This window comes from Capra hircus, chromosome 1 (genome assembly GCF_001704415.2).
Source record: "Capra hircus breed San Clemente chromosome 1, ASM170441v1, whole genome shotgun sequence".
Classification (NCBI taxonomy): Eukaryota; Metazoa; Chordata; class Mammalia; order Artiodactyla; family Bovidae; genus Capra; species Capra hircus.
Window position 1 is genome coordinate 5,358,064 of NC_030808.1, and position 60,948 is coordinate 5,419,011.

At 41.4% G+C, this 60,948-nt stretch overlaps 1 protein-coding gene across 3 annotated transcripts; it reads right to left on the bottom strand.

Annotated features, from left to right (window-relative positions):
* Window positions 13,210–59,811, bottom strand: MAP3K7CL (MAP3K7 C-terminal like). 3 transcript variants are annotated; one of them, XM_005674712.3, is made up of 6 exons: window positions 59,454–59,742; window positions 58,867–58,920; window positions 57,282–57,390; window positions 42,540–42,601; window positions 30,642–30,757; window positions 13,210–14,342 (listed from the first exon to the last, which is right to left on the bottom strand). In XM_005674712.3, exons 2-6 carry the CDS (start codon window positions 58,900–58,902, stop codon window positions 14,162–14,164), a joined length of 504 nt encoding a protein of 167 aa, XP_005674769.1. In that variant the 5' UTR covers window positions 58,903–58,920; window positions 59,454–59,742; the 3' UTR covers window positions 13,210–14,161. The 3 variants fall into 3 exon arrangements, with proteins under 3 accessions (XP_005674769.1, XP_013820101.1, XP_013820072.1); XM_013964647.2 differs by lacking the exon at window positions 58,867–58,920 and having other exon boundaries at window positions 59,336–59,811; XM_013964618.2 differs by lacking the exon at window positions 58,867–58,920 and having other exon boundaries at window positions 59,454–59,740.

Below are 60,948 nucleotides of genomic sequence, written 5' to 3' on the forward strand. Positions count from 1 at the left end.
ATTTTTCCATATTAAATGTCAAGGGCCTTTGAAGAATATTCTTAGTTTCTTTGGTAGGATTCAATTCCCTACAAACAGCACCACGTATGTTCACTACTTGTGTATCCATGACGATGAAGCTACCTAAGGTACCGCATCATGTTAAGATCAGAAGATAGGGAAGTGTCTGTGAGCTCTGATATTCAGGAATAAAAGAGGGAAAAAAGCTAGGTTAAATCCAATTAATGCTTTCTTATCAGGTAGGTCCCATAATATTATACAAAAGTAAAGATTTCAGAAGTAAGAGAAGAAGCAAGGACATGGGATGAGGGTATGAAGTGAGAGTTTGGTGGGGACTTCAAGGACTAAAGGACACTAACGTGCTGAACATACAATGCTAATCAGGGCCAGCATCATAGACGTGCCACCTGTTCAGATGCTCAGAAGGCCCCTACACGTTGGTGCTCCACCATCACCATCTTGAGACTCTTAATAATTTTTGAAACAAGGGCCCCCAAATTTTCATTTCGCACTTGGTCCTGCAAATTATACAACTGGTCCTGATGCTAAACAAATTTTTCTTTCAGTTTGGTAACCAGTTAATTAAAACTACTTTCCACTTACTGATTGTTCTGATGGTCTTATGATAGGATCCAAAAATAACAGCAAACCAAACTGAGATCCCATCATCCCATATTCTTCCCACAGATGGAAAGAACCAGAGGGAAGAGGTGACCTTGAGCAACAACCATCAGGAACTATATGCAACTGGTCCTTGTGCAGAGCTTGAGAAGAGTTGCAAGCTAATTCACAGTGTTCCTAAGAACTTGAATAACCACTTCTAAAATCAAGGACTAGACCTCTAATAATTGGATGACACTATGGTGTAATGGTGGTCCCTCACCAATGAAATGGCTTGAAAATCCCCAATCTAGGAACTGAGTAAAATAATTTGGCACCATTGTCAAAACCTTCCTTTGACATCCTTCACTCTTAAAAAACTTTACTTGGTGTAAGGAAGAAAAAACCTGCCTACAATCTGTGAGTGTATTACTTGCTGTAACTAACACTGATTTTCATTTCAAGCATTAAGACAGACAAATAACCTATAAATATTTCCAGGTTTTATAAACACACACATTCATATAAACACAAATGTGCATCAGACTTTTCCATCTGTAGAAGTATTTGTATCTAACATATTCTGGATAGACATTAAAAGTAAAGGAATCTGTGGAGAAGGAAATGGCAACCCACTCCAGTATTCTTGCCTGGAAAAGTTCATGGACAGAGGAGCCTGGCAGGCTGCGGTCCATGGGGTTACAAGACTGAGCCTGCATGTATGAGGGTGGAGGGAGGTGGGTTGGTAGCAATAAACTGGTAGAACTTAAAAAAAAAAAAAAAAGCAAAGGCATCTGGATATGATTAATATCTTCCTAAAATTCCCATCTGGTGGGACAGAGGAAGACACTGCCTTCCAATCTGATAAATGGAGAACTTGACTTGCTGATTTGGCAACACTCTTGATCATTTCCCCAAATACAAAAGACCGGGCCAACATCACTGCTTACTCACAATTGCCCTGAACAGTCTGAGTTTCCCTCCTATAGCAGAGTATCCTACTTTTACCCCACGTGTTTCATCCCGTATACTTCTCTCCTTTGGTCCTAAGTTCCAGGAAATAGCATTGTATTAGTCAGTTTTCAGAAAACAGAGCAATAGAGGCAGATAGAGAGATAGCTTTATTATAATAAAAAATTGCCTCATGTGATTATGGAGGCTGATAAGTCCCAAGATCTGTCATGTGCAGGCTGAAGACTCAGGAAAGCTAGGGGTGTAGTTCCTATCTGAAAGTCAGCAGGCTTGACACTCAGAAAGAGCCAACATTTCTCTTCTACTCTAAAAGCAGGAAAAACTAATGTCCCAGCTCAGTGCAGCCAGGCAGGAGGAGTTTTCATAGAAAAGTCAGACTTTTTGCTCCATTCAGGCCTTCAACTGATTGAGAGGGGCCCACTCACATCAGGGAGGGCAATCTGCTTTATTCAGTCTTCCTATTTAAATGCAAATCTCATAAAAAAGCACTCTCACAGACTTGTCCAAATAAGGTTTGACAAAATATTTGGGCACTCGGTGGCCCAGTCAAGTTGACACATAAAATTAACCATCTCAGGTATGTCACTGGAAGCATCTTGTGTCAGCTCCCAGGATAATCGGCTCTCTCCTAGACTGCACCCCTTCTTGTCCCTTCCTCCTCTAGTGGCCACTATCTTAGACTGTGAAAACAAGGGACATCCCTAAACAATGGCAGAAAAACTTGAGGCCCTAAAGATTTTATTGGGCTTCCCCGATGGCTCAGTAGGTAAACAATCTATCTGCAATGCAGCAGACACAGAAGACCCGGGTTTATCCCTGTTTCAGGAAGATCCTCTGGAGGAGGAAATGGCAACCCAGTCCAGCATTCTTGCCTGGAAAATCTCATGGACAGAGGAGCCTGGCAGGCTATAGTCCATGGGACCACAAAGAGTCAGACACAACTTAAAGACTCACCTACAACAACCAAATCTAAACTGCATTTCAATGGAAACTCATGGTCACTGTGGAACCAAAGGATATTGAGCTGTTATCTGTTCACTGTGATTTCTTATAAATATTTATTTATTAGATTGCACCACGTTAGCTGGGGCATGCACACTCTTATCTGTAGCATGTGGGATCTACTTCCTTGACCAAGGATTGAACCCAGGCCCTCTGCATTGGGAGTGCAGAGTCTTAGCCACTGGGCCAACAGGGAAGTCCCTGCTGTGATGCTTTTAAATAAAGTGAGAAAATACTATTATTGGTGCCACAATATATGTTAGTATTAAATGCTAGGAGAAATCCTAGAGCTGCAAAATCTCTTTAATTTAGCCCAGTGTTTCTCAAAGTTGTATGTCTATGAATCAATGCTTTGTTGTTGTTTTTTTCTGGTTCTGTTTTTTATAAATACTTTACATTTCAAACACTGGTGTTGCAAGAGCATGTTTTCAGAGGTTCTATACCACTTTCTACTTAGAGGGTGCTTTCTTTGCACTAAACACGATTCAGTGAAGGCCAAAGTTGGGGGCGAGGGGCAGGGGACAGCAGATTACATGGCTGCATTTGCAGGATCTTCACCACCTTACCCCCTGCTGCTGCTGCTGCTGCTGCTGCTGCTGCTGCTGCTAAGTCGCTTCAGTCGTGTCTGACTCTGTGCGACCCCATAGATAGCAGCCCACCAGGCTCCCCCGTCCCTGGGATTCTCCAGGCAAGAACACTGGAGTGGGTTGCCATTTCCTTCTTCAATGCATGAAAGTGAAAAGTGAAAGTGAAGTCGCTCAGTCGTGTTCAACTCTTCACGACCCCATGGACTGCAGCCCACCAGGCTCCTCCGTCCATGAGATTTTCCAGGCAAGAGTACTAGTATTATCCAATAAAAATACAAGATTCCCAATTAAAAATTGAGCTTCAGATGAACTGCAAAAAAGAATTTTCTGTGTAAGTATGTCCCAGGTAATGCTTCCCTGGAGAAGGGAATAGTTAACCACTCTAGTATTCTTGCCTGGAGAATTCCATTCCATGGACTTAGGAGACTGGTGGGCTCAGTGATGCGTGGGACCTACTTATACTAAAAATCTATTTACTGTTTATCTGATTTCTGAAATCCAGCCTACCTGGACATCCTGTGTTTTGTCTGGCGACCCTACTCCTCCTCCATCTCTAGGGAGGAGGAGCTTCTGGTCCTCCTGGTTCGTATTTGTAGACATTTAATGGGGCTTTCAGAGAAGGCGATGGCACCCCACTCCAGTACTCTTGCCTGGCAAATCCCATGGACAGAGGAGCCTGGTAGGCTGCAGTCCATGGGGTCGCTAGAGTCGGACATGACTGAGTGACTTCACTTTCACTTTTCACTTTCATGCATTGGAGAAGGAAGTGGCAACCCACTCCAGTGTTCTTGCCTGGAGAATCCCAGGGACAGGGGACCTGGTGGGCTGCCATCTATGGTGTCACACAGAGTCAGACATGACTGCAGTGACTTAGCAGCAGCAGCAGCAGCAATGGGGCTTTATGATATGGGTTTCCCTGGTGGCTCAGACAGTAAAGAATCTGCCTACCACGGGGAGACCTGGGGTCAGTCCCTGGGTCAGGAAGATCCCCTGGAGAAGGGAATGGCAACCCACTCCAGTATGCTTGCCTGGAGAATCTAGTAGGCTCCCCATGGAATTGTAGCCCACCTGGACAGAGGAGACTGGAGGGCTACAGTCCATGGGGTCACAGAGTCAAACACGACTGAGCAACTAACAATTTCACTTTCATGATATGACAAAGAGAGAACACAGGAGTCAAATCAGAAACCTCTGCCCCCAAGATTGCAAATAGTCCACCCCTGAAATTCTCTTCTAGCCGCCTCTTTTGTGTGTTCCTTACAAAACTCAGGGAGACTGAGATTTAAGGCAGATGGAGATGGCCTGCCTGAATTTCAATCTCAAACTCAAACCTAGATTTTCAGATAGTCTTGTTTTGGGGGGTTTTGCACCAACAATAAAGAGATTCCTTTTTAATTTCTGGGCCAGCAAGCTACACATCAATGAATGCTACTCAGTAGGCTTAATATAAGCTATTGCTAGCCCTACCACTATTACTCTTTTAGCACCTTACATATCTGTATTGATAATATTGCAATGGTTGTATAACAGTTTGGGGGTTGGGGGCTGTGTATATCAACACTCATCTCTACTTTAGAGAAAAGGAGAATTTGCACACAGACTACAATGGCCCTGTGGTAAGTATTAGGGTTTTGTTTTGTTTTGTTTTTTTCCTGCCTGGGGTCTGAGATCTGCTCACTGTGTTCACTGCATTCATTTCCAGAAATCATAAAACCCCTAAATTTGGCTGACAGGCCAGATGTTCGAGAATACTTAGTGCTGGGCACAATAACAAGTTCAACTTTCAAATTTTTTAAATTAAAAAAAAAAAAAATGAAAACACCCTAGCTTACCCATGGTCAATTTCTTGCTCTTTTTCTCAGCTATTTTTAAATAACCAAATCACCATAGTCTCTATGGCACTCTGGAGATTGCAGGGTTTGTGAGTCATATCCTTATTTACAGGAATGATGGGGAAAGTCAGCCACTTCAGCATTTACTCCATTTTTGAGAAGTGAGCAGGCAATTAAGAAGCTGGGGGTGGCGGGGCGGGGAGCTGTTTTCATACATAATTTTACCTCTTCCAACTATTTCTCGATCTTTTGCTTTTCAAGGTTCAAACCTTGAGAGAACAGCCACTGCCCAGACATGTCCAGAGACAAATAAAATAGATCAGTGTAGCAGATGGCAGACGCAAATTCTTCCTCATTTGGCTGTTGAAAATTTTGATTCGTTCTAGAAAAATGAACCTATTTGCAGGGCGGGGGTAGAGACAGAGACATAGAAGATGGACTTATAGAAACAGCAGGGGATGGAGAAAATGAACAAATTGGGAGATGGGGATTGACATGCATACACAACCTTATGTAAAATAGCTAGCTAGTGGGAAGCTGCTGCTCAGCACTGGGAGCTCAGCTCCGTGCTCTGTGATGACCTAGAGGGGTGGGATGTGAAGGGGGGGGGCAGGGGGAGGAGGAGGAAATATATGTATACACATAGTTTGACAGATATACCTCTGTATGTATAGCTATATGTTTATATATGTATAGCTAGACATATATTCCTCTCAAGGAGGAGGAAATATATGTATACATGTAACTGATTCACGTTGTACAGCAGAAACCAACACAACATTGTGGACCAATTGTTCTCCGATTAAAAAACCAATTTTAAACAATTAACAAAACGAAACATGATTCCTCCTTTGTTCACACTGGCTCAGTTCTTCTGCTCAGAATTTCTTGTCTTAAACTTCAGAGTCCAAAAGAATGAGAAGGTTTTAAAAGACAAACTCCTTGGGGAAAACGTTGTTTTCCAGCTTGTGTGACTCAGGCCATCACCTCAAGGGCATTGTCTACGCTTGTAAAAGCTGCTGCTTTTATCAACCTGCCCCAGAGCACTTTGAGAAACATGCAAATATGAGGACTCATCAGGAACATGCTCAAAGTTGCAGGGAGCAAATGGAAGTGGATATGGTTTTGACACTAGAACTTCAAAACTCTCTTGAATATAAGACACTTTTCTTTCAAGGAGTATTTGCTTCTAACCATCGGAAATAATTGGAGAAGGAAATGGCAACCCAGTCCAGTATTCTTGCCTGGAGAATACCATGGACAGAGGAGCCTGGTGGGGGCGCTACAGTCCATGGGATCACAAGAGTCGAACACGACTTAGCGACTAAACCACCACCCTAGGAAATAATAGATTCCCGGTAAATTGAAACATGGAATGTAAGAACTGGAAGGGTGTTCAAAGAAGCTGAAGGTTAAGGCTGTCAGCTTTGTGGGTGATTTCATCTCTGCCCTGTGGACATTTCACACATGTGTGACTCGATCTAAACATCCACTTTTTATCATTATCATCCTTTAAAAATAACATGGCGGGAGGGCGGGATAAACTGGGAGGGTAGCGTTGACGTGTATACACTGCCATGTGTAAAACACATAGCTAGTGGGAAACTGCTATATAGCACAGAGAGCTCAGCCCATTGCTCTGTGATGACCTAGAGGGGTGGGATTAGGGGAAAGAGGTGGGAAACACAAGAGGGAGGGGATATCTGTGTATATATGGCTGATTCATTTTGCTGTACAGCAGAAACTAACATAATATCATAAAGCAATTATACTTCAGTTAAAAAAATAATAAGTAAAAATAACACAGACAGGTGAAAAAAGATTGTCTCTAAAGTTGTTATTGCTTAAGATTTCCTGGTGGCTAAGACAGTGAAGAATCTGCTTGTAATGTGGGAGACCCATGTTTGATCCCTGGGACGGAAGATTCCCTGGAGAAGGAAATGGCAACTCACTCTAGTATTCTTGCCTGGAGAATTCCATGGACAGAGGAGCCTGGTGGGCTATAGTCCATGGGATCACAAAGAGTCGGACATGACTGAGCAACTAACATACTCCCAACTTATATTTGTTTATCAGCTCTGAGTTTGGCAAATGTGAAATATGAGTGAAAGTGTTGAAATATGAAGTAAGCGCCACCTCCCCCCCCAGAAAAAAACAGGGAGATCACAGAAATCTTCGTGAAAAGCAGGATTTTGAGTGTCATTCAATTACATTCACTAATGATGACGGTGGAGGTAGACTGTCTCCTGCTCTAAGCCAGGCCACGTGACACCATTAAGGGTCAACTTACTCAAGCAGGAGAAAAATGTTCTCCGAAATGACTTCTCAAGTTAAAGGTAACCCTATACGAATAATCCCATCATCTGTTTAGCAAGCTAAATCTGTACAGCATAAATGACTCTTTAAAGTATAGCACTCTAAGCAACTTAAAATGAAGTAACTTCACAAAGAAAACTCGTAAAACATGTTTCCCTAGAAGATAATATGTTAACATGTTACCCCTGTGCTTTAAAGTCTTCATTGTTTCCTACTGTTTTTAGGATTTCCGCCAAAATTCTTAAGGTGAACATCAAGGTCCTGCCTTATTCTGCAACATCATCTCACCCCAGACTCTGTATACTTCCCCATGTTCAGCTACACGGGCCTCCATGCAAGTCTTTGAACATGCCAGAGGGCCTTTGCACGTGTTTCACTCCGTTTAGACTCCCTCCCCCTCCTGCTTTCTTTGCCTCTCCAGCTCTTACTCATCCACCAGATCTTAGCTCAGTAGTCACCACCTTAAGGAAAGCATCCCAGACTCCTATCTCGATTAGATTCTTTTTCTTACATGAACTCATGTGTATGTGCCTTCTAAGTTGCTTCAGTCATGGCCAACTCTTCTGTGACCCCATGGACCATAGGCTACCAATCTCCTCTGTCCATAGGATTCTCCAGGCAAGAATACTGGAGTGGGTTGCCATGTCTTCCTCTAGGGGACCTTCCCAACCCTGGGATCGAATCCACGTCTCATGTCTCCTGCTTTGGCAGGCAGGTTCTTTACCACTAGCTGTGAAGCCCATATGAACTCATAGACTATATATATATTTTTCTGGTTGGCACTTACCTCATTTATTTGCTGTACTTTTTATCCATTGCTGCATAACATATCACCCTAAGACCCCATGGCTTAAATCAACATTATCATCTCCAAGATCCTGAGATTCAAGAAACAGGAGCAGCTTGACAGCTGATTCTGGCTCAGAGGCTCTCATGAGGCTGCAGGCAAGAGGTCAGCCAGCCTGCTGCCATTTGCAGTCTCGCCGGGAACTGGAGGACCTGCTTCCATGTGGGCTGCTTCTTATCACGTGTGCCTCGACACGAGCTTCCCAAGTCTCTTCAGAACCGGGCAGCCGGCTTGCCTAGAGCCCCCGATTAATACAGAGCAGATGAGAAGGAAGCCGTGTGTCTTCATGACCTCGGCGTAGAAGACACATACTGCCACTTCTGCTTTATTCTCTTTGTTAGAAATAAATCGTTAAGTCCATCCCACACTCAGTTCAGTTGCTCAGTCGTGTCCGACTCTTTGTGACCCCATGGACTGCAGCATGCCAGGCTCCCCTGTCCATCACCAACTCCCGGGGCTTACTCAAACTCTTGTTCATTGAGTCGGTGATGCCATCCAACTATCTCATTCTCTGTAATCCCCTTCTCCTCTTGCCTTCAATCTTCCCCAGCATCAGGGTCTTTTCAAATGAGTCAGTTCTTTGCATGAGGTAGCCGAAGTACTGGAGTTTCAGCTTCAGCATCAGTCTTTCCAATGAACACCCAGGACTGATATCCTTTGGGATGGACTGATTGGATCTCCTTGCTGTCCACATTCAAGAGGAGGACAATTAGGTTCTACCTAGTGAGGGAATTTTGGGATAGATTTAAGACCACCCAGGGTAAGTATTTTGGGGGCTTCCTAGGCGGCAGTAGCAGAGAAGACGATGGCACCCCACTCCAGTACTCTTGCCTGGAAAATCCCATGGACAGAGCAGCCTGGTAGGCTGCAGTCCATGGGGTCACGAAGAGTTGGACACGCCTGAGCAACTTCACTTTCACTTTTCACTTTCATGCATTGGAGAAGGAAATGGCACCCCACTCCAGTGTTCTTGCCTGGAGAATCCCAGGGACAGGGGAGCCTGGTGGGCTGCCGTCTATGGGGTCTCACAGAGTCGGACACGACTGAAGCAACTTAGCAGTAAGTGGCAGTAGAGGTAAAGATCCCACCTGCCAATGCAGGAGACGCAGATTCAATCCCTGGGTTGGCAGGCAGCCTGCTCCAGCATTCTTTCCTGGAGAATCCAGTGGAATGGATAGAGGAGCCTCGTGGGTGCTACAGTCCATGGGGTCACAAAGAGTCGGACGCAACAGAAGCGACTTAGGGCACACACATGCATGAGTAGGTATTTAAGTAAATGGTTACTTCTCTTACTAGACTAAGGGATCCTTGAGTACTGGACCCACATTTCTGTAGTTCACTGTGTATCTCAGGCACTTTCCAGAATGCCTGGCAAAGTACAAGGATTCAGTGAAAGAGAGAAGGAAAGGAGGAAAGAAAGGGAGAGAAAAAGAAACAAAGAAGGAAGGAAAAGGGAAGGGAAGCAGTGAAGGAAGGAATGGAGAGAGGGAGGGAAGAAGTCAGTTTTCATTTGAATTCCAGCCCTGGTGAACACTGATCACTGTACAAATTCTGGGTCCTTATTGCTGGCTTTGGAGAATGGGGATATTTACAGCTACCTCTCAGGCTGTTCTGAGAAATAATACAGCCAATGTGATGAACCTGGATTGTCTGGCATGGAAGGGGCTCATCAAATGTCACTTCTCTTCACCTTCACCGACACACGCCATCCATCCCAAGGCACCTGGATTCTCCTTCTCACTATGTCTGTCCCAACGCTCCTAGTCTGTGCTTCATCCCTGCTGTTGCCTCCACACACCCCTTCCTACTGACCTCCTAACAATTCCTTGTGTCTCTAGTTCCACGCAGTCTGTGCCCCACAACTCTATTCACTATCTTGAAGTCCAGGAAAGTGTTTGTTTTGTCCAAACCCTCCCACAAACAGGGCCCAGTGGAACTTCCCAACTTCATTTCTCACTAACACCCTAGACATACCCTCTGGGAAGACTGCCACTCCTCAAAGGGTAGAAGGCTGGTATTGAATCATTCACTTTTGGGTTCCTATTGTGGCTACTCTGCCTTGCACTTGGTAAATAAATAGTAAACTTCTGTGGAACTGAATTCCAGATCCCTCTTAGTTCCTTGTTTGTACCAAGTTAATAATACATCCCAGCTCAGGCACCAGAGTGACAGACACCGACACCAATGACTAGGGGTTGGACTTTCGGTCCCCTGTGACCACACTCTTCCCATGTCTACACAAACTGAACTGCTCACAAACAGCAGATTCTTTAGCAGAGCAATTGCAGAGTATAATGTGGATTACATTTTTCTTGCATTCAAGTACCTTCATTTTAATACTAACTGAACCTCTGTGCTCATTTTTAATACTCTATAAACTTTTTGTTACTGCTAATCACAAGAACATTGCAAATATATTTGAAGAGAGAAAATTCTTAAATGATTCTGTGTTATATAGATGATAAGCAGTGTAAATAAGATGGGGGGGGATTGTCAAATGAATGAAAAGATGAAAATGACAATGAGAAATTTTGCCTTTAGATTTCCCTGGCAATGCCACAGAAGTAGATGATGCTTGCACATTTTTTTCCTTAATTTTATCTATTTATGGTTGTGCTGGGTCTTCGTTGCTGCATGTGGGCTTTCTCTAGTTGTGGTGAGCAGAGGTATGGGCTTCTCTTGAGGTGGCTTCTCTTATTGCGGAGCACAGGGCCCAGAGTATGTGGGCTCCGTAGTGGTGGCTCACAGGCTGTAGGACTCACGCAGGCTCAGTAGTTACGACGCACTGGCCTTGTTGCCCTGTGGCATGTGCTATCTTTCCGGACCAGGAATCAGACCTGTGTCCCCTGCACTGGCCAGCAGATTCTTAACCACTGGATCACCAGAGAAATCTTGTTTCCACATTTTTAAATAATAAAATCTGCTTAAAACTCACACTCCTATAATGAATCACTGTGTTGTATACCTGAAACTAATATCACACTGTTAAAAATCAACTATACTTCAATTTAAAAAATATTAAACACATACACACAAACCTAGAGTGATGCTGGCTTTTGAGTCATGAATAGATATCTTTTGGGAATATAATAAAATTTCAGGCTGAGACTGATATGAAAACTATTTACTTAGTGTCTCCTTAACATAATAACAAGCGTGTTCAAGTATTTTGACCTTGTAAGATTATTTTCATTCTAGTAGAGTGGAGAGATTTTGGAACTTTATTTCCCTGCACCCCCGGGGCCATTTTCTATAAGGTGCCATGACTGCTTGAATTCTGTAAATATGTGTAACCTTCTTCAGGTGGGCAGTGAACAAAAACTAATCCTTGTATATAAAGATCAGTAACTTACCATTGATCCATTCATTAACCTTACAAACATATAAATTTAGTGAACCAATCCTCCTCTATATTAGTATTTATGTCTTGAGGTTACTGAAAAAAGAAGATTCTAACAGGATAATAATGTCCGTCTAGTCAAGGCTATGGTGTTTCCAGTAGTCATGTATGGATGTGAGAGTTGGACTGTGAAGAAGGCTGAGTGCTGAAGAATTGATGCTTTTGAACTGTGGAGTTGGAGAAGACTCTTGAGAGTCCTTTGGACTGCAAGGAGATCCAACCAGTCCATTCTGAAGGAGATCAGCCCTGGGATTTCTTTGGAAGGAATGATGCTAAAGCTGAAACTCCAGTACTTTGGCCACCTCATGCGGAGTTGACTCATTGGAAAAGACTCTGATGCTGGGAGAGATTGGGGGCAGGAGGAGAAGGGGACGACAGAGGATGAGATGGCTGGATAGCATCACTGACTCGATGGACATGAATCTGAGTGAACTCCAGGAGTTGGTGATGGACAGGGAGGCCTGGCGTGCTACAATTCATGGGGTCGCAAAGAGTCAGACACGACTGAGCAACTGAACTGAACTGACCTGAACAGGATAATAGGGACTTTCACCTTTGGTTAAATGTTTGTTGTGTTGCTATTGTTTTGTTTTGCTTTTGCTATCTTTGGCGTTTTATTTTTGCTGTTGTTTTAATTGGGGTATAGCTCCCTTACAATGTGGGTTTCTGCTGTACAATGAAGCAGATCAGCCATATGTATACATACATCCTCTCCTTCTTGGACCTCCCTCCCACCCTCCCCTCATCCCGCCCACCTAGGTCATCACAGAGCCCCAAGCTGAGCACTCTGCCCTCTACAAAGCAGCCTAAGGGTGAATAGGCTTGCATAACATTTCAAATTTGAGATCCGTCAAAAATCTTCATCTTACAAATGAGAAGGCTGAGGGTGAGGATGCTAAGGACCTTATGAAAACGCAGCACAGGACAAGAAACCCATGGCCCTGCATCATGTTTCCCCTTGGCCTTTGCCCGACTGTCCAGTGATTAGTCCAAGGTACACCGACCTCACCGCCATTGGCACATTGAAAGTGAAAGTAGCTCAGTCGTGTCTGACTCTTTGCAACCACATGGACTATACAGTCCATGGAATTCTCCAGGCCAGAATACTGGCGTGGGTAGCCTTTCCCTTCTCCAGGGGATCTTCCCAACCCAGGGATCGAACCCAGGTCTCCCACATTGCAGGCAGATTCTTTACCACTTAAGCCATAAAGGAAGCCTGGGCTAAACAAATCTTCATTGTTGTGATATCCTGTGCATGGCGGGACGTCCAGCAGCATCCCTGGCTTCTCCTCTCTAAATGCAAGTAGCACTCCGCATTCTAGTCATGACAACAACCAGAATTTGCCAAATGTCCCTTGAGGGCATCAACCCCAGTTAATAACAACCGGTCTACCCCAGGCCATCTTAGTGCTTTAATCAGCTATTCTGTTTTATGTTTTCTGGGCAAATACTTTAAGACATTAATGCATCATTGCAGGATAGAGGTCTAAATTATTTATATGAGAAACCGCAATCTTACCAAGAAAAGAGACTTCACTGCTTTTTTGGCACTTGCAAATACAACTAAGAGCAAATTCTGACTAGGGTTAGCTTATGCCAACTTTTAGCATAAATTAAGGTTAAAAAAGGAACAAAATACAGACTGGAGAATTTTGATCCATGTTTAATGAAAAAGAAGTTACAAGAATAGAAATGGACATAAACGAAAGAGATCAGTTTGGGGAAATATTGTGATAGATAGAACAGGGGACGATCATATTAATCCTGAATTTACTCATGTATTCTTATTAGTCACCATTGACCCAAAACATCTCCTTAAACAAAACAGAGGGGTAGTTAGAATTTTACTGATGTTTACATGGGAACTCACCAAAGTAATGCCCAAACAATACCTTTCCGTTTCCCCCAGAACACACACAAGCAAAGGCAGAAATGTTTACCAAGAGGTAACATGGCATGAAGAAAATACACCTTTATCGGTTTTTTATTACAACAGCAAGTTGGCACTGCAAATGTGTACCGATATAAACATGCTTGCTGCTCATATTTTCATGAGAAAGCTTTTAGGATATGCAACCATGTATTCTTAGGGCAATCAATCACTGAGCGATTAAACCTAACTGGTGAACATAAATATACGCAGTGAAGTTTCTGACAGTTCACATTGGAGCACAGTTGAAATATTAAAGACATTAAATTTAAAAATACACCGATGTGAAACTGCAGTGAGCATCTTACTAGTCTGTTTCATGGCTGAATTCTGCTTCTGATTCTTAGTAGAAACAGTCAATGTTCTCTATCATTTTCTACCCAGATATATACAGTATGATCATACCTTGCTAAATAAGGGGAAAATAATGTTTTGAAACGAATTATGATCTCTAAAAACATCTGGTAAAGGTTTGCTTGCATTATCTTATTTAAAAGAAAATAGCCCTTCTGTCCAGCTAGACTGACAAGCATGCAATTCATTAGTGTAGACTTTGGCCGTGTGTGTAATAAGGAGAAGCAACAGATTTTACTCGCTACCCCTTTAAAATAAAAAATCTTTTGGCCAGCGCACAGCAGTCACCAGCCTCTTACGCTCACATTGAATCATGTCAAGTTAGGACGAGCCCTGTCTCTTCTGATACTGGATTCTCAGTTTCTCCAGTTGTTCTACGCACTGGGACTGGGCCAGCTTCAGTGTCCGATTCTCCTCCGTCAGTGCCTCGAATTCCCGGGCCAGCTGAGCGGCATCCAGCTTCTCCTTTTCTGCCTGATCCAGCTTCGCAATGAGCTCCTTTCTGAAGATGCATGGGGCAGGTGAGGCAGAAGCACAAACCGTAATGAAAGAAATTAAATTACACAGCAACAGCATACTGGAAGCCGAATCTGTCATTCCGCTCTGCTAAATCGGACCCATCTCTGCTTCTCCAGTGACTTACTGTCATTTTTCCAGCTTCACAAATGTTAGCTCCCTTTATTTTATCCCAGCACCTCTATTAGGTATATTCAAAATACTTAAAATACACTTTCAAATAGCTCAATAAGTCCATCGACAGTCAGAAAAGTAATCCTTTAAAGAGATCAACTAACTGTAAATGTTACCACTATTTTGGAGAAAAAAGCAGAAAAATTTGTTTACAACTCAAGATGCTACTGTCTTAAGGATAGGGGGACTATAGTTTGTCCCTCATCTATTAATAAGTTTTGTCTTCCAAGTTCAGATATTACTTCTTTTGTTTTCTGAGTTTAACAAACCTTGACTAAGTTTCTTCGAACTAAGAAATTCCAGCTGCTTTCTGCAGGTTTTATTTTCCATGTCTTTCTCTAGTCCTTATGTATATCTTGTCACTTTAACTACAAAATGATGTATCTACATTTGGTAGGAGTCTGACTCAAGAATTCAGGAAGCAGGCTAAGGTTATTGGAGGGAGCCTGTAGTGATAACGTCTTAAACAAAATCAGTTTTCAATAAATATTTGTAAGTAATTCATTGATGTAAATACACATAGTAAGGAGTTAAAGATGTGTAGTCCATGTTTAGATTTAATAAATTGGGGGTGCGGGGTACATGATCCCATGGACTGTAGCCTGCCAGGCTCCTCCCTCCATGGGATTTCCTAGGTAAGAATCCTGGAGTGGGTTGCCATTTCCTACTGCAGGGGATCTTCCCAATCCAGAGACTGAGCCCGAATATCTTTATCTCCAGCATTGGCAGGCGGATTCTTTACCACTAGCGCCACCTAGGAAACCATTAATAAACATGACAACCCCAAACAGGTCCACTCCCCTTATATGTGTCAGTTAATCCTAAACTGGGGAGAAGGCAATGGCACCCCACTCTAGTACTCTTGCCTGGAAAATCCCATGGATGGAGGAGCCTGGTGGGCTGCAGTCCATGGGGTTGCTAAGTCGGACATGACTGAGCGACTTCGCTTTCACCTTTCACTTTCATGCACTGGAGAAGGAAATGGCAACCCCCTCCGGTGTTCTTGCCTGAAGAATCCCAGGGACAGGGGAGCCTGGTGGGCTGCCATCTATGGGGTTGAACAGAGTCGGACACAACTGAAGTGACTTAGCAATCCTAAGCTAGATTTAACTGAATTCTCCTTTACCTCCATATAAGGGTAGGTCATATTTCTTCCTCCTCTGTAGGAAAAAGTGCAGAGACCTGTTAGATGACTTGAACCAAGTGATCAAACTTGACATTTCTAGTAACGAGATCAGTAGACCTTGCATGCACCACAAAAGACCCTACATCTTTTCTGTGGTATGTGCATGCTCTGCTAAGTCACTTCAGTCGTGGCTGACTCTTTGTGACTCTATGGACTGCAGCTGTGCAGGCTCCTCTGTCCATGGGCTTCTCCAAGCAAGAATACTGGAGTGGGTTATCATGCTCCTCCAGGGGATCTTCCCCACCCAGGGACTGAACCCACGTCTCATGTCTCCTGCATTAGCAAGCAGATTCTTTACCACCAGCGCCACCTGGGTATTCCTTCCAAAAAACGCAAATACCAAACAACCTCAAATTGAGGGAAATGCTAAAAAAAAAAAAAGCTAGCCCATGTTAAAAAACTAAAGAGAAATGACAACAAAATCAATATGCAATTCTGGACTGGGAAAAAAAAAAGCTGTGAAGACCTTATAGGGAAAGGGATGCAATTTGTTCTTGCTGTTGTTTAGTCGCTAAGTCATGTCCAACTTTCTGTGACCCAAGGACTGTAGCCTGCCAGTCGTCTCTGTCCATGGGATTTCCCAGGCGAAAATACCAGAATGGGTAGCCATTTCCTTCTCCAGGGGATCTCCCAGACTCAAGAATCAAACCCGTGTCTCCTGCATTTGCAAATAGGTTCTTTACAGCTGAGCCACTAGGGGATGCAGTTTAAATACAGGCTATGAATTAGATAACAGTACTGTGTCAATGCTAAATTTCTTAATTTTAATTATTGTACTGAGGTCAAGTGACAGAATGCCCTTGTCCTTAGAAAACATCACTGAAGTATTTAGGACAATGGAGCATGACAGAGATATTGATATTGACATACACATATATATCTATATATATATATGGGATTCCTTGGTGGCTCAGACGGTAAAGCGTCTGCCCGCAATGTGGGAGGCCCAGGTTCGATCCCCAGGTCGGGAAGATCCCCGGGAGAAGGAAACAGCAACCCACTCAGTACTCTTGCCTAGAAAATCCCATGGATGGAGGAGCCTGGTGGGCTACAGTCCATGGGGTCGCAAAGAGTCGGACACAACTGAGCGACTTCACTTTCACTTTTCACTATTTATCTGTATATATACATGTGATATAGATAGATACATATCCTACCTCTCTAAGAGAGAAAGAACCCCAGTGCTGTGCAGCTTTGGGAAGAGGGAGGATAAAGCACAGCTGGGGGAATTTTTAATAACTAGTGAATGCAATAAGGAAATATGGAGGTTCTTATATCATTTTTGCAACTTTTCTATAAATTTGAAACTGTCAGAATAAAGTTGCCTAAGAAAAAGGGCAAAAAAACAAATAAGAATAGAAGTTCTAGTATTTTCTTCCAGCATTCAGTGGACTGCCTTGTGTACCCAATTTGGTGACCACTGAGCAAGCCCAACAGGGACAAAGGGAAGATAACCTGGAACACTGATATGCATACACACAAAGTTCCTTTGGGCTCTAATTGATCTTTGAATCTTCCATGGTGTTTAGAACACAAAGGCTCCCAAAGACAAATTAGAAGTTTGGGATTAACATATACACACTACCATATATAAAACAATAAATAACAAGGACCTACAGCACAGGGCACCTTACTCAAATCTTATAATAACCTATAAAGGAAAAGAACTTGAAAAAGAATTTATATGTGTATATATACATAACTTGGAGAAGGCAATGGCACCCCACTCCAGTACTCTTGCCTGGAAAATCCCATGGATGGAGGAGCCTGGTAGGCTGCAGTCCATGGGGTCGCTAAGAGTCGGACACGAATGAGCAACTTCACTTTCACTTTTCACTTTCATGCATTGGAGAAGGAAATGGCACCCCACTCCAGTGTTCTTGCCTAGAGAATCCCAGGGATGGGGGAGCCTGGTGGGCTGCCATCTATGGGGTCACACAGAGTCGGACACGACTGAAGCGACTTAGCAGCAGCAGCAGCATATACCTAACTGAATAATTTTGCTGTACACCTGAAACTAACCTAACATTGTAAATTAACTATACTCAAATGGTTTAAAATGGTTTTTAAAAATGGTTTGAGAAAAGAATATAGGGAATTCCCCAGCAATCCAGTGATTAGGACTTCACATTTCTACTGCAGGAGGCATGGGTTTGATCCCTGATCGGATTCAGTGTGGCCAAAGGGGGGAAAAATATAAAGTCTGCAAAAAATATTTGTTGATTAAATATAATTGGAGAATAAGGTACCTTAGGGTCAACACATGTTTTAAAGATAAATAGAAACTCAAAGTACTTAATCTAATTGGGAAAAGTCACACACCTATTAAAAAACAGCTGTGAATCGAACCTATTCTTCCGATTAAATGTTTAAGGTTCTTGCCTCTAAACTTAAGCAATAAATGTTAATAATTAAATGTTATTTAAGTTTCTTATGGGCTTCCTGTTGGCTCAGCAGTAAAAAATCCACCTGCAATGCAGGAGATGTGGGTTTGATTCCTCGGTTGGGAAGATACCCTGAAGGAGGACATGGCAACCCACTCCAGTATTTTTGCCTGGAGAATTCCATGAACAGAGGAGCCTGGCAGGCTACAGTCCATAGGGTCACAATGAGTCAGACACAACCGAAGCAACTGAGCATGCACACACAGTTTCTTATGTAATGATCTTAAAGAAAGTAAAATGAAGTAGCTCAGTCATGTCTGACTCTTTGCAAACCCATGGACTGTATCCTACAGGCTCTCCCGTCCATGGGATTTTCCAGGCAAGAATACTGGAGTGGGTTCCCATTTCCTTCTCCAGGAGATCTTTCCGACCCAGGGATTGAACCCGGGTCTCCTGCATTGTAGGCAGATGCTTTACCACCAGGGAAGTCCTGAAGAAATTTCTTAAAGAAATTGATCAGTAAAACTTATGTATGTAAAAAGAGACATGCCTCCAAATCCCTCACCCATCAGATCCTCTATTCCTGTTCTTTTCATCTCTTCAAATTAACTGTGTCACACAAACAGTGGCTACTGTCCAGGTTCCATATCTGATCTTGTTTAAAACTCCTGAGGACATCCATTACCAGTTTTAACTGGTAGGGAAAATAAATCAGAAAATCACAGATTTTACAACTAAAAGGAATGGTCGTGATTGTCTAGTCCAATCTTCTTGCGTCGGAGAAAGTCAGTAATAATTTATTCCTTACTGGAATCAAGAAGACTTGATTGATAGGTTTCTAAATTAATGTATTTTATAAGCAATTATACATCTATTTAATGAATACTGTCAAAACATCTGTTGCCTCCTGTCCAAGACCTAGTTATACAGACAAACTGATGCTCATCCATTGTGCTGTGCTGTGCTTAGTCACTCAGTTGTGTCTGGCTCTTTGCGACCCCATGGACTGTAGCCCACCAGGTTCCTCTGTCCATGGGGATTCTGCCGGCAAAAATACTGAAGTGGGTTGCCGTGCCTTCGTCCAGGGGATCTTCCCAAACCAGAGATCAGACCCAGGTCTCCCATTTACATATACAAATTGATGTTCATCCATTAGCAATTCATAATTAAATCCTGGCACATCAAGCTACAAAGACAGTCTTATAAATAGATGATCTGAAGAACAAGTCAATATGTATAATTGACTAAATAGGGTCTTGCTTTGATTTCTTATTTACCATTTCTATCATTCCCTTCAAAAGAGTTTGATAAAGGTGCAGAAGACAATCATTACAGGAATCTTATTTCTGATGTCAAGAACCTGTAACATAGTTTTCCACGTGATGTATCTCAACAGTGAAAAGGTCACAACCTTGGCTGCACCAGAGATCATCTGTTGACCCCATCCTAAGCTGCATGCCTGGCAAAGGTTTGATTTGCTAAAACAAATAGGAAAAGGGGAAATCCTAGTGAGTTGGTAGAAAGAACTTGAAGACTTTCTGCAAAGTAATTCCAAAATGAAGGGCATTCCTTATGTTGTAGGAGGTTGGAAATAGATTCATCATTAGGGCAAATATTTCTCTGCTTCTGTGAAGACCACTACTATGGCTCTTTGAACTTTCAAAGCTGACTAAAGATTTTTCCTTGGAAAAGAAAATCCTGGTAGGTTAGCCCCTAGGAGCTAAAGTATTCATTTTAAATGATAAAGTAATACAATACTATCTCTATCATAGGGAGACGTTTAGTTTAAATGAAGATTTAGACTGCACGGTTCGTGATTCTCGGAAGATATGTGCGCTGGTGGTGTTTAGTCTGTAAGTCCAGTTGGGTTCTTTTCAATCCCATGGACTGTAGCTCGCCAGGTGCCTGTGTCCATGGGACTCCCCAGGCAAGAACCCTGGAGTGGGTTGCCATTTCCTTCTCCAAGGGGGTCTTCCTGACCCAGGGATCGAGCCCCCATCTCCTGCTTCTCCTGCGTTTGTAGGAGGATTCTTTAAAGGCCCGAATCATTACGACTGGGGCACCAGCTGAAAGTGCAACCTCGTGGTCTGATGAAATCTGGGATACTGGGATTTCACATAAAGCTCAGTCCTAAAATGAAAGAATCCCCTTGACCACATCTCCGCCTCTTGGAGCAAGTGAAGAGTCACGTCACTGCTTTGGCCCTTCCACTCAGTCACTCAACACATATTTGTTGAAATCCTATTACAAGCCAAGCCCTGGCCTCCAGTCTCGATTGGCTAGTTATCAGGAAGCATATCTCACCTGCTGGAAAATGAACGCGAATTCTATAACTTACCCCAAACCATCTTATCTATACTAGACATTTTAGGAAAAAGGGTCGAATTTCGTTCCCTCATTACTACATACCCTGCAAACACTTGTGGAGAAATATCCTCATTCACTGTTTCTTTATAACCCTGAAAACCTACTTTCTGAGGGCTGCATAAATATTCCCAGAAAAATATGCTGGGAATGAAAAAAAGCGAGGTTTGGTTTTCAATGTTTGCGAACTATGGTACTGTGGAAAGAAAACTTCCCTGAAGTCAAGCAAGTAAAACACGTAAAACTGAACTTCCACCATCTGGCCCTTCCCTGCCCCTCACCCTCTTTGTCCCCAATCTTTGAGAGTTTCCCCAGAACACAGGTTAAACACCTCTGAGTTCCAAAGTGTAACACAGGAATGTCCCAAAGAAATAAACGTTTCTTGTGAAATAGAAAAACCTCTTGCTGCTGGAAATTTCAAAACAAATTAAATACCATAACTAAAAACCAATCAAAATAGGGCTGTTTCTAAACTGACTTTACAAATTTCTTTCACTCCATTTCCTCCATCTCAATATATTCCCCTCAGTGAGATACTGCTCCCTCAAGCATCATTTTAAATACTTTTAAAAGACGTGATGGGACTTCCCTGGTGATCCAGCAGTTAAGACACTGCATTTCCAATGCAACGGATGTCGGTTTAATCCTTGGTTTGGGAACTAAGATCCCACATGCCATGCAGAGCAGCAAAAAAAAAAAAAAAGACAAGAAATACAGATCAGATGTTAATTGTGGTATTCCCCCTATGAAAACCCTTTTCTAATGTTTTACCATTAAAATTATATATCCTTTTTTTTCAACTCAATAATAAAAAGACAACTCAATTTAAAAATGGGCAAAGGATCCAAATAGACATTTCTCCAAGATGTCATAGAAATGTCACAAAGCACGTGAGAAGATGTTCAACATTTTCAGCTATCAGGGAAGTGTAAATCAAAACCACAAAGAAATATCATTTTATACCCACTAGCATGACTATAACCAAAAAGACATAATAAGTGTTGGCAAAGATGTGGAGAAATTGGATCATTCATACATTTCTAATGGGAATATAAAATGGTGCAGCCATTTCAGGAACAGTCTGGCAGCCGCTCAGAAGGTTATGGGGCCTCCCTTGTGGCTCAGCTGGTAAAGAATGCTCCTGCAACGCGGAAGACCTGGATTCGACACCAGGATTGGGAAGATCCCCTGGGGAAGGGAAAGGCGACCCACTCCAGTATTCTGGCCTGGAGAATTCCACAGACCGTATACTCCATGGGGCCGCAAAGAGTCGGACACGACTAAGTGATTTTCACTTCAGAAGGTTACACATGGGACTATCACAGGACCCAGCAATTCTACTCCTAGTAAAAGCGAACTGAAAAGATACATCCCCACAAACACTTCCACATGAATGTTTGTAGCAGCATTATTCGTAATAGCCAAAAGTGCAAAGAATCCAAAGGTCCATCAACTGACAAATGGATAAATAAACGTGGTATAACCATACAGCAGAACATTATTTGACAATAAAAAGAAATGAAGCACAGTTGTATCTCATTTTATTGCACTTTGCTTTATTGTGCTTCACAGATACTGTATTTTGCTTTTCTTTTTTTTTTTTTAACGTTTGCTCATTTTGTGTCTCTGTATTACATTTTGGAAATTCTCAAAATATTTCAAGCTTCGCCATTATTACTGTATTTGTAATGGTAATGGTAACCTGTGATCCATGATCTTTGATGTTATTATATAAAAAGACCACAATTTTCTGAAGGTTAGTATTTATTAGCAATGAAGTGTTTTTATATTAAGATATGTACTTTTTTGGGCTTCCCTGGTGGCTCAGCAGTAAAGACTCCACCTGCGGTGCAGAAGCTGCAAGAGATGTGAGTTCGGTATCTGGGTCAGGAAGATCCCCTGGAGAAGGGAAAGGCAACCCACTCTAGTATTCTTGCCTGGAGAATCCCACAGACAAAGGAGACTGGCAGGCTACAGTCCATAGCGTCACAAAGAGTCAGACACGACTGAAGCAACTTAGCGTGCACACATGTACTTTTTAGACATAATGCTGCTACACATTTAATAGATTGCATAGTATACTTAATAGATTAATAGTATAAACATGAAAGTGAAGCGAAAGTGAAAGTTGCTCAGCCAAGTCTGACTCTTTGAGACCCCATGTACCAGGAGAAAGCAATGGCACCCCACTCCAGTACTCTTGCCTGGAAAATCCCATGGACGGAGGAGCCTGGTAGGCTGCAGTCCATGGGATCGCTAGAGTCAGACATGACTGAATGACTTCACTTTCACTTTTCACTTTCATGCATTGGAGAAGGAAATGGCAACCCACTCCAGTGTTCTTGCCTGAGGAATCCCAGGGACGGGGGAGCCTGGTGGGCTGCCGTCTATGGGGTCGCACAGAGTCGGACACGACTGAAGCGACTTTGCAGCAGCAGCAGCAGCAGTACTATATAGTCCATGGAATTCTCCAGGCAAGAACACTGGAGTGGGTAGCCTTTCCCTCCTCCAGGGGATCTTCCCAACCCAAGGATCGAACTCAGGTCTCCTGCATTGCAGGCAGGTTCTTTCATATTCACTGGGAAACCAAAAAATTTATGTGACTCTCTGGTGCGATATTCTCCTTATTGCCCGTGGTCTAGAGCCAAACTTGCAACACCTCCAAGGTCTGCCTGCACTGACACATGCCGCAACACAGATAAACTTCGAAAACAGTACACTAAGTGCGAGAGGCCAGTCACAAGAGACCACAAACTGCATGATTCCGCTTCTCTGAAATACCCAGAACAGGCAAACACACAGAGGCAGAAAGTAGCTGAGTGGCTGCCAGCGGCTGGCAGGAGGGAGAGGAATGGGGGCTGACTACTCAGTGCACCAGGTTTGTTTTGGAGGGGTGATGGAAATGTTCTAAAATTGTGATGATGGTCGCACAACTCTGAGTCTACCAAAAACCCCTGAATTGTTTCTTTTGTTACATAACATTTTTCAACCCAAATTTTCTAAGAGTTTACCTCTTTTCCTGATATTCTAAGTCAATCTTCCCACCACCACCACCCCAGCCACACCCCACAGCATGTAGGATCTTAGTCCCCCAACCGGCGATCTAACCCTCACCATCCCCTTCCCACCTTGAGTGGAAGCTCAGAGTCTTAACCACTGAACCACCAGGGAAGCCCCTCTAGCCAAACTTTTAAACACTATAGCACCTAACACAATGTTTCATACATAGAGCAACAAGTGGTTTCTCCTCTGAATGAGATAAAATACAAAGCAAACTTTACTAATTATAACTTTAATTTTAGAACTAATTATAGTTTAACTATACCTTCTCTTTTTTTTTCCTTTTGCTGTGTCGCATGACTTGCAGAATCTTAATTTCTCGACAGGGATTGAACCCAGGCCCCTGAAGTGGAAGTGCAGAGTCCTAACCAGTGGACTGACAAGGAATTCCCAAAAACACATTTTTAAGACATGCAAACAATTCAGTGATAAATTTCAAATGTCATAAAATATCTGTGGGAGATTTGGGTTGACATATACGTATTACTCGGAGAAGGCAATGGCACCCCTCTCCAGTACTCCTGCCTGGAAAATCCCATGGATGGAGGAGCCTGGTGGGCTGCAGTCCATGGGGTCGTGAAGAGTCAGACACGACTGGATGACTTCACTTTCACCTTTCACTTTCATGCATTGGAGAAGGAAATGGCAACCCACTCCAGTGTTCTTGCCTGGAGAATCCCAGGGACGGGGGAGCCTGGTGGGCTGCCGTCTCTGGGGTCGCACAGAGTCGGACACGACTGAAGCGACTTAGCAGCAGCAGCAGCAGCATACACATTACTATATGTAAAAATAGATAACTAATAAGGATCTACTCTATAGCACAGTATACTACTATACAGACTCCTCAATAAGTCTGTAATGACCTATATGGGAAAGAATCTAAAAAAGAGTGAATATATGTATGTGTGTATATGTATATATATACATATATATTTATATGTATGTATAACTGACTCACTTTGCTATTGTAAATCAACTATATCACAATAAAATTTTTTTAAAAAAATACTAAAATAGATAAAAATGGAATTCTAAAAAATGTTCAATTAACCCACAGGATGGCAAGGAAAAAAACCAAGGAAATGGCAAGAAAAAAAAAAAAAGAGGAAACAAAAAGAAAACAATAACAAAATAACCAACTCAAGTTTATAGCCCAACAACAACAACAAAATCTCATTTCTATGAGTTTCCATTACATACACAAAATTTATATGCGTTCTATAAAAATGTTCATATTTATTGAAAAAAGTATGTATATATTTTGTTACTATATTTGTACTTATATAAATATATTTATTCACATACAAAAGAGTTAGAAAAAATAGGCAAAAATGATAGTAGGAGTTTTGTAAAGACGTCAGACTTATTGGTAAATTTTTAAAGCTTTCAGTAAAATTGTCTTGTTTTTTCCAACTGAGAAGAGAAAATTTTCCAATGAAAGTAAGAAGCAGCTGTTTGTATATCACTAATCAATAAACCAGAAAACATTCTTTAAGTTAAATTCACCTTATTGTGAGTTTATAATCTTAGAAAATGTTTGATTCTCTTTATCTACCCAATGGACAATATTTAAAATAATATATAATCAGCTTTTCTCTCCTTTCTGTGAAGTCTCTCAAACTAGATCCAGGGAGACCCCCTCTGGAGATGAGAGTGAATTTCAGTTTAACCTGTGCCCACATGGCTCCAACATGTAAAAACTCTCTTTTAAACACCTGGGTTAATATGGACAGTGCCCCTCTCAGTGTGGTATGGAACATTCACTGCACAACTGAACGCGGTGGCTGTTCTTTTTTTTAACATTTTATTTTGTACTGGTGTATAGCCAATTAACAATGTTGTAGAGTTTCAGTGGATAGCAAACGGACTCAGTCACATACCTCCATTCTCTGGATGTATATATATCCAGTCACATATATAGATATACATATAGCCATTGGATAGATATATCCAATATATATATATCCATTCTCTGCCAAACTCCCTTCCCATCCAGGCTGCCACATGATACTGAGCAGAGTTCTCTGTGCTATACAGTAGGTCCTTGCTGATTTTCCATTTTAAATATAGCAGTGTGTACATATCCAACCCAAACTCTCTCACTAGCCCTTCCCCCATCCTTGCCCCCAGCAACCATAAGCTCCTTCTCAAAGCCTGAGTCCATGGCTGTTCTTAGAGGAGGAATTTGGGGAAGTTTTACAGCATGTCTTTATGGCATAAGTTTGCTATCATTTTATCTTGCTTTGTAAGCCATCTTGTGTAGGTTTTTCTTCTATGCAAGACTATAAATTCTGTGAAAATGAGGACAGTGTAGGACACATAGTAGATATTTGCTATGTATAGACGGGTTAGATAGAACTGAAGGAAGCCTTTTGAAAGACACAACAAATAAATAAAATGTTTAAAAATTAAAATAGAACATCTGGATTAGCATCTCTCTGTGCGTCTAGCTTATGGTAGCCGATCACCCGAAGCAACGTAATCAGTCACATTTTATTAAATAAAAGGGAAGAAATTCTCATCCAAATGACTGAAAAATGAAGAGCTGATCTATTTCGGTCAAATCCATTTGGTCCACTCTATTTTGACTAAGTATCAACAACCTCAGATATGCAGATGATACTACTCTGATGGCAGAGAGTAAAGAGGAACTAAAGAGTCTCTCTTTTTTTTTTTTTCTTTAAAGAGCCTCTTGATGAGGGTGAAATAGGAGAGTGAAAAAGCTGGCTTAAAATTCAACAATCCAAAAACTAAGATCATGGCATCCGGCTCCATCATTTCATGGCAAAGAGAAGAGGGAAAAGTGGAAATAATGACAGCTTTTCTTTTCTCAGGCTCCAAAATCACTGTGAACAGTGACTGCAGCCACAAATTTAAAAGACATTTGCTCCTTGGAAGAAAAGCTATGACAAAGCTAGACAGTGTATTAAGAAGCAGAGATATCACTTTGCTGACAAAGGTCCATCTAGTTAAAACTGTGGTTTTTCCAGTAGTCATGTATGAATGTGAAAGTTGGACTATAAAAAAGACTGAGTGCCGAAGAATTGATGTTTTTGAATTGTGGTATTAGAGAAGACTCTTGAGAGTCTCCTGGACTGCAAGGAGATCAAGCCAGTCAATCCTAAAGGAAATCAGAGTGTTCATTGGAAGGACTGATGCTGAAACTGAAGCTCCAATTCTTTGGCCACCTGATGCGAAGAGCCAACTCACTGGAAAAGACCCTAAAGCTGGGGAAGATTGAGGGCAGGAGGAGAAGGGGACAACAGAGGATGTGATGGTTGAATAGCATCACCAAATCAATGGACATGAGTTTGACCAAACTCCAGGAGACAGTGAAGGACAAGGAAGCTTGGCATGCTGCCATCCATGGGGTCACAAAGAGTCGGACACAACTTAACAACTGGACAACAATCTTGCCTAAACAAAAAGACCATTTAGGAAAATATCTGTTGCAAAATGAATTTCTACTTCAGTAAAGTGAAAGTGAAAGTGAAGTCTCTCAGTTGTGTCTGACTCTTTGCGACCCCATGGACTACAGCCTACCAGGCTCCTCAGTCCATGGAATTTTTGAGGCAAGAGTACTGGAGTGGGTTGCCATTTCCTTTTGCAGGGGATCTTCCCAACCCAGGGATCGAACTGGGTCTCCTGCACTGCAGGCAGACACTTTACCATCTGAGCTACCAGTGAAACCCTCTTCAGTAAAGTGTTAAAAAAAAAAAACCAACATGAACTGCACAAAGCCTTTGTAGGACCAAGCTCATTTTTTTACAAATATAAAATATAACCATACTTCCAGTTTTAACAATTTATCTTAGCAATTCTTTACTTCTGATACTGACTCCATATTTTAAATACAGACCACACAAACTACAAATAAAAAATGCTACATGGTGGATATAACGATCTCCTATAATTGGCCACTGTAAATCATCCCAACTCATATTTTATCCTATGCTCAATTCCCTATTCAGTGACTGGGATACAAAGAGAGGTTAAAGGGTATGGAGCTCTGCAGGGAACTAGACAGAGTCAGAAAGACAGGACATACAGTTCAGTGATAGTGATAGTCGCTCAGTCGTGTCTGACTCTGTGACCCATGAACTGTAGCCAGTAGACTGTAGGCCCCTCTGTCCACGGGGTTTCTCAGGCAAGAATACTGGAGTGGGTTGCCATTTCCTTCTCCAGGGGATCTTCATGATACAGGGATCAAACTCACGTCTCCTGCATTGCAGGCAGATTCTTTACCGTCTGAGCCCAGTCAGTGAGTAACTACTGATAACACTCACCTACGAAAAGGGCCCAAAGAATCATTCCAGTAAGTTTTTCTTCCCCCAGGAAAAGCGCTGATCACGGTGGGATGGTTGGGGAGGGATACAGGCTAAGTTCTTTTCAAGGGTAGCATTTGGACAGATGAAGAGATAGGAAGGACACTCTAGACTGAGCCTGGTGTGAGCAAGGGCACTGAGGCAGAAAAAGTGAATAGGCAAGAATGAGCTGAAACATTCTGCAGAGGTACTAAGACCATACTGAGGCAGATCTCACAATCTAGGTGGAGAATTTCATGTCCTTCTCTAGCAACATGAAACCACAGGCAGGGAAACCAGTTAGAATATTATGCTGACCAAGATTTGAAGTAACAAGTCCCAATCCCAAATGGCAGAAACCGGAATGAATAAAAAGGACTTTGAGAGCCTTTACCAAAAAGAAAGGAAAAAAATAAAGAATCTGGCCTTTGTCTAAAATCTAGTGAATTACTTAGGGAGGAGAAAAAAAAAAAAGACAACTTCATGATTTCAAGAAAACTCCAAACCCTTCCAAATACGCTTGAAAGAGAAAATAAGATGAGTTTTGCAGAAACAGCAAGAATATGTTTCAATAAGAGAGCAATGAATCATTCTCATACTGTTGTCCTATTGTATTTTTTGATGCAGCATACAAAAATATACACTTACAAAACATATAATTTAGTGGGAAAGTCTTGTATTGCCACCTCCCAAAAAAGCTACACATGGGGCTAATTTAAATAAGACTATACCTTCAGTCTAAAATATTTATTATTTACAAATAAATACATAATTTACCTGGGTTTTTTTTTCCTATCACAACAGCATAGTTAACACAGACATACACACCAACTGGAAGATACATTTATGAAGTGAAGTGAAGTCACTCAGTCGTGTCCGACTCTTAGCGACCCCAGGGACTGCAGCCTACCAGGCTCCTCTCTCCATGGGATTCTCCAGGCAAGAGTACTGGAGTGGGTTACCATTTCCTTCTCCAGGGGATTTATAAGCCACTGATAATACAAGTCCTCCTTTAACTTCATCACTGGTTACATTATTAATAGGCATCTTCAGTTCCTTTATGACACTTTTTGAAGGACTCAGATTGTATGCAAATATACAATCGAAGCATTCCAACCAATTTGTGAAAACTCTTAGACCAAAAAGAAAGTCTCAGGAAAAGTTGTGTTTCTCATCTCCTCATGAGCATCTTTCAATGCCCTATAGCCAAAAGTCCAGGTATGACTTTATGTTTGAAGGAAAGTAAGGAGAAGGCAATGGCACCCCACTCCAGTACTCTTGCCTGGAAAATCCCATGGATGGAGGAGCCTGGTAGGCTGCAGTCCATGGGGTCGCTAAGAGTCGGACACGACTGAGTGACTTCTCTTTCACTTTTCACTTTCATGCACTGGAGAAGGAAATGGCAACCCACTCCAGTGTTCTTGCCTGGAGAATCCCAGGGGCGGGGGAGCCTGGTGAGCTGACGTCTATGGGGTCGCACAGAGTTGGACAGGACTGAAGCGACTTAGCAGCAGCAGCAAGGAAGTAAGAAGATATTTGCAACATGCCAACCAGTCCTAGCATAAATGACGTCCGACCCTAAAACCAGTGCTGCTTCTCACCATATTATCCTGTCCAACTACCATTCTGGAGAGTCTTCAAAGGGTCCCGAGAGCTTCATAAATCTCTCAATACAAAATATGTTTCCCTTAGAGTCATTTAAAAATTATGCTTTATATAAGTATAAATATAAATATGTTGGATACCATGTATCACTCCAGCAAGAAGAAGAAGAAAAGCAGAAACTTAAAGACTCACAATATGTTTGGCTTATGTGTCACTCATTCACCAGAAATTTATTCAGTATCTACATATTATGTACTGTGCTTCAGGAAAATGATGGTGGGAAACACCTGACTATCCTCCCTTTTTAGCACACTTACCACTTAGCAGGAGATGCAAATATTCATCAAAAGATCTCCCTAATAAATGTGTAAAGTACACACTGACCAAAGCTATGAAGAAAAAGTGTCTGAACCTTTGAAAGGATGAAAGAATGGGGATCACTGAGTTGATATCGGCAGAATTTAGTGCAATTGAGAAAATGGGTACATGAATGGCTGAGTCCCTTTGCTGTCCACCTGAAACTCTCACAGCATTATTAATCGGCTATACTCCAATACGAAGCAAAAAGTTTAATATAAAAAAAGGACAATTCAGAAGCATAAAGTTATGAGTACGTAAAGTGAGAATGCTTTAATTAATAAACTGCCTAACTCCCTTCAGCAGAACTTTAATGATAATAGAAGCTGTGAAGACTTATAAAAAAAAAAAAGAAAACTTACTGGACTATTGAGCTATAAAATGCAGTTAATCAACTAATACATTTACCTTATCCCAAGGAGCTATCCCAGTGGCTTCTTTACCTGAGGTGGGCATGCCAGCATTAAAGCATTAATTAAAATCCACCCTAAGACAAAGTGCCCTGGGGCCTTTGAGCACATTCACAGGGAACATCACGTGGCTCTAGGTGGTGTTTTGGCATCTCTAATTTCCTGAATTAAAGAATGCTCATTAAAAAGTTAAGTTTCGAGTAGGACACACTCCCCTGGTCCCTCTGGCCACTCTCTTTCATCTAGCACAGTCCTGCTTGTATCACTCCTAGAATCACAGATGAAGGCACAGAAGGCCTGAACCACAGAAAGTTCTGCCCACCTGTCTCCTTCCCTCTTGCCCCCATGCTCAACCTGTCCTCCCCTACCATCCACAGTCCATGAGCAGCAGTCAGCGGTCAAGGATGAGGGTATCCGGGGCGGGGGGCGGAAAGTACTTACTTTCTTTCCTCCAGCAGGGCAATCTCCTTTTTCACCTCGCGGTATTCTTCTGCTATCTGACAGTGCTGCTTGTACACCTGCATGGATTCCACGGAGTCATGACAAGGCGGCAGAGGCTTCACACACACAAAAAAGAGAAATCAGTCCGTTTCCTTGTTGCAGAATAAATTACCAACCACCGTGCTATCCTGATGATCTTTAGAGGGAGAGGTTTTGCAGGAGAATGGCATTGTCAATCCACACTGGACAGAGACTGGCTGATTCTATTTGACTACAAATGGAGAAGTGACCCAATAACCCCCCACCCCCTACCGCATGCATCTTCCAGTGTTATTCCAGGGCACCCTCAGGCCCAGGCCAGAGCGCTGAGACCCATGACAGGTCAGTTACCTGCCATGCACTGAAAAATAAGTCCCCTATAATTCTAAGAATCTTAAACTCTGCTTTAGAGAATATTTTGGTTGTTTGTTTCAATCACCCCTTGATTTCTATTCCTGATGCCCAGAGGCATAAATGCAACTTGTAGAGAGGAGGAGCCCTGCAAGAAAGGAATCCAATAAACTTACCTACAAAAAAAATAATAAATATATAGAGTCACAGAAATAGAAAAGAAACCTATGGTTACCAGGGGAGAATAGGGGGAGGAATAAGTTGTGAGATTGGGATTAACATACATACATCACTATACATAAAATAGATAACTAATAAGTGCTTACTGTATAGCACAGGAAACACTATTCAGTAGTCTGTAAAGACTTTTGTGAGAAAATAATCTTAAAAAAATAAGATGCATGTGTATAACTGATTCACTTTGTTGTACATTGGAAACTAACACAACATTGTACATCAACTATACTCCAAGAGAAAAAAAAAAGAAAGAAAGGAATCCAAACTGAAGAAATGATGCTGGCCTGGAAATAATGGTTGCAACAATTAACAAACCATATGAAAGACCAAATCACAAATAAAACGGTGCTTACAACATGAGCAGGCAAAGAGAACAAGGATTCCTGCCTGTGCTTTTCTCCCATCCTTGAGGGGTGCAACAGCCAGCACACAAGTTTTTCTAACCACAACATGCTGACTTCTTTCTAGAATTTATTTTTAAAGAACTGGCTTTCCCTCGGTTTGCAATTCTAAGTTCTAATTAGCAGCATGTTATTAAACACATTACTTTGAGAAAAACTAGATAACATTCTTTTAAAGAGGTTTGTAATCACCCTTTTCAATTATTTATAGAAAAATGTTGCATAATATCTGAGAAAGTGTTAGTCGCTCAGTTGTGCCTGACTCTTTTGCGACCCCAAGGACTCTAGCCCATCAGGCTCCTCTGTCCTTGAGATTCTCCAGGCAAGAATACTGGGGTGAGTTGCTATTCCCTTCTCTAGGAGTCTTCCCAACTCAGGGATTGAACCCAGGTCTCCTGCATTCTTTACCATCTGAGCCACCAGGGAAGCCCAATATCTGAGAAAGATGACTCAATTGTTACACAGGCTCTTCTGTCTAGTCTTCTCTTCACAATATTCTTAAATATGTAAGCTATGTGTCTGACTAGGTTACAATCTCACTAATTTTATATTAGTAAATGAGAAATAATGAATTCCTTACTACTTGTGCCTCTCATTATATTCTTCAAGAAAACTGATTTCTTTGGGTGTCATATTTCGCAGTCTCACCCAAGATGCCAAAAAAATTCTGGAAAGTTCTGCAAAATTCTATAAAATCTGACTGATAAATAAGATAACCCTTCCTATTTGTCATGAAGCCTTCTGAGTAGAGATCTTCTAAAGGAAATAAAATTCAAAGCAGATGTGGATGAAATGAACCTTTATGTGGAACATCTGTTGTGTTCTAATCTATGGAAATTAATCCAATAATTCTATTACGTAGCATCTTTCCCCACTGCCCCATGGACACATTCACAGCAGAAACTCACCCTGTTGGAACCATTATGCTTTTTTACAGTGAAATAAACTGCAAAGTAGTGCCCAGGAGTATTACAGTACAACTCACCCCAGGAGATAAAGCCATCGCCAAAGGCATTCAGAACTCCTGGCTCCTCTAGTCTTAGAAATCACCACCCCCTCCTCAATTTTCACCTGTTACACTGGCAAATGACCAGGTGTAAGAGTAAGGGTAATGAAAGCAATTTATTCTGGGTACTCTTGCCAAGCTGCTATTAAATCACCTGTGCCCTGTTAAAGGATTTGCCTACTGGAAAGCCCTAAGACTCAACGCATCCTATTTCCTGCCCTTATGAATACTCATAAACTATATTCAGCTCAGCCCATAAGCTGCCACATGGAGGTACCCACACGATGAATTCAGCATAGCCACCTATGTGACAGCCAGAAAATTCCAGGACTCCATGCTTGCATGCCAAAGAGGGTACAGATGAGAGAAGTCACGGGAAGGGAGAAATGCCCTTCGCTGCTATAGTTTAAAAGAACACTGAAAATTACAGATAATAATTTTCTTAAGAGGCAAGAGGCCTGTTTTCCCCCTTGGCTTGCCAACATGAAATGCTTTTTATTAAAGGGACAAGGTTTTCACGACTTCTTTTTTTAATGGCATTGTTTTTCTAAAAGCTTTTTTAAACTAATTTATTTAACTTTGTGGCTGCATTGCCTGTCATGTAGAATCTTAGTTCCCTGACCAGGGATCAAAAGCGTGCCCCCTGCATTGGAAGCGAGGAGTCTTAACTATTGGGCCACCAGAAAAGTCCCTAGATTCATCTTTAAATTATTCAAATATATGTGTCTTCTTGGTTTATCATGACTTTAAGAAAAAAAGCCCAGCTAACTCAGAACCAGGTAATCCCTTGTATATTCTAAATGATTTTCTTTTATGTGAACCATTTAAAAAGTCTTTATGAGTTTGTTGTGAGATTGCTTCTGTTTTATGTTTTGGTTTTTTGGCCACGAGGCATATGGGATCCAGTTCCCTGGCCAGGGATTGAATTTGCACCCCCTTGCACTAGAGGGCGAAGTATTAACCACCGGACCACCAGGGAAGTCCCTGTTGGCAGTTTTTAACTGTGGGAAATTTGAAGATGTTTTTATGTGCTGGTAGCATGATCATGCTAAAGGGACATGAGGAAAGGGAGCTTTTCAATATATATTCAATTTCCTCACACGCTCTCATTAGGCTGATCATGCTATATATCACAATATTTTCAAGACTGCCCACAATTAAGAAGTTTTTCTTAACTTTTTAAAGAGCCAAAAATACTTCATGTTCAGGGTTTCAGGGAGTAAAATGATGCCAGGGTTCACTTCAGTCTCCTGCCCCTAACAGCTCTGTCTTCACCCGGCCTGACTTCTAACTCAGCACCAATACACATTCTTCCATTTGCATGAAAGCACTGAAGAGCAAAATAGATTTTTTTTTTTAAGCAAGGCGAGAAGTGATATTGCACAACCACCACAATATTGTAAAATTATCTTTTTAAGTTGCCAGGGGCTGGTGCGTGTAAATGAGGAATAATTGGTTAATGAGAATAGAGTTTCAGTTTTGCAAGATGCAAATGTTCTGATGATTGGTTGCACAACAATACAAATATACTTAACACCACTGAACTGTACCCTTAAAACTGATTAAGATGATAATATTTATGTGCTTTTACCACAACTTTTTAAAAAGTTAATGGAAAACAAAAAGTATCATTAGATCCTTCTGCTGCCCCCAACCCATCTTCCAAGCATCGCTTGCAGGATTCCCCATCTGAGACTCACTTTGTTCACACCCTATCTTTCACTCCTTCCCAAATTTCTCCCCAGGGAATTAAAATTTCCCGCCCCTTTATAACTTGAAACTGTGTACCACTAACCCAAATGTTGCTGGACAAACCAAAGTGCCCTCTGGTCAGCAGGACCCACTGTCTCTGGAATGGCATTTAACACCAATGGTCATTTACCCCATTTCAGGAAACTAATCCAAGAGTTTTCTAAGCACATATTGTTCTCATCCCAACAGGAGTTTACCTGATATAAAGACAGAACTACAGAGTAATGGGATGTGTAGCCCAGCATGACATAGCCCACTCTCACTGTTTCATGGTATAATGTGTGTGTGTGTGTGTGTGTGTGTGTGTGTGTGTGTGCGTCATACCATATGGCCTTCACCAAAAGTGAGTCTCTCTTCCCTTCTTATAAGCCCTCAAAATAGGAGACAATATTTAACCAACAGAGTTCACTGAATAAAGTGTTCGCCTGAGGATAGGTTCCTAAAATTCAAGCACAAGAATCAGGTTTCCAATTTTAAAATGGAGCTACTAGTAGGCTTACGTCAGGTGACATTTAAAACACTGGCGCTCATGAATCAATCAGTCCCACGCTGATTTAAGATACTATTTAGCATGTGCTCACATTAAAAAAAAAACCTAAAAAATAATGTAAAAGAATGCCTGTAGTAACCAGATGAAAAACAGCTATTAATTTCTTGGAATAATAATTAACACATTTTAAAAAAATTTAAGTATAGTTGATTTATAATATTTTTTTAGTTTCAGATGTATACAGCAAAGTGATTTGGTTATATAAGTGTACATATACATATATATATATTCTTTTTCAGATTCTTTTCCATTATAGGTTATTACAATATATTGAATACGTATCTCTGTGCTATACAGTAAATTCTCATTTATCTATAACACTTTTATTTTTTATTTCAATTCTGTTTGCTTGATTTTGACTATTCTCTGTCAAGAGATTTTCCCATGCTAGGAATGGACAAGCAATAAATAAACTCCGTGTTGACAGTGAATTTCTTTTCACCTCATGAAGAGAAATTTTCCTTGTTACTTTCTCCACAGTTACCCTAAATTCTCCCTTGGTTTGGATGCATGTATTGCCCATTCTTATTTAAAGAATGAAATATTGAATTTCAAAGAAAAGGAAGCCAAAGATACCCTATTTGAGTCAGGGACTTTGGGAAGGTCACATACACACTGCTATATTCAAAATGGATAACCAGCAAGGACTTATTGCATAGCACAGGGAACTCAGCTCAATGTTATGTGCCGCCCTGGATGAGAGGGGAGTTTGGGGGAGAATGGATACATGTATATGTAAGGCTGAGTTCCTTCATTGTTCACCTGAAACTATCACAACACTGTCAACCAGTTACACCCCAATATAAAATAAAAGATTTAATTTAAAAAAATCCCAAGTATACAGTCATTTGCAAAAAAGAAAAAACTGAAAAAAGAAAAGAAAATGAAAACATAGAAGTATTCGTCGGGCACTAGAGCGCAAACTCTGCAAAACTGCAGAAACAACTTTTCCGATACACTCAATATGTGGTTTCTGGTCTACTCACAACACAGCCAGTTCTAAGAAGGTTAAATTAAGACCTTCCCTCGACAGTGTCTCAAGCCAGCGTTGAAACGCACTTTCCCAAGACACAGATTGGGGTTTGGATGAAGTCAGAGCCCCAGAGAAGGCAGTTCCTCCTCACCCCCATCCCTTCCCTCATCCTGCCGCTGCCTAAGGATAGAGTTTGCAAGGGCTTTAAATTACACACCAGCGTGAGTGAACCACTACGATCTCTGGTATCCACCCCAATCATCAGGACCAATTTAACAAGATGAAGTAAGAGAGAAACCACAGGCTCCTGTTCCAAGAATGCTGGCTTGAGCCACACCATCCTATCCATCGTTTTATAGCTAGCTCCTCCCGAAATGGACTCTGTCCTCTGGAAAGAGCCCCGTGGGAACGGACCAAGCCAAGCATCTCTCCGCAAGGGGCAAAGCCAGCTTAAGCATTTCCGTTTTCTACTTGGCTTCTTCAAATACTACTGGCCCCATCCACTTAAAAAACGTAAGAATTTAATTTTCCTCTCCCAGCTTCCCACACAGAAGATATATTTAGAGAAATAAATATTCTACAGTTGCTGAGCAGACTTCTTATTTATTCCTTGATTCTCCATGTTATCTTTATTTTGAGGGTAGCACAGGGGGTGTCTGGTTTAAATTTTGTCTCACTTCAATGCCCCCAAATGAACAAGTGTAATTTGTCATAACTAAGTGGAAAACCACAGTCAGGACTAACCACCATATTTGAAAACTCTTTTATCTCGGAATTGTAAATATTTTTTTAAATATTTTAAGAATTGACATTTCCATAGTATCTACATCATGGTCAAAGTCATCACTAAGTAATAATTATAGCATATCTTATATAATACATTATATCATTATATATTAAATATGTATAACATAATATTAAACACATAAAATTTTATATATTGTTATACATATATAATTTTACATTACACATAAATAAAATTTTATATACATATAATATAACATTATATTATATAATATTGGAATGAAGGATATTTAGGTCAATTCTATCAACATAAGCAGTATTAAAGGGACAGATAAGTCCAGTGTCCCAAATGTTTCTGAGAATGCATAGCCTAAAAACTGGGCTGCTCAGAAAATAATAATAATAAAGGTATCATTGTAAAGCTCCAAGTTATCTATATATGTTTCTGTGTAGTCACAGCAGCCCCCCCCCCAAAAAATAGCTGTAATATACTTTTTAATACATGTGTGAGAGAGAAAATGGCAGAACTTTTTTTAGTGCTTTATCTGGATGTTCAAGAGCAGTGTAGTAGAATCCTGGAATGTTCATCATCCATTTTATACCATCTCTGTTTCCCAGACAGCAAATGATATACTGATGCAAGACCTAAAAGAAGTTTCAGGAGAGACTGCTAGGATAATAAGACAGTATAGTACACAACCAAAGCTAAGAAATTGGCTATTTGTGGAGGTGACATCAGTTTCTGGACTTAACAAACTCTGTCTGAGAAAAAAGCAAGTTCAATGTGTACCGCAGAGACACCTGTTACTGTCTTCTCAGATTAGATGGAGGACTTTAGAAGGGATTGAAGCTATTGCTCAATTTGGTTTGGAAAAAAAAAAAAAAAGTCATTGTTTTCCAAATATCTTAAAGAAGAGGCCATCTCTATTCCTAACTCAAAAATCCAAAGAGATGCTTCTCTCATTTCATTTTACACATATGAAGATACTAGTACTTCAATAGTTCATTCAATAAACAATTTCACTAAAGCAGGAAATTAACATTAATTGAGCAATTATTTTGCCAAGCACTGTGCTATACTTATTTGGCATCTCATTTAATTTGCACAATGATATGAGATATTTTCTCTACATTCCAGGTCAAAAAAGTGAGGTTTGGGACTTCCCTGGCAGTAGAGTGTTTAATATCTCAGGTTTCCAATGCAGGGGATGTGGGTTCAATCCCTGGATAGGGAACTAAGATCTCACATGCCCCATGGCATGGCCAAAAAAAAAAAGAGAAAAAAACTGAAAAAAAAAAAAAACAAAAAACAGTGAGGTTTACAGAAAGGAAATAACATGTTCCAAATTACAAAACTGGTAGATGGGGAGCTATGGTCCAAATTCAGCTCAGCCTGATGCCACTGTGCATACCCCGGTTGTTGTCACTCCCCTTAACAAGTTTATTACAATCTAGTTGTTGGCATGTCCTCCACCTGATTATAAAAGCATAACCTTCCCAAGGTAATAAAGACCACAGAGCTTAGCTTTGGATCTTCCATAGGTCAAACTACAATCTCCAAAACATAACAACGTGGTTAAATTTTACTAATAAGATTAATTTGGTTCTGACCAGACCCTGGGACTGTTAAAGGATTGTGCCATCCTTCAGAAAAGAGAGGGAGGTCAGTCACAGCCTCTTCTTCAAATAAAAGGAAACAGAGGCCTAAAGAAAAGTCATGGTTTTCATTCATTCTTACAAGTGGACATAGAGTTGAACCTCCTTTCTTTTGACAGTATGGTCTAAACTAGCTCTGCCCAAACACTGTCCCTAATGGACATGGAGAATTTAGAAACCAAGTTCCAGGAAAGGAATCCACACAAAATAGAATCAACCTACCATCTGCCACTGGGCTGAGGCCTATATAGAGTTGCTCATTTTAACACCTACCTTACCCTCAAGGTCTCTTGCCCAACGTTTCGCATTAATAGAGACATCAAGAGAAATGTTTGTCACTGCTATTCTTGCCCAGGGCTTTTTTTGGCTTCTGTGAAAATAGAAGCACCATGAATTACATGCTCAAACATGTCCAGATTCTTGGCAAAGCAACTGAAAAATCTTGGGGGTCAAATTGGTGGTAGTGTAACTACCAAATACTTTATAGCTGCATTTTATAAACTATGAAAGAGTGTGTAATGGACATCCGAAAGTCAGAACAGATTTTACAAGTCTGTTCTACAGCCACAGTATAGCAACCTCACAAATCAAACATTCTCCACCTATCAATGTTATTTAAGCAGCCCATAGGTTCTGCTACAGTTGGAAAGAAAAAAAATGTTACCTAGATTCAGAATCAGAGATCTAGTCAGAAATATCAAATTTATGTAGGCCAAAATTTGACTCACGTGTTTCATCCTTAAAGCGGAGCCATAATAGTTTACACAAGTGTTGCAAGGATCAAATGAGATCATTTGTGGCGAAACACCCCTTGTCCAAGTGACACTCAATGTGCATGAGTGGGATTTAAATGCAGAGAGCAGGGCTAGCAATCATCACCTAGCATCAATTATTTTTCATATTTATAAGGCTCTAGGGCTTCCCTGGTGGCTCAGATAGTAAAGAATCTGCCTGCAGTACAGAAGGCCTGGGTTAGATCTCTGGGTTGGGGAGATTTCCTGAAGAAGGGAATGGCTACTCACTCCAGTATTCTTGCCTGGAGAATTCCATGGAGGGAGGAGCCCAGCAGTTTACAGTCCATAGTATCACAAAGAGTCAGAAACTTTCACTTACACTTTTTCAGAGACAAGTAAGAATCAGTTCATTCTCAAGCAAACAGTTACAACCACAAAGCACTCACATACCTCTGTAACCTAACTTTTATTCTTCTGTAGAGGATTATGATGGTCGGTAAAATTCCAAGAGCCATTATTATGTGATGAAAGCACAAGGAACTGACTGTAAAGACAGCCTGCTCCACGGAATCGATGGTTCCTTTCATACATAAAGCATTTTTATTGCTTTCAATATAGAGACTTTCTGCTGCAGAGTGGCTTAAATTTATATGCTTATGCTAAGCATAGAAATAAGAATCTGCTTTTAGATATAGCTTTGTGTTAACTTTCCCCTCTCAATCCTTACCTTCTTATATTTTAGTCACTCATACCCTAGAGTGTACAATAAAGGTAACAGACAACAGTCTTAGACAGAGGCAACCCTAACCAAATGGCTTGACTAATGGTAAATGTTTATAACAAATTCAATCAGATCCTTCACCCAAAAAACAAGCCCTCACTTAAGTGCTTTTAGTTGTACTGCTGGGAATATTCTCTCTAGTCATGAAGTGGTAAAACAATACTATAGGGACTTCCCTGATGGTGCAGTAGTTAATTAAGATTTTGCCTTCCAATGCAGGGTGTGTGGGTTTGACCCCTGGTCAGGGAGTTAAGATCTTGCGTGCCTCATGGCCAAAGAAACAAAATATAAAACAGAAGTAATATTGTAATAAATCCAGTAAAGACTTTTAAAATGTTCCACATCAAAAACTCTTTAAAAAAAAAGAAAAAGCAATGCCATATTTTAGGGTGGGAAAGTTGAGGGGTGTGAAAGTTGAGGGGTGGGAAAGTTGGGGGTATCATAACCCCTGAAGCAGAAGACAGCCTCTCAACTGACTAATTCATTAAAGCTCAATGAAGATGAAATAGTCTCACTGGATTAAATAATTAAATAGACTTAATTTCTAATATATGTCAAATGGGATTAAAGCTGTAAAATTCAAATGGATCTTGCAATACTTTAACAGAAGCATTATCTGGATAACTTCCAGGGGTGCTATGAATCCTGTGAAGAATGATCCACCAGTCAGGGAAGACCATTAATGTTCCCGAAGGAAAAAAAACTGTCAATACAAAAAAAGTAGAATTCACGATCCACACTATTGATGGGGGAATAAGAATCTGAACACACATTCACTCTTTTATTTTCAAAATATGTTAACTCCTTAATTTCAGCTGACTCCTATGATACTAACATAGCTTTGAGGTAACAGTGAAATAAAGGAGAAAAGCTGTGACTGGGGAAAATAGAGTTATTGTTCTGCAATCCCAACTACACCACAAGTAGCACATACCCAGGCCCCTGGAAGGACAGAACCTAAGCAAGGGGGGCTGCACGTCATGTGAACATGCCAGACTGGAAAGCAGAGGAACGGCCGAGTTGTCCTCCATCATGAGACGAGAGGTTGAGGGGTGGGGTTATATCTCAGGAATCAGGAGAGCTGGGTGGAAGATCCTACATGGGGACGGGAGAGGAAGGAGGTACTGTAGGTAATAGCTGCAGAAAACATATTAGAGGAGAATGGAGCTGTCTTTTGACAGCTGTGTGGTCATAACCTCCTACCTCCTGGACCACCTTCAGTAATCTCTACATTATTGATACGGCTCTGTTGGCAGGCTTTCTATTGGAGGGCTGGGACGATGCCCAGGACTGTGCAGAGATGAGGTAAGGGCTCCTCCAGGAGGTCTGATCACACCTGATGTTGGCCTGTGTTGGGTCAGCACCACGTCTAGCCAACATATACCCATGATGGGTACATTTTCAGGGGACTACCCCAGCAGTGGAGCACCACTCTTCAGACCCAACCTAGGTGCATCCAGATTACAAAAAAAGGACCCTATCTCGGGATGCACAGGGCTCATTCTTGGTTCTTTCCACCTCTGTCAAGGGCTGTTCTGGTCCAGGGGTCCCAAATTCAAATGACATTAGGATACCAGGCACATCCACAAATGGGAAAACTGCCAAGTATGAGTCAAGGAGAAACATCAGCTGGGAACTAACTGGAGGTGGTAGACCCCCCTGCCCCTGTCAAAGATTTTCAGAATTGGTATTTAGTGAAAAAAAAGTGGTGACTAAACAAATATCTGTAATGGGATTCCAGACCCCTACTAGACTGGTCTAAATGTGACTGCAAAGTGAAGTACTCAAGAGAACATCTGACCCAAGGCCAGTATCCAGTATTTTCAGCAGAATCTCTTCCTAAATTCATCTTTCTGAAATCATCATATATCATCTGAAGAAAATTAATGTGTCATAAATTAGCTCCTTCCAAATAATTCTGGTGTATTAAAAGAGGATATCTTTGATAGGTCATCCGTAAATTATGCATAGAAAATATCAGGTTGGCCAAAAAGTTCATTGGGGTTTTCCATAAGTGCATAAAGTATTCAGAAGATTTAACTTAAAATAATTACATTCTATTAAGAATTCTCAGAGAACTTGGGAGGAGATAAGGGTGGAGTTGAGAAATGAAGATTATTCTGAATCTTGCCACACATGGCAAATCTCCCTTGTAGTTTATCACTAAATCACCAATCCACCGTGGGCCAAAACTGCAATGGCCCAGAAACATCCACAGGTAAGGAGAGCAGGGACCAGACCATCCCCACACTCCAAAACTCCTTCAAAGGAGGAGCTTGCTATAACAACTTAGAGGGGAGGGAAAGGGTGGGAGGTGGGAGGGAGGTTCACGAGGGAGGGGACCTATGTACATCTATAGCTAACTCATGCTGATATATGGCAGAAATGAAACCAACATTGTAAAGGAATTATCCTTCAGTTAAAATAAATAATTTTTAATGTAGGAACTTTTTTATACCCTGAGTTCTTAATATTCTTGTGCTATAACCAGATAAACAGACAGGGACATTACCTGAGAGTTCATGACTGTGGAGTCCTAGTAATACAGACCTTGATGATGTGAAATCTCCACTCTGTCTACAAATCAGTCTTTCCCAATTAGACGACTTTTCCATTCACTGTATTTTATGAAACTAAGGAGAAAAAGTGAAAGACTCTATAGAAAAATGCTTACCTGTAGTTGCTGCTCTAATTCTGGAAAGACCAGAGGAATGGTATCTTCAGGTGGTGTATCATCTAAAATATGAAAATAAAAATTCTTCACTATGAGAGCCCTTTCTCTAGGGAGAGTTGTCCTGCTGTTACCATCTTTGAACCTTTAAACATCAGTTAGGGACAGAAAGAATGCAGAAGGCAATTTTGCTCATTTTTGATACACTGTGCTCTCTCTGTCCCAAAATTTTGCAAGCAGAATCCTCAAATGCTCAGTCTGATAGTTCCCCAAGGAAGCACTGCTTGTCTTTCAATACTCTGACGTTAGCCAAAACCAAAAAATATGATATGCAGGAAAGTGCTTTATTTAATAAGGTGATAATGAGGTGGCCAGGACAACTGCAAGAGAACAGAAGAATGTGTGAGTGAAAAAGAGAAGTGTTACTTCTGCCCTGAAAGACTCCAAGGGCAGCCAGCTTTGATGGGTTTGCCCTCTGCCCTTACCACAACCCACTGCCCTCAATGCAGGAGAGTCCACAACTCTCCACTGCCTACCCTCCACTGGCTAGCGGCAATAGGCAGGTGGGGACTTCCCCAGTGGCCCCGTGCTGAGAATCCAGCTTCCAATGCAGGGGACGTGGGTTCAATCCCTGGTCAAGGAACTAAGACCCCACATGCCAAAGGGGCCAACTAAGCCCATGACACAACGAGAAAGCTCACGCAGTGCAACTAGGGAAAGCCCAAGCACCACGAGGAAGACTCGGTACAGCCAAAAACATTAAAAATAGGCAGGTGCTGCTGGATCAAAAGGTGGTTCACAGAAGTATCAGAGGAAACCTGATGAGCTTACCCACATCTCTTCAAAAATCTGCTGCTGCTATCCTTGCTGTAGCAATAAGGCTAACCTCCTTAGACAAAAAGACTATGGGAATTGTACCAGGCAATCACTGGGCAGGAGGAAAGGTTTTCTACAGCAGAATTTCTGAAAGAATTCATGCCAGTTGGATTCACATGGTAAGAAAAACTGTGCATAGAGCCAGAAGAAAGTACTTCTCAAGAATAATATGACCTTGAAGTAGAGCGTTTTGCCCCTCACTAGGAAGTTTAAAAGAGTTATGGGATCTAGAGTAGTGAGTAGCTATTGGTGTTCATTCTATTATTCTGTACAGATAAAAACAGAACTATAGGGGACTTCCCTGGCAGTCCAGTGGTTAAGACTCCGAGCTTCCAACGCAGGGGGTACAGGGTCAATCCCTGGTCTGAAAACTAAGATCCCACAAGTCTTGAGGTGTGGATAAAAATAATTAACACATAAAATACAAACGAACAAAAAATGAGAAAATTCTGAACAGAAAAGATAGTTTTTTTAAAAAAGATAGAAGTGTAGTGGTTCCAGTTGAGACTTAACTAAGCAATTTTAGCATTAATAAAGACTGTCTTTAAAGGTTTTCTTAAAAAAAGAACATACTTCTGACCTTTAGCCACGGTTTGAAAGGACAGCCCTCTTGTCAGCAGAACCTCTGTATCTCTGGCCCTGTGGGTCCACTCACCATTCATTTCCAGTCCTCTCCTCACTGACAACACCTACCCCAGGTATGACTATAAGAATAAGATGCAATACAGGTGAAAAAAATAATTGAACAGCCAAGTCTATTTTAAAGTATAAGAAAGAAAGATCCTGGGTTTTTTTTATGTTCTCACTACCATAACCAAATTCATTTATAAAAACCATTGAAGTTCTGTTTGAAACTCGAGAAGGGATATGGGCCATACACAGTGCAAAAGCCAGCATCCTCTATCCACTCCTTGACAACACAATCCAAATAAAATGCAATAGACAGTGTGGGCTTCCCATGTAGCTCAGCTGGTAAAGAATCCGCCTGCAATGCAGGAGACCTGGGTTTGATCCCTGGGTTGGGAAGATCCCCTGGAGAAGGGAAAGGCTACCCACTCCAGTATTCTGGCCTGGAGAATTCCATGGACTGTCTAGTCCATGGCGTCGCAAAGAGTCGGACAAAACTAAGTGACTTTCACTTTCATCCAGAAGAGTTCCGGGTTTCTGAGGGATTACATTTCCTCCAAGGCACCAAAGATAATCACCAGAAAGATGATTCAAACAAGGAGAGGATTCATCCCTGCCAAATGCCTCAAGAGCATCTGGTACATTTCATCCAAGAGTAGTATAAACAACAACGAAAGTGTAACAATACCCCCACTAAGAGTGGCTTCAGACAATAACAATGTGGTACCAACTGTGAATTCATCTGTGTCTGTACCTACCAGACAATGCCCCCATGTTCACTGATACTATGCAGCTTCAGAGGGCAAGTAGAAATGGGGGACCTTCTTCCCAAGACCCTCACTGCAGGCTGGAGGGCCATCTCACCTTGAAATGAGGACAGTCAATCCCCTGGTCCTTCGAATGGACTCTTCCTACTCAGAAGTGACAACTTCTGCTCAATATTTTGTGACTTTTTCAATCCATCTCATCATTCACAAAGAATTGGACAATAAACAGGGTTTTTTAAAAAAGAAATAGTCCTTGTTTCTATTGACTCTTTGGAGGTAGCCTTTATTATAAAACCTATCGTTTGTAAAACAGATTTTGGTTTAAGGTGCATTTAAATTGACTTCAATAAAACTTCAATAACTCAAAGAGGAAAGTGTTAGTCGCTCAGTCATGTCCAACTCTTTGTGATCCCATGGACTGTAGCCTGCCAGACTCTTCTGTCCATGAAATTCTCCAAGCAAGAATACTGAAGTGGGTAGCCATTCCCTTCTCCATGGGATCTTCCCAACCCAGGATACAAACCCAGGCCTCCTGACCGCAGGCAGATTCTTTGCTGTCTGAGCCACCAGGGAAGCCCCGCACAGAGATTAAACATCAACAATAACCCAAATCATGATTATTTCAGCTCATTGAGCTCAAGGCCAGCAACACTGTTTGGCATGGGTAAACGGGAACCTATTCTACTTTGGCACCCAAACCCTAATAGTCATGGATGAGCAAGGCACTTGTTAGGAGGAGAAACCACTCGTGTGAAGTACCAGAGTAGATGGCGCATTCCAGAATTCTAGAAGACAAGCCAGGAATGGAACTCAAGGCTTCCTGGGACTTAATCCACCTTGTTCCCTGTGAAATCACACTGCTTCCTGCTTAACTATAAAAAAGGGAGAGGGGAATTATTCATCTTTATTACCGTAGTAAACAGCAAATATCTGGTGTGACTCAGAGTTAATGAAGCCCATTATAAAAATCTGTCATTATTGATACTCACACCATATATAATAGAAGCATATATATGGAACCAAGTTGACAATCTTGCAGATAAGTAAAGGCTTAAGATTGAATTCCTAGAGTTGGAAAAAAAAAAAAAGTCTGATTGACATAGAAATAAACACATAAAAAATATTTCAGAAAATAAAGGCAAGATTTTTGTTAAGGAATGGATCAGGTTGGATTAATCCAAGCAGGAAATGGCAGTGGAAACAAGAAAACCAAAGACAGATGTAAGGAATTGGCTGCGTTTAAAAGCCAGTCCTGTATTTCACTGCCTGATGCCATCTGGTTTAGCTGGCATCCCTGCCAGCCAGAAATTTCAGGGCTTGCAAAGCTGCTTACAAAGCTGCTCCAAGTTGATGTGTGGTGTGTTTACTTTTAAACAGTGGCTGCCTTCTCTGACTGGTTTTAAAAATAGGCAAATATTCTAAAAGCAGAATAATGAATCACTGGATCGGGCCAAAATGAAAGAAGAAAAATGACTCAGGCAGACTAGTAGCACAGCTGTTCCACAAACATTTGGCCAAATCATTGTAAAACATTTTGACAGTGATATCAGATCAGAGTTCATAAGTGCAGTTAGGTTTGTTTTGACAATTCCAGAAGCACAAAGTAGAGTGTACAGTAGCTATGTAAGACACCACCTTGGCAAATTTGGCTTTTGTTTAAAAAAAAAAAAAGAAAAGGAGAGTAGCTGCTCGATACGTGTATAATGTGATAAAAATCAGAATGCAAGTACATCTTTTAAAATGTATTTATTTACCAAATATTTATTGAATACCTCTTATATTCAAGGCAGGGACTGAGGTTCTGTGCTCAACTGGCACATCACTTTATCACATTTTTAATGCACTAAGAAAATAATTCATAGGCTTCCTTTTCAAAATGGCACTGTGGGCTTAATGGATCAAGCAAAATGTAGCCCCAGGAATTTATAAAAGGATGAAAGATAAAGGAAAGAATGAAAGAGACATTTTTTTTTTTAATAAACAGATGTTCACTGCCTGTTTTGCAAGCACAATGTGACTAAGTCAATGGTACTTAAGATAGAACTTTCTGATTGGTATCCCAACCATTATGACATACCATAGTACATTTTATGATGGGCTTGTCTAAGCATCTATTTAGCAGCTGTTGGATTGCTTTGGTGGTTATTCTGTTTCAGATTTCCTTAAATTGTCTGCTCTGTGATTCTCCATGAATGGGATAAGCAAGACCCATTGGGTCTGTAACCCAAATCCTCGCTGATATTTAGCAATTAGAGCTATGCGGCCGGAGCGCTCAGAGAATGCTGCAGCTGGAAGGGACTGGGCAATCATCTGGTCCCAGATTCTCAGAGCGGAGCTGAAGACAAAGGGCCCCAAGAAGGGCAAGGAGTCTCATAAGCGCTGTCACCCCAGCCAGGGCTCCTCTCACGCTGCCCTGCGCTGCTCCACCTTCTGCTCCACAGTCTCCCAGACTTGCACTTCAGGAGCCAGGAACACATTCCCCAAAAACACTGGGAATCATGCCCTTGTGTGGTGTGTGTGTGTCACTCAGTTGTGTCTGACTCTGTGACCCCATGGACTGTAGCCACCAGGCTCCTCTGGGGACCTTCCCAACGCAGGGATGGAACCCAGGCCTCCTCATTGTAAGCAGATTCTTTGCCATCTGAGCCACCATGGAAGCCCCATGACAACAATAACATTGGATACATTCAGCTTTATAGACACATATAACACACACACACACTACCATATTCTCATTTAACATCAGAGAGGAAAACTTCATCAAAATCAAAGCATGTCTATGAACCAGTGTTTGAGAACAACTGCTCCAGACAACAACTCAACTGGACTCTGGAGTCAACCATCTCCCCCTACCCCCCAACCCCTGTGCCCCCAATCCGACATACAACTAAGTCTATCTAGCCTTCCAAACTCTAAATCCTTGGTAAAGCAAGTGTAGCTCTCCACCCAGAGAAGATGACCTCAGGAGAGGAAGAAGTCACGTTCAGAGAATATTCCCAAGCCTCACTCCACTCCCCAACCAAGAAGCTGAGAGACAGCTGGCATAGAATCCATTCAATGCATCTACACGTCTGGCAGTCAGAGCCGGCTTCCTGGGAATGCACCGCACAATCGCAACTGCCCTTCACCCAGGCGATCCACACTTGGCTTAATGATCTGGGTACACTGTCTTGAAATTCTCAGTAATTTTTGAGCAAAGAGCCCCAGAGTTTTTGCACTGTGGCTCCACAAATTGTTGTCCTACCTACAGGACAACCCCTGGTGCTGGTGCCCAGGAGACTGTCTTTCAAGATACATCAGGGGCAAGCTGACGCTAGAGAGGCAAGGTTTGGGTGGTGCCCACAGTGCAGAGGTTCATCAGAAACCTTTCCTGGTGACCGTTTGCCTGTGAAGACTCCTAACCACTAAGGACATGGGTTAGTGCCACTCGGTAGGGTAGATAGACCTGCACTTGAATCTCAAGTTGGCCACTATTTAAGTGGTGAGAGCGGAAGATCAATGTCTCTTGGAGACTCAGTTTTCTCCTCTGCAAAATGGGTGTGACTTTCTCTGTCTCAGAAATGTATTATTAGTAAAGGAATTCATATGTCAATCATTTAGCCTAAAGCCTAGCACCTAGGAAATAATCAGTAGTAGTAATGAATGCTTAATATAATCGCGTTTACTTTCCATCTTTTCACCATAAACTCAGCCAAAGTTGTAATGGCGAGAGGAGGGGCGCGTGTGTGTGTGTGTGTGTGCGCGCATGTCTGTGTGCACGCGTGCAGGCAAGTGTGAGTGTATGTATAATGGTGGGGATAATAATCCAAAGAGAACAGGTAAAATCAAGAACACCGACTCTAATTACTGAGTTAGAGTAATTCAGTACTCTGTGTAATTTAACTCACCCTATGCCAAGTTAAAGATTTCCCTGGTGTGGCCATAACTTCGGGTCTTTAAGGTTTAATCTCTTTATTCAAATCTGAATTTTAAAAGGGTTTCTCTTTATTTCCCTATCAAAGCAAACATTATATACAATAATGTTTTAAAAAATTTTTAACTTACACATGAAAAGTCTCTTGAGTACTTTCGTTTGAAATCTAAGTAAAGATTCACATTATTATTAGAAATAAATAAATGACATAGGGCGGCCAACTCACATTACTAATACATCAAAAACCTATTTTAAGATTTATAGATAGCTTGGTTCTTATTAGAGCATCATATCATTTTGAAACACTTCATCCTTTTCTTAAACTTTGTTTTCTGCTTGTTAAACATTAGAGATGAGACTGTTTTAATACACATTGAATTTTCAGGGTCCATAAAATTAGGACTAGAAATACAGATATGGATAAAGGTACAGCTTTGGTATGATACCTAATAGGTTGTCAATTAGTAAAAATCACCATGTTACTTTAAACAGTACCTAAAACTATCAGGCAAACAAGATAGTATATCAAATAGACTGAGTGATATTTCTCTGCATGGAGAGACCTTTATAAGTTTAAACATAGATTTTATGTTTCTATGAAACACTCATCTAGACACTATTATTGTAGCTATCATTTTGTGAATCTTACTGATTTATCCTTTTGTAAGAATTTTTGGACTTACTTAGCTTAGAAATAGGCTTCCCTGGTAGCTCAGACAATAAAGCTTCTGTCTGTAATGCTGGAGACCCAGGTTCGATTCCTGGATAGGGAAAATCCCCTGGAGAAGGCAATGGCAACCCATTCCAGTACTCTTGCCTGGAAAATCCCAAGGACAGAGGAGCTTGGTAGGCTACAGTCCATGGGGTCGTAAAGAGTCAGACACGACTGAGCGACTTGACTTTCATTTTCAGCTTAGAAACATAGTCACTCACTCAGAAACACGTGTTCCAAAAACTCTTTGGAAATATATTTCTCAGCACACCACTAAATAGAATTTTCCTCTCCCTTTCTTCTTTCCTACTCTATGAAAATGTATCAGAGCTAACTTTCCTTCATCATTTCCCAGGACCACTAGGGAAGCCATTTGCTGACAGGAACATTGATTTTTTTATTACTTGGATTCCTTCTTTCCTTGCTTGCACTCAGTCATGTCTGACTCTTTGTGACCCCATGGACTATAGCCTGCCAGGCTCCTCTGTCCATGGAATTTTCCAGGCAAGTATACAGGAGGGGTTTGCCATTTCCTCCTCCAGGGGATCTTCCCGACCCAGGGATTGAACCCTCGTCTCTTGTGTCTCCTGCAGTGGCAGGCAAATTCTTTACCATTGTGCTACCTGGACCCTACCTCCAAATGGGTAATAAAGTAAAATTAACCCCAATGGCCTGGCTTTGAATCCTTTTCCATTATTTATCAGCTCCTTGATTAGAGTGCCTGCATGCTAAGTTACTTCAGTCCAACTCTTTGCGACCCCATGAACTGTAGCCCACCAGGCTCCTCTGTCCATGGGATTCTCCAGGCAAGAACACTGGAGTGGGTTACCATGTCCTCCTCCATGGGATCTTCCTGACCCCAGGGATTAAACATGTGTCTCTTCTGTCTGCTGCATTAGCAGGTGAATTCTTTACCACTAGTGCCTCCACAAGTTATTTAACCTTCCTTAGCCAACATTTCCACTTCTGTAAAATGGGTATAACAACATCTTTTCAGCAGAGTCATCACTTGGACTAAATTGATGAGATAGTATGAGCAAAAGCACCCAGGAACTCCATAAGCATTCGTTTCCATTCTGATCTCTTCTTTACAGCCTTAAGCAACAGATTCCAACCAATAAATCCAGCTATATCTCAAAAAATCTTCACCTGGTATCAGAAGCACAAACTCAAAGGGGTTATCAATATTGTATTATAGATTTTGTAGTGTTTATTAAGTTCTACTAGGGTTCTCTACTCTGTGCTCTATAGATCAGGGATCCCCAACACCTGGGATCCAAAGCCTCATGACCTGAGGTGGAACTAATGTAATAATAATAGAAATAAAGTGCACAATAAATGTGATGTGCTTGAATCATCCCAAAACCTACCCCTCCTTCTGTGGAAATATCGTCTTCCACGAAACTGGTCCCTGGTGCCAAAAAGCTTGGGGATTGCTCCTGAAAAGAATACAAATATAGGAGATCACGCCCCTACTTCTAAGAGCTTGAGTGGTTTTCAGCTGATTGTTGTCAGCTCATGCAGAGATGAACTCAAAGTAGGGTCAGAATTGGGACAGAATGTGACTCAGGAAAATGCAAAGAGACTCACCCAGCCCATGTCCTCAAATGCCACCCTTACCAAGTTGGCTGGTAGAATTCCCACAGGAACTTGATCCCTAGGCTTCCTACTGATTCCCCCATGGATACGCACAAACACACCGAGAGAGATAAAAGAGTCAGTCTTGACATTTACTTATTGCTTAGCATGAATGAGGTTTTCCAGAGTCTTTCCTGAAAACAAGGATTGAAATGTGAAGAGAAGGGAGTATGGAAACTTTGGGACCCTGAGGAGGAAAAGAGAAATAACACCAAAAGATACCAAAGGTAGAAAAAGTCAAAAGAAGAAAACAATGACAAGAGACACTTTACCTATATCATAATTTTGCTGAGAGCTAGTTTTGCATGTGTAAAGCTTGCTTCCAAAGAGACATTCGTATAATATGCAGTTAAATTGGATTCAAGGATAGTTGTCTCAGCTACTCCACATAATTCCCACTGCCATACAAAACACCCGGTTTGTGGGGACAAAACAGTTTACATAAACAGAGTGAGTCTTGATTTTTTTTAACTAAATGTTTTCTAATGAAATCATACCCGGATTTAAAATAAATAACTAAATAAACGTTGAAAGCTATGAGCTTGGGCTTAAATTTCTGACTCTAAATAATAAGTATCTCTGACTATAATAAGAAGAAATTTTTTTTTAACTCCAAGGCCTAGATTTTCTTCAAAAGTGTGCCAGATTTTGGCTCCACTGAAGATAAGGAAAATTCTCAAGTAACTAACATCAAATCTGCATGTCCATCAGACTCTAAATTCTAACTGGAGAAGGGCCAGGTTATTCTCCCTAATAACCCAAGAGATGTGATCCATATTTCTCTTCTGCACACTTTCTGTTGAGGAAAACTGACTCCGTGAAAGTCCCTATTTAGAAAGTCAACTCGGAATTCGAAGTTTGGAGGCAATACAAGTTATATCATTGGTTTATTAAAGACAAGCATTGCTGGGAATTTCCTTGCAGTCCAGTGGTTAAGACTCCAAGTTTTCACTGTACAAGGCCAAGGTTTGATCCCTGGTCTGGGAACTGAGATTCCCAGATCCTACAAAGCCACAGGGTACAGCCAAATAAATAAATTTAAATTAAATTTTTTAAAGATTCTTTTTTTCTTTTGATGTGGACCATTTTTAAAGTCTTTATTGAATTTGTTGCAATATTGCTTCTGTTTTATGACTTAGGTTTTGTGGCCCAGAGTCGTGTCAGATCTTAGCTCCCTGACCAGGTATCAAACACGCATCTCCTGCGTCGGAAGACAAAGTCTTAACCACTGTACTGCCAGGGATGTTCCAATAAAATATATTCTTAAAAAAGAGAAAGACAAGCATTGCTGCCTCTGGCAGTTATGGTTAGCTAAATGTTACTTAATAAAGCATCCTAATGTTAGGCTAGAAATGGTGATTGTATTTTAAAAGGTATTTTTTCCCCCCTAAAAATGGACTTCCTTTATTTAACTCCTTGAAGTCCATAGTCTTTTTGGAGACTTGTGTCTCATTTTGCTATCAATGATCAATTCCCCATCTCCCAGGCCAGTCTGTCGGCAAATCTTTCCAACCCTTCCTTCAAAATGTACTCTGAATTCAGTCATCCCATCCCATTCTGTAATCCAGGCTTTCACCGCTTTATCTGTGTGCCATGATAAGAAGCCTCTTCCATTCTCTCATATCCTCACATTCCAGGCTATTTCAACTGAACACTTATCATTTTCATCATATTACTCCTTTGCTCAAGAATTCTTGACACTCTGCTGCTTCTGATCAAAACAAACTCTTTCATTGCCCTCTGAAGATCGACTTGGTAATGCTAGCTTACTGCTATCTAAAACAAAGCAAGCGCCGGAAGAGCTGCAAACAAACTTTCCACACAAGACTCCAGCAAAGCGCCCGGCTCAGAGAGGGGCTTAGTGAATGCCAGGTTACTCTTCCACAGTCAGCAAAGCGCCCGGCTCAGAGAGGGGCTTAGTAAACGTCAGGTTACTCTTCCACAGTTCAGACCTCTACTCTGGTTGAAGAGAGTTTAAGCATTTCCTGAACAAACTGTGCTCTTCCTGACATAGGTTTTGCTAATGATTTCTGTCTGAAGGAGAAAAGAATTGTTAAAAGATGTGTTGTTGTTGATGTTGACTCACTAAGTCATGTCCGACTCTTTGCAACCCCCTGGACTATAGCCTACTAGACTCCTGTGCCCCTGGGATTCCCTAAGGAGAGTACTGGAGTGGGTTGTCATTTCCTTCTCCAGGGGATCTTCCCAACTCAGGGATCAAATCCGCATCGCATCGTCTGCATTGCAGGCACATTCTTTACTGCTGAGCCACCAGGGAAGCCCCAGAAGATGTGTAGCTTCCTTTTTTTACACCTGGTTTCCAGAAATGGTATCTTTTCTACACTCTCTTTCTATACCCTACCTGCCTTCAAGCCCATGATGACCATCACATCTTCCAAGAAGCTGTACCCATCTGCTCTGGGTGACAGACTTTTCCGCAAAATCTCTCTGCCTTTTAAAACCCATAGGAGATCTCATTGTACTTCTCTGTTGCACAGCCCACCAGACTTTGACAGAGTACTAGAAATACAGAAACGACGTAAAGCTCATCTAATTAATAAGAGCAGAAGCAGAGACACCCACAAGCCACCAAGTGGATAAGGAGTCGCTAAATAGTTGCTGCTCATTTATCCTGTAAACCCTACCTTGACATGAGGTAGAAGTGTGAGATGTAGGTGAAACATACAGCTGCTTCGTGGTTTATACTTAGCTTAATTCTCCAGAATCAGTCATCATTAACAGAGGGGCTAGTTTAGTCCTTAATTCATATCAAACATGATGCTAAATGGTTTATCTACATTGCTGTTATTGTTTTAGTCACTAAATCATGCCTGACTCTTTGCAACCCCATGGACTGTAGCCCACCAGGCTCCTCTGTCCAGGGGACTCCCAGGCTAGAATACAGGAGTAGGTTGTCATTTCCTTCGCCAGGGGATCTTCCCCACCCAGGACCGAACCCACATCTCCTGCATTGCAGGTGGATTCTTTACCACTGAGCCACCTGGGAAGCCCCCTTTATCTATATAGTGTTATTTAATTCTTCCAACAATATGAGTTATTACTAAACACATATGGGAAACTGAAGTTCAGAAAAGTTGAGTGACTTATGCAAGATCATACAAACAGTGATGGAAATGAATCTGGAAACCACCCCTCACTAGTTCCAAAGCCCTAGGCCCTTAACTTTTACACTAAATTGTCTCAGAAAAATATGAAGAAAAATAAGAGATGACTAGAGGAATAAGCACTGCATTAGGCTTATGAGAAATGAACAAGTCACCATTCAGAGACAAAGATGGCTCCTTTTCTCGTGGACTCTCCTTATTCCCTACAATAAATTCAGTAATATGGAATCACTTTGTAAACGCTTACTTGGTTTTCTCACTTATTATAAATGAGACGTTTTCCTTTGTTTTCCCTCCTACATGTGTGGTCTACAGACCACATGCACTGGAATTCAAAAGGCATGCACAGTGCGTGTGATGGCAAGTGCTGCGTGGCGTGGCACTCCACACACTCCTTACTCAAGAATTCAGAGGGAGTGTCCCCACGTGTCTGCAAAGCATCTTTCTGTACACTTGTAACTTCAGGTGAATTGGGAAATACAGATTGTTGGACTTCGGTTGTAACTTACTGCGGTAGAACTAGGGCCATGGAACATACATTTTTGATGAGTGCTCTCCAATGATTATTTTAAGAAAGATCGAGAAACAGGGAACTCTAACTCCTCTCTTGGATTCTCTAATTAGGTGCCTTTTCTAGATCTATGCGAATGCACTGATCTTTTTTAAAATTTAATTTTAGAAGGTTGTTCATAAAACTTCATAACCATCCTTCTGTAGGGGTAAAAGGCAGGAATTACTTGAAATAAATGACAACCCTTATTGGAAGCTACCATATCAAAAAAACCCATGAATTTCAGAAGTGGACATTCTTGGGACATTTGAAAGAGACTGGAACAAACCAATCAAAATTGACTGATGAAAAATATGCAAGAATTCTCAGTGCTCAAAAGATGATGGTAAATTAATTACAAGTTGTACATCTTGTATTTTCAAGGAAGAATCTATTCATGCAACCCAGAGAGCAAGAGCCTCCTCTCTCCATGGCTCTTTTCTGTACATAAATTTTGTTAAAATGAAAATGAGGGAACATTTATTTGTGTCATTCCAAATTATGACATAATCATACTATTTAGAACAAACAAGCTTTATATACTACATTTTCTCTGGAACTCTGTTGATTATAACAGGACTTGTCTTGCTCATGTGGAACAGAAGCACAAGGAAGAAAATTATACATTTGCTTTCTCCCTGGAGTTTGGGTTTACATGTGTCTGTCTCGAGAGCCAGCCAGTCAAGCACTTGTTATTCCTCAAAATCTTACATTTAGGAAATGCATAAAAACAGAAGGAGCTTTTCTTTTTTTTTTTTTTTTTTGTTTGGTTTTTCTTTTTGTTTTAACAGGAGACTTTATTCTTCAGAGCAGTTTTAGGTTTATAGATAAGTTAAGCAGAAAGTATAGAGAGTTCTTACAGACTCTTTCTCCCTACACACGTAGTTTTCTTTTTCTTCTTAGCGACGCAGCTTGGAATAATGGAGAGGGTTTAAACAGTCCAGTCCAGGGATGTGAGTTTAAATCATAACTCTGTTATTTACTAACAGTGTGGTCTCTGGACTTCAATCTTTGTCTCTGCAAATTAAGAATACTAATAGGTACACAGCATGGTTATTCCAAAGATCAGAAATAGTATAAAGGAAAGTCTAATGAATAGACAAATGCAACGGATAGTCATTGTCATTTCTAAGTTAGGATGAGTTGATTCACCAGTTGGGAGGATTTCCCTTCACCATTGTCTTTCAGGGCAACATTGCGTGGGAATACAGCATAACAGCAGCCATGGGGAAAGTGTCAGAAGAGCAAGTGATGAAGAATCAAGGCTTCACCTCTTTCACCTGCAGAACGAATCCACCCCTGGGGGCTGCACAGTCTAGGAACCCCAGGGTAATTGTCACCACCATAATCATGCAAGTAAAGTCTGATGGAGGAGGAAATGTCAACCCACTCCAGTATCCTTGCCTGGAAAACTCCATGGACAGAGGAGCCTGGAGGGCTGCAGTCCATGGGGTCACGAAGACTGAGCGACTGCACGCACATAGTCAAGTCTGAATGGGCTGTGTAATGTCAGCCATCACAGAGCCCGGATCCTTACTCTGTACTACTTTGTCCTCTTTCAATCATTACTTTTTAAAGTGTTCCTTCCTCCAGGAGCACCGTAAGAGGGAAGGAAGGAAGAAAAGGAGGGAAGGAAGGAATCAATTCTCAGAAGATCTAAGGTTTAAATGATGGTGTGGTTTAAAGTGTATGATTATGTGACTTTAATGAATGACATTAGACTGCAAGCAAAAGCTGATAGCAGCGGAAGAAACCCAAGCCTTCGCTTCCTCACATCTGTGACCTCACACCACCTGGGGTCCCCTGTTAAAGGAGGTGCAACTGAATATGCATGTTAAGAGGTCACTGAAGGAAGCCGAGACACAGGGCTCTAAGTATGGCAGCCTCACCTCAGACCGAACTGTTTCAAGAGGGTCTGCCTCACCTGTCCCATTCATCACTCCTGCTGGAGACTGTTTATTTAGCCGGAAGTGTGGGAGCACCAGTGAGAAACCAGCATTTGGAACTGGGCTTCAGGAAATGCTACTTGAACCAGGACAGTGATATTTTTATCTTACCTAGCCAACTGCCAGCTCTTAGTACACGTTTCCTCATGCAGTTTGAACAATGACATAATTTGCTCTCCTTTGAAATTGCTATAGCTCCATGAATTTTATAACAAAAGAAAGCGAAAACGGAGAAAGTGAAAAAGAAATGTGCTCCAACCACCCAAGGTTTGGAGATGGAAATATCACCAGAGGGATTTCTGGAAGCCACACTTCAACAATGTGTGATTAAAAAAAAAAAAAACATACTCCCCATCACTGGGTCATATCAGGCATTCTCTTTCTTAGGTCATGCAGCATGCAAGATCTTAGTTCCCTGACCAAGGATAGAACCCGTGGCCCCTGCAGAGGAAGTGCAGAGTCCTAACCACTGGACCACCAGGGAATTCCCCAGGCATGCATTTTTAAATACCCTTCATGAAAAAGAAGATAGTAAGAAGGCAGCAGGTGGGGTGGTGGTAGGGGGTCTCTTTTCCTCAGAGCAGAGCATACCTGCGGCATTGTCGAGGCTGAAAGCAATGCGTACTGGCTTATCTGCAGGTACCCTGGCTGTGCTGATCATGTGGGCACCTGAGCCTTGGCCTTCCTCTGGGTCTTCCAGCTGCAAGGACAAGACAGAGCCATGGTCACTTTATCCAACATCGTCCCAAGAGCCCTTTGGAAATTAGAAAAGAAAATTAGTAAGCAATGTTTTCTTATTTTAAAGCTGTTTCTAGCTCCTAGCTTCCTTTCCCTACACCTGCTCCACTTAAAATTCTTTTTCTGGCTTATAAAAAAAAAATTTCCTTTAGAAATACATCTAGAATGAGATTTACAGGATGGAGCAAAATCTCCACCCACCTCACTTTTTTTAATATCCCCTATACTGACCCATCCAGCCTTGGCCCTTTAAGGTCTTACATAGTGCTTTATTTTTAATTGAGGGGGATAATGAATCTTAATAAGGCATCAGACAGCTCTTCACACTCAGAAGCCTAAATTGGATCTGAATTATTGATCTGGGAGTGGTAACAAATGAGTATCATATCATGGAATTATTTCAATGACTACTTAATTATTTCAATACCAAAGACTACTTAAAGACATTCCCCCGTTATATTATGAATAGTATGTGCTTCAAATATCTGATTAACTACCTATAAGTCTATCAAACGTTTCTAAAATAGATATGATAAAAGCAAAAGACAACATACAATATAAGCAAAAGAAAATCCTAAAACATCCTACGCATACTCCACCCCACCTACTAAATTGTCATTGAATTAATAAACTAAGATAGAAATGAATGGAAAAACATACTACAGATAAGATGGATTGGGGTGGGTGAAAATATATAAGTATTCTTTGTTAAAATAACAGAATGTAGCCCAAGCACATTTTAACAAAGATATTTGATTGTTTTTATCCAATGGAACTAGGAAAAGATGTTATTATAAATACACGATATCTTTGTCATTTAAACCCATATATTTAACGTCTCTATTTTTAATCAAGCATCCCCCTAAGCCCTCTATTTTCCTTCTCATGGAGACAGTAAACCAAAAACTCTGACTGATATTTTAAGGAAAATGTTTCTAAAAATGGCAAAATATAAATCATCTATTTACCCATCCTTAGTGAGACTCTGGGAACTGCTGTAGCAGGGCATTTTCTCACAGCAAGGTTTCTGATTCTTTCCCATAACTTTTCTCTATCTAAAAATAGTGTTCTAGAAAACTGAATTTTGTTTTCATAATTATTTATAGAGTGGAAGCAAATGCATATATATATATGTATGTATATTTAGACATACATACATATGGAATCATCTTACCCAGTACATGAAAAGAGAACAGGCTTATTATATTAAACACCTAGTATAGCTTTGGAGAAAACCCAGCAACTGTTTATCACCCAGTTAGAATCATACTTGGCCCATTCATTTAACACTGCAATAGCAATGAACCATAAAGCACTCCAAGTCATGTCATTCTAAGTTAGAAAAAAGTATTAACATGAAACATTCGACTCAAGAAAAGGGTAATATAAAATCACTGTTACTTGACTCAAAATTTGCTTTATCTTAGCTCTGACATACATTTGTGTGTAGTCTCGTCTGGTTAGAATCAACCATCTCGTTAGCCACCTGTTCCTAGGGAATAGAACAGACTGTCTCAAATTAAACAAAACAAACAGTAAAAATCCCCTTAAAGTTGCAGCCAAAAGAAAAAGTCTTATCATCACACCCTGTACCATCACCAAACCATATTATCGGAACATCTGAGGGTGAAAAGCTTCACTCCTCCTTTGGCTAAATCTCCCAGTGCTTTCTTGCACCAAGACAGAAACCACAAGGGGTGGAAATTTGCCTCCGGGGGGTTTGTAGAGAGATCCCTGGCAGGGTTTCCAGCCAAGGGGTGGGGGAGAATGAAATTGATCAACACAGCTAATTAGAGCCCCTCCCCTCCACACAACGGAGAACATCTGTCTGCCTCCCAAAGGATGGCGGGCGGCAAAGTTGGGTGGATCTGGAGTTCCACACGGTGTCAGCCCCTTCACCCACTTGCCTTTTCATCACACCGCCTGGGGGAAATGGGCTGATTCCTCCTCGGGGCGGTAGCAGAGCTTTGGTGAAGTTGCTGGTGCTCTGAGCGTTTCGTTGGCCTTTCACACCTGTCGCCTTACCTCACTTAGTCGAGTGTCTGGACTCGTGTAATCCAGGGCCAGCCACTGCCTTGGCCGGTCGCTGCCTTTGTGGAGTGGAGACCTAGTGGCAGTCCAGGCTGCACCTGCCACATAGCAGCGTGACAATCTGAGCAGCAGTGACAGCTGGGAGGGCGGCTCGCTGCTACCTGCTGTCCCCCAGACCCCGGCGTCCCACGGGGCCTCTCCCTGTTCCGCTTCCCTCCACGACCCCTCTCTCCTTTCCTTGCCTCTCCCGCAGCCAGGATGTTGTCATGCTTCTAGAAAAAGCAAGCGCAAAAGAAAAACCCTCCTCCTGTCAAGAGGCATTGATAAACAGCAAGTTGCGGAGCGTCCAAATGTTTTAATTCATTAGTCCTGGCAAACCTAAAATACAAACAAACTTGCTTCACAAGACAGGAATGTCTTCAGCGTGACCCAATCGGTGTCTGTGTCTATTCCAGCAAACGGGCCGGGAGAGCATGACTGCAGTCAGCAAAAATGTTTCGGCCGCTTCAATCGGCTCCCCGGGACCCGGCCAACTTGGACGGGCCATCGGCGGACTCGGAGGAGATGATAGAGCGATGATTCCGCGGAAGAACGTGAGGGCTGAGGTTGAGCTGCTGTTGGGCTTGATGACTTGATCCCATCTACGATGCAACTGACCGCGCAACAAGAGTCAATGGTAAACAGGCCGGGAGAGTTCAAACTGTCCAAACTTTTTAACAGCCATCAACCTGGAGGTCAGAAGTACTTCAGAAGAGTCGGATGTTGGAGTTTAAATGATGAAAGATAAACAAATATTAGGAGGATGCATCAAAACAAATATTGTATATTAACACGTATATATGGAATCTAGAAAGGTGGTACTGATGAACCTGTTTGCAGGGCAGCAATAGAGATGAAGACATGGAGAACACACTTGCGGACACAGTGGAGGAAGGAGAGGATGGGACAAATTGAGAGAGGAACATGGAAATATAGATATTACCATATGTAAAATAGGTAGCCAGGGGGAATTTGCTGTATAACACAAAAAGCTCAGCCTGGTCTCTGTGCCAACCTAGAGGGGTGGAATGGGTGGGAGGTGGGAGGAAGGTTCAAGAGGGAGGGGACGTATGTATACCTGTGGCTGATTCATGTTGCTGTATGGCAGAAACCAACATAACACTGTTAAGCAATTATCCTCCAATTAAAAATAAATAAAAAAGAGAGAATGTACAGGCTGGGAGAAAAATCTTTGCAAAATACAGACTAGGTAAAGGACAGATATCCAAAACATAAAAAGAACTCTTACAACTCAGCAACAGGAAAACAATGCAGTGGGCAAACTCTCCGAATAGACATCTCGCAAACAAAGATATACAGACAACAAATAATCATGAAAAGATGCTGAATACCATATGTCGTTAGGAAATTGCAAATTAAAGCAAAATGAGATACCCTAATAGATATGCTATTAGAATGGCCAGGATCCAAAAAAACAAAAAACAAAACA

Coding starts and splice junctions, on each gene's coding strand:
- MAP3K7CL (XM_005674712.3), bottom strand. CDS start 58,902: ATGGTTGATTCTAACCAGACGAGACTACACACAAAT. Junction 30,758..42,539: donor AATTAGAGCAGCAACTACAG/GTAAGCATTTTT, acceptor GTGTGTGTGAAG/CCTCTGCCGCCTTGTCATGA. Junction 14,343..30,641: donor GCCCTGCTGGAGGAAAGAAA/GTAAGTACTTTC, acceptor ATGCATCTTCAG/AAAGGAGCTCATTGCGAAGC.